General features: G+C 35.0%; 2 long non-coding RNA genes across 7 annotated transcripts; one reads left to right on the top strand and one right to left on the bottom strand.

Annotated features, from left to right (window-relative positions):
* The first annotated feature begins 23,678 nt into the window (after positions 1–23,678).
* LOC131072926 (uncharacterized) lies at positions 23,679–42,877 on the top strand. Of its 4 annotated transcripts, XR_009359515.1 has the most exons (6): positions 23,686–23,833; positions 24,121–24,197; positions 25,202–25,292; positions 39,483–39,538; positions 39,621–39,714; positions 42,478–42,877. It is a non-coding gene; the product is annotated as an uncharacterized LOC131072926 (long non-coding RNA). The 4 variants fall into 4 exon arrangements; XR_009359516.1 differs by having other exon boundaries at positions 23,679–24,197; positions 39,460–39,538; XR_009359514.1 differs by having other exon boundaries at positions 23,688–24,197; positions 39,640–39,714.
* Positions 42,878–49,168: 6,291 nt separating this feature from the next.
* Positions 49,169–65,222, bottom strand: LOC131057071 (uncharacterized). Of its 3 annotated transcripts, none has more exons than XR_009108897.2 (5): positions 64,714–65,222; positions 63,579–63,695; positions 51,965–52,020; positions 51,808–51,883; positions 49,169–49,474 (listed from the first exon to the last, which is right to left on the bottom strand). It is a non-coding gene; the product is annotated as an uncharacterized LOC131057071 (long non-coding RNA). The 3 variants fall into 3 exon arrangements; XR_009108893.2 differs by having other exon boundaries at positions 63,601–63,695; XR_009108895.2 differs by having other exon boundaries at positions 51,808–51,864; positions 63,601–63,695.
* Between the last annotated feature and the right edge of the window lie 6,867 nt (positions 65,223–72,089).

Below are 72,089 nucleotides of genomic sequence, written 5' to 3'. Positions count from 1 at the left end.
TAAAGAAGGTGAAGAAATAATATATGGTCTCCTTTACATGTTGATACCATGACAATTTGAACTAGCATTGTGGACATTTCATTCCTCAATAATAAAATATGTAGTCTCTAATATTTAAATAAGATAGAAGCATGCACAAACATTTACATATATTATTGTTAATGTAAAAATGCAACCTTATTATACATTCATTTTAATTATATACTCTATTAGGGTTCGAGTAAGTTTCAATTAGAGTTAAAGTTAGGATAACATTTATATTAGGGTTAGAGTTAAGACTCAATTCGATTCGGGATAGGATTTAATTAGGAGTAGGGTTCAATTAGGGATACGGTTAAGCTAGCTTTTGGTTAGGATTAGGGTTCAATTTGAGTTATAGGATAAATCTTTGAGTTGGGGCTAAACTACGTTTACAATTCAAATATAATTAGGGTAGGGTTAGGTTTCAATCAATATTAGGTTTCAAGTTTAATTAGGGTTATGGTTAAGGCTAGGTTATGGTTAGGCTTAAGTTATGGTTAGAGTTCAAATAAGGTTATATTTAATAATATATAGGGTTAAGGTTAGTATAAAAAATAAAATTACGAATATGGCTATAATTATGGTTAGAGTTAAAATTAAAATTAGGGTTAGGGTTAGAATTAGAATTGTAGATGGGGTTTAGGGTCAAATCATGGTTAATGTTAGAGTTATAGTTCAATTAAGGTTAAATCAAAGGTTAGTGTTCAATTTGGTTAGAGTTAGATCAAGTAGAGTTATAGGAGAAATATTTGATTTAGGGTTAAATTATAATTACAGTTCAAATATGGTTAGGGTTCAATTAGGGTTGGACTTTAGGTTTAATTAGGGTTATGATTAAGTTAGGGTTCAATTAGGGGAAAATTATTGAGCCAGTATTAGGGTTGGGTTTGAAGTTACTTTGCAATTTGGGTTAGGTTTTGGTAAAGGTTTAAATCTAGGGTTTACCTAAATTTAATATTAGGGTTAGGATTAGGGTTGTAAAATAAATATTCAATTTACTTGGTTAGAATTAAATTATGGTTAGAATTCAAGCTTAGGTTTGAAACTAGATTAGGGTTATAAAATAAATAGTCAATTTACTCGAATAGGGTTAAAGGTTTGAGATTAAGGTTAGGGTTGAATTAGGGTTAAGGTTATGGTTAGGGTTGGAGTTAAAGTAAGGTTAGCATTCAATTAGGATTAAGATTAAGGTTTACTTAGGGTTAGGCTTAAGGTTAAGATTCAATCAGGGTTAGGGTAGTGTAAAAAAAAGTAGAGTTATAATTATTTAATTATATATAATACGCCAAGAGGTATAATTATAATTAGGGTTAAATTTAGATTAAGGTTAAGCTTGGGGTTGGTATAATATAGCCCTATTCCTATTTATAGTTAGGGTTAGGGTTATATGTCTAACCCTACCCTATATAATTAGGGTTAGAGTTGGGGTAACCCTAACCCTAACCTTATATAATTAGGGACATCTCTTACCCTAACTCTAACCCTATATAATTAGGGTTAGTGTTAGGATTAGGGTTAGGTTTAAAGTTAGGGTTATGGTTGGGATAATATCACCCTATCCCAATTTATTGTTAGGATTAGGGTTAATGTTAGGGTTAGGGTTAAGGATGTATAATTATATATATTAGGATTGGGGAAATATAACCCTAACCCTATCCCTGTTCCTATAAAGATATAATTATGATTAGGGTTAAATTATGATTAAGGTTAGGTTAGGGTTGGGGTAATATAACCCTATTCCTATTTACAATTAGGGTTAGGGTTTAGGATTTAACCTTAACCCCAAATGCAATATAATTAGGGTTAGAGTTAGGGTTGGGGTTATACTCTTACCCTAACCCTAACCTTATGATTATTGTTAAAGTAAAGGTTAGGTTTAAGGGTAGGGTTAAGGTTAAGGTTTAGGGTTAGGGTTAGGTTTGAGGTGTAAGGTTAGGGTTAGGGTTAAGGTTAGAGTTCTCTTCCAGTCGGTTCCACCTTTATTGGTTTCTTTTTCAACCACAACCTCATGCTGATTGGAATGAGTTACCTCAAATGGTTGAAATGAAAATATAGTTGTGTCAAGCTTACTTCATTATGTTGTTCACAAACTTCAGATTTGGGAGATATTGAATTGTCATCAAGACTTGAACAAAACTCCTCTATTATGTTTCTGAAAAGATCTTCATCAAGTTTCTTGCTATCTTCCTCACACATAATATGTTCAAGATCAAGACCTTGAAATATAGATACATTCTTTTCACCTTGTTCAACTCGATTGGTACCTTCATGCATATCCATCTTTTCACATCACATGATATGATGGTCCTCATTTACCAGTACCTTCGAAAAGTCACTTTCAACCTCTTGTTGTTTATTCCCCATATTATCTTGCATAATCTCTTCTTCTTGTCTAAAAAATTCTTCATAATGCACTGATCAAATATGAGAGTTGCCAGCTATGTTTGATTCCTTCTCTTAGAAGAGATTACCAAGATCACTTTGTTTGAGTTCAAAGTTCCCCATTGTTGCATTTATTGATGGTGCCTCAAGTGAAAGCCTTTATGGTGGTGAGAGAAGCTTGTTTTGATTCCTTGTAGCATAAGTGGAAACATTATTCGAATAGGTCCTTCTCAGGTCATCTTTGAAAGGAGTGGTGAAAGATGAACTTTGTGATAACTGCTTCTTAAGGGATATTACTTCATTAGCCAACCTTTGAACCATAAGATCAATAGTATTTGTTGAAGATGATTCCAAAGAAAAATTTCATTTGGATCTATTAGGATCTTTCTTTATTTTCCTATTAAGAATTAAATCGTCTTCAACCTCAATTTCTAAGGCTTGTGCAACTGCAAGATCTGTCAAAAATGCCCTTCTCAACAAGAAACTTACATCAAGAAACTAAGCATTGATGAAGAAGCACTTTAGATTTTTAGGAGCAACCATTGGAACTCTATTAGATAGCTTGTTGAATTTAGCCACAAACTCCCTCATGGGTTCCTATGGATCTTTTTTAATTTGTGTCAGTTGTGCTAACAATGCATGAGCATCTTCAACGGGCTTAAACCTCTCTTTGAAATTTGTTCTGATTATCTGCCAATTAATGATGGTTTGAGGTTGTAGATGATAGAACAAATCCACATCAACACCTTGGAGTGTTTCAATACACAATCTTACCGAAACATATTTGTGTTCTACATCAAGAACACCCCAAACAATGTAAAAACCAACTATATGTTCGTTCAGATGTTGTTTGCCATCTCCATTAAACTTTAGAATATTTTTTCATGAGCCTCGAGGAAGTTCATGTAGAGGTGGTGTCAAATTCAAAGGGCCAAAAGCATGTCCCCATGGATCTTGAGAAACCATTCCACCAAGGAATGTAGATCAACAATAAAAGTCTCTTACCAACAATTAATCTACAAATAAAAAATCAATTAAAGCATGAAGTGCTTGGTTGCATGCTCATGTACCCAACAGAGTCACCAAAAACTGTTGGTTGAAAATTTTGTAATTAGAGGATGATTACAAAATGTGCCTTGCAACTATATTATGATGAGATTGGGTCTCTCCTTGCAAAGGGGAGACCGCCTTCTTATTGCAATCTAACAACTAGTATGTATTTAACTTCTATCTTCTAAACTATTTTCCTAGGTGTTACAATCACTATATTCTCTTTTTTCAGAATAAGTGTTTGTCTAATTTTTTAATTTAGAATGGATTTATTCCTTAACAACAAATTACAAATTATGAGATACTAATTCCAACAATAACAACTGATGTAAATTTTAGCCAAACAAAAGAATGACCAAAAGATGTACTAACAATTATACAATAACTAAGAAACTTCGTAAGCCCAAAGTCTTGTGTGGTTCCTCTAATTGATTCTTGAAACTAAATTGTGATATACAAATAGCTCAAAGTCTCTTCATATATATCATTGTAGATGACAGGATTTGTCACCCTCAAGGTGATGAACCTCAAGGGGCAAACCTACCTTTGCTCTACCTCACTTATATTGGCTCTAAAGGTGAGCCAAGAGATGAAAATGTTAAACTAAACTAACCAACTACAAAGGAGACTCCTAAATGACTCTATTGTGTCTTTGTCTTCAAGATGAGCATGTAGAACTAGGAGAGGTCGTATGAAAGTGACAAGTGAGATTAAACTACTACACAAATGATAAGATGGCTAGCTAAATGAATAGTAAATAATGCAAAATGCTCAAAATAGAGTGAAAGAGAATAAAGGAAACTCATAACCGACCCATGACTGAAGCCTCCCACAAGATAACTATTCCTCGCCACGATAATAAACCTGCACACAAGAAAATAGAGGAAAATGTTGGGAGTTGTGTTTAGAGGTTTGCCTCAGTTAGACCCCCATTTCTGTGTTTCCACCTCCATAAACAACCCAAATAGTAGCAACAATGGGAAATAAATTTATAAAGATAAGAGATGAACAATAAAGATAGAAAAATAGTTAAGCTAGAGTGAAGGATTATAGATACACTAATGAACCAAGAAAGAGAATGAATGTCTTCCCAACACTTGTGAAGATGACATCGTGATTTATCCAAGAAGTTGCAACAATGGTGGTCCTCAAGTGTTAAAAAATCTAGGTAAGATAGGAATAATGGATACCAAGAGCTAAAATTATCTTTGAATGATCGAGAAGTCCTTAGAAAGGCCAAAAGTGTGAGAGATGTAGCCTCCCAAACGAATCGCGATGTTGGTGGTTGTAGACAAAGGAGTTACAAACTCTTTTAGGTACAAGCATAATGCTCAAATGACCACCTACGAGCTGACAGATATATGTGATGTGAGTGCGGTGCGTGGATGTCTCCATGATGTGCTAGAGTCCCATGCTCAATTGGTCAACATGGTTGCTAGAAGCCAAGTTCTAAGCTAACAAAGTGATCCATGTGGACAAAAGGATAAATATGGTGATGCATGATTCCAGACAGCCTAAGACAAAGTGCTTATGTGACGTGAAATTGCATAGGATGCAATTTACAACATTAAATTTTACCCCCACTTTAGTGAGCATATCTTTATCAAGAAATGCGAAGCTAAAGTAAAGAGGTGATATCAAGATTCGTGAAGGGGAGGCAGAATTTTGCTGATCAGATGAAGTTGGCCCCAACTAGATAAGGTTGAGATAGAGTTAAATTTTGCTAAGATATTTCATGATAAACACATCGGTTGGAATCCCACGTGTTAGATGAAAAAGTAATCAGACATTGAATAGATAAGATAGCGTAATAGAAACAAACCCTGCTTAATGGAGGAAAACCCCTATTATGGAAGATAAGGAATATTCGTTGCCATGAAAGAAGAGATAGTGTCGATATGGGTAGAAAGTTGTGTTATGGTAGATAGCCATACAATAGGGCAACAATTTGCAAGATTTTTCCAGTATGGGTAGCAAGTTATGTTATGTTAGATAGCCATACAATAGGGCAAGACTTTGTCAACATGAATAGAAAAATGCTAGATAATCATGCGATTGGGCGAGATTGGCATGAACAGTGAAATACTAGATAGTCATGTGATTGGGAAATCATAGAAATTGATTTCATAAGCAATGAATTGGCCCCCACAAAAGGTGACAAGATAAATAAAATAGATCGAGTGGTTTGGCCCCCACCAAGGCAAACAAGATAGATAGGATGGATCAAGTGGTTTAGCCCCCACTATGGCAAACAAAAATACTAAGCTAAATAGATACAAAAGCTAAATGTAGACTATGCAGATATGATAGGCCCCCCTTAGAATGGTATGCATGAAAGGCATGTCATTCTAAGGAGAAGAAGTGTTGTGGCATGTCAACATAGCGAGATGTTTCCATGGAATGTCATCTTTGATACATAACACATAAGACCCACAACATTGACAAAGATGCAAGAGCACATGGGGATCTGATTATTTGGCATCAAAACCCATAACAAAGAAAAAAATATTTAATAGAACTACAAATGGGTGTTCATCATTAAGGCCAAAGTTCTTGGATTTGAAGAAGAGCACATGAAGACAAAGAAAAAACAAACATTCGAGTCAACATGGAAGAAGGCCTAAATGCACCCAACACTTTGCATCATCCTCGAATGTCGAAAAGCAAGATATGACAAATAGAAGAAATAGATAATAGATAGAAGAAGTTGCACATGCCAAAAAATCCCTTGTATCTAAGGACCTATGGAGTAGTTCGGGTCCTCCAGGAGAGCACAATAGATAAAGACAGTAACCTCCCGTTTCCAAGAACCTACAAAGTAACTTGGATCCTTCGAGAGGGAACAAGCATGTAAAGCAAGCACATGGGAACACAATCATGCACACACACTATGCTTCAAGATAAAGAAATATAGTACCCTAGAATCCCTCATCATCCTCCCAATATTGATCATATGAGAAAGGAGGGCGAGGCCAAAGTGGAACAATTGTATTGGCAGCACCAGGCACCTCACCAACAACAAGGGAAAGGGATGAGGCTATGGAAACATTCGTGTCCATAAGCTTAGAAGAGGTGAGGGTCAACGACCGTGTGAAGATCGTAGACAATGCTGGGATATCCATGAGAGAATAAAACAAGCATGCCTTTGTAGAGGAATTAGGTAACTCAATGCGAGGGGATGAAACAAGAGCTAGATTATCAGCCTTGGTGAGAGGGGTAGTGATGAACTTAGGAGAAGGTAGAGCCTTCTCAACAAGACAAAAAAAATAGACATAGAAATAGGCATTGAAGTAGGTAGAGAGATAGGAGAGGAGAATACTTTAGCCGATTTTTGCTGATGAAACTCTAGGACATGGCCTTGCTGAAACTTGTGGTTAGATTGCATAGGAGGCACAAGTCACTTGTCAACCATAGTGGGTTGAAGGACCCCGAGAAAGATTTGATGAAAAAATGGCTGCAAAATAGGAGTGTCAGACAAAGATGCACTAGACACCACCTGTATGTGCAACATATCCAAAGGCTGGGAGAATGAAGGGACATCTGAAGCAAGGTGAGAAGGGGTGGCTCCAAGGAAGGAGAAATGAAGACCTGCACCCATTTAGGGGGAGGTTCATCGATGGGCCATGAAACAACTGGAAGCAATACCAGAGATGATGCAAAAGCTATAATATATGATCATATAGGATATTATGTGGCAGGAATGGGTGTCAAAGGTGCACCACGAGATTCCAAGGCAACATCATGTTCCGAAGCCATGGCCTATCGATAGCGTTTAGGCACACACACAAGCTGATTGCGATGAAGATGAGGACCAGGAGTTGAAGCTCGGGAAGGGTTAGGAGCATCATGATCCATAGGAGATGCCTCCAAAAGTGTGTTAGGGATTGGAGAAGGCACACCAAATGGAATAAGAGGTGCACCCGAGATAGGCACTACATTCACAACTGCAGGAGCCCTGCCTTGCTTCACTCGAAGAGCAGCAGGAGGAATAGCGGGTGTCTGTAAAGGCTGTTAAGTAGGAGCATGTGGTAATGAATGAGGATGAGGGGAACACTTCCCCTTTTCATATTGAGAAAGTTGAGGGATATTGTCTAGGATCAGGAGCTCGAAGGGAGGGTGGGCCACAAACTTTAACAATGTGGGTACCTTTCCCTTGTCTGCACTAGGTGCAATTTTAGGAATTGAAGACACCACTGGAGGTTGCATGGTCCTAGGCAGACGAGGAGGTCTATTCAGAGGAACGAGCTTAACCTTAGCCTTCGATGATGAAGGAACATAAGGCACTACTTGCTCTAACACAAGAATAGAAGGGGCAAAGGTTGATATAGGAAGGCAATAAAGGGCTAGGATAGACCAATTTAGGGACCAACTCCCTTGTCTTATATTGATAGTATGCATGATATATTAAATCACCATGAGGAAGCATAGGTCTCACTAGAGCAGGCCAAAAATGGTCTAACAAAAAATCCCCATGGGCTACCACAGGTTGATATCCAATATTTTGGATGACAAGCATCAAACCCACATGGGGAAACTCAAGCACTTATGAACCACTAAAGGGACCACATCCATAGCAATCAACCAGGGAATACCTAGCTTAACCCAAAAAAGGTCTAATTCAAGAATGATGATGAATGTGGATGATATAGTCTTGGGTCCCACAAGGATCATCAAGGTGATATTGCCCAAAGGAGAAAGAGATAACCCATTATGTGTCCTCAAGGTTGCACAACACTCATCACATGTCATCCTATGCCATCCATTCATAAATAAAGTCTCCTCTGTGATAGCATCAACTCTGCATGAAGGGTCAACCATCACGCTTATGATAGTTTGACCATTTAACTTCACAGGGATGTACAAAGGAGTACGCTCTCCATAGTATGGGGCATCTAGAAGGGTGAATGATATGTCAAATATTTTTGTCTTATGGATAGGAGGTGAAATTGGAGTGATAGTGACCATGTTGACATATGGGCCATCATCTAGCACTGAATCAGATGTAGAGATAAAATTGGACGAATGTGGCGGGAATGGACCTGTGTAGATCATCAAATCACTATTGGTTTTGTCAAAATAATTATTAGATTTATTCTTTTTATCACCGACCTGTATAGCTCCATTGTTAATATGGTCTTGGACTATGTCTAAGACGATAGCATTGCTTAGTATCATGACCAGACACATAGTGATATTGGCAAAATTTGGATCCATCATACCAATAAGGGTATGGTCTTTTATTAGGTAGAGGTCTAATCTCAAGAAGGGTGATGAGATTGTCTTTCAACAATCTTTGCATTATGCTCAGATAAGAGTCATTCAACTTAGTGAAGATCCTATTGTGTTGTGACTCCTATGCAACAACTATCGAAGGTGTAGCTACAACATTGGCCACAAATTTTTTTCCTATACCCTTTTGAGGACATGCCTATGAAAGTACCAGTACGAGGGTTCAAAGAGGACTCTCCGAATTGAGTCAATGTATGCTAGTAGTCAGTGAGCACAAAACAAGGATTGGAAAAATTTTGATATCAATTAAGAGATAACTTCTCCCTCAATGCCAGCTACAGATTTCTAATGAACATATTTTGTAAATCACTATCTTGTAGGGAAAAGGGGATCTTGGTCAAGTCTGTAATCTTCTTATTTGATATTTGCTTACAATGAACAAGGTCGACAATTGTGACCCTTTTGCCAATGTTAGCCTGGAACCGTCTGAGGAAGAGATCCATAAGATGATCAAACATCTGGATAGAGTGATCAAGTAATGAACTATACCATTCTAACATGGTCCCCTTAAGAGATAATAATAATAGTTTAAGCAAGACAAAATCCACTATTATAATCATTGCACATGGTCATGAATGAATCAATGTGCACGTTGGGATTCCCATCACCATTAAATCAATCAAAATTCAATGACTCAACCTCATGGGGAAGGATGGTATTAAGGATGGTGATGTCAAGCAGAATCTTACGATAATAGGCAGGCATCAAAGACTACCCAAAGGCAAATACAAGGTTTGTGAGCTACAATTGAAATTGTCTCATGTTCTGCAGAATGGTGTTTAGGATAGGATAAGCAGGCAATGGAGGATGAGGAGTACCATGTGCACCACCACCTCCACCAACAATAACATAAGGATCAATACTACCACTAAGGATAGAACAAACACTAACATAGGCAGTGTTCCCTGTAGCGGAATTTGTAGTGGAACTACCAGCCATACCATTGTAGTGTCATAAATTGTACACCCTTGCTAGGGTGGTACAATTTCACACTTAGTTTAGCACCCGCCTTAGTGTGTTTGCATCTTGCATTATTATTTCCCTTTAAGCATTTAATTAAATCTAAAGTCATATTTCATCACTCCCCTCATTATAAATTTGATCTCTTTACCTTAAGTGTGCCCCTTTTTATTTTATTCTTTTAGTAAATCATTTAATCATAAACCCTAATTATGTGGTAACTTTGGGATTCGCTCTAATATCATCATATCTAATGACCCTACAAATTTGGTGAAAAGTTGGTTAGACCGTGGCGGAAGTGCATATGGTCCTCGACTTTTTTCTTGAAATTTCGGGAGCATAATTCTACAATATTATAATGTGTTGGTATTTGGCATAACTGATGTATATGAGGTGATGTAGTTGAAGTCTAATGACTGCACCGGTAAAGGATAGAAGTCTATTTGTGATGAAGAGATTGAGATTCTATGAATAGATGACATGATCAGTTATTTGTGTTGTCATTGATGGCAACTGATGTTCTTGATGTTTTGTTTTGTCATCTTAGTGATTTGGTTTACCGGAAGACAGGGTTTATCGATAGAGAACTAGAGTCTGTGAAATAGGACTTTAATTGATAAAGCAGAGATGTTTTGATTGAATCAAAAGATCGACGATGATTGGTAATTTGAGGTTTTGATGGTGAACTTGTATCATGGAAAGGTGTATCTGTTCGAAACTAGAACTTGTGAAGATTACCGAAAGGTGTGTTTCAAATTTCTGATGAATTTTTGCTAAGGTTTTAGTAGGCTTTAAGACCGGTGAATAAATCATCAAACCGGTAATGATTTATATTATGACAATGATCGACAACAAGTCTACATGAAGTTGGTAACACGACACAACCCACGTGAAAAGTGTTGCCATGTTTGGCATAACTGATGCAGATGAGATGATGGTGGATGACTGTACCGATAGAGGAAAGATGACATGATCAGTTATTTGTGTTGTCATTGATGGAAACTAGGGTCAACTAATGTTTAATGATGTTTACAATTGGTTTTTAGTTTGACGGTTTGATAGATTTTACAGGAGTAAGAGTTTGGCAGTTTGATAGAGTTTGCTGGCAAGACTGTGAATTAGGACCTTAACCGGTAAAGCAGATAAGTTTTGATGGAATCGGGCCATTGGCAATATTTGGTGAATTGTGGTTTGAAACATAATCTTTTATGATGGACTTGAGTATGTAACTGGAACCGCATCCTATGATGGTTACTAGAAGGTATGTTTTGAATTTCTAATGAAGTTTTGTCAGGGTTTAAAAAGGGTTTGAGGACCAATAAAGAATTCTCTTAACGATAATGATTTTTTGTTTGGCGATGATCTACATCAAGTTCATGCATTGATGATAATGTGACACAAACCACATGATATATTTGAAAGATGTTTTGGCACGTTTGGAGAGCGAATTACTTGGGACTGTGCAAAGTGTTTAGCAGAATGTGCTAAGGGTTTCACTTTGTACCAGATCGACTTGCTATGATGATTTATGATCATTCAAAGACTAATATTGATTTATAATTGATTGTAATGATCCTTATGATGATCTATAATGAGTTGTAAAGATCTGTGATGATCTATGTAGTAAGTCTTAGGGTTTTGATGCCAACCTAGTTGTAAAAGTTATTTATGTCGGCAAGGTTGATGTTTTGTAGTGTCGATGATTTTGAGAAGTGTGAGAAGCTAAACCAGTGTATGTGAGAAGATTTGCCAGTGAGATGCAGACTTAGAACTTAATTAGATCTGATCAAGCAATCAATTGAGTGCTATACACAAATCATTCATTGTTGTTCTCTAACAATTACATCAGCTAAAATCCCTTAACCGGGTAGGTCCTAACAAGTCTTATATTGTAAAATCCCCTAACAAGGTGACTCAATATCTGAGTTCTAAATCCTCTTGTGAGGTTGATCCTAATAGACCAAAGCTTTTAACAGGGTTGAGGTAAATCCCTTAACTAGGTGACTCCTAATAGGGTCTGCTCCTAATAGGGCATCATTGTAAGCTTCTAATCGGGCTTGGCTCCTAATAGGTCGCATTCCGAAAGAGTGCAAAATATTTGTGGGTACCATTCCCACCGTGGTTTTTCCCTATTTGGGTTTCCACATGAAAAACATGGTGCTCATGTGTGGTATGCTTTTCTTGTGATGTTCATGTTTTATTTCTAATAATCGGTAAAGACAGTTTATGTTTGTTTATCAGAGATCTTAAAGTGGTTACCGGTATTGATGATTATATGACTGATGAAGAATTATGATTAGTAAATATGTTGATAATAGTGTGTGTTGATCTGATATTGAATTGATGGCTGATCTGATTAATAAGCTTACATAAGAGGAAATGATTATATAGATCTGATAAGGAAATTTGTTATGAAGAATTGGTTTAAGTGTTGAATGTTTTCAGATCTGAGATAAGTCTAGTTTGGTGTTGAAAGTTTAAGTTTTTGTTATACTGATTCACCCCCCCCCCCCCCCCCCACCTCTCAGTAATAATCGAATCCTCTAGGATTATCAAAAATATTTAATTGTTGTTTTGGCACGATTCAAGGAAGAATTTCTTAGGAATCAACAAAATGCTTAGTAGAGTGTTTTGAGGGTTTGACTTTGATACAGATCAGATTTTTGTGATGGGTTATGATCAACCAACAGTTGATATTTCATTATAATTTATTGTAATGATCTTATATATTGATTTGTGATGATCTCTTATGATTTGAATTATAAATTCATGATGTAATTAGGGTTTAGTGGTTGACCTAGTTGAGATGGCTATTTAGGATGGCACAGTTGATGTTTTTGATGTCGGTGGTCTTAGAGAATGTGTTAAGTTGTCCAAGTGAAGTGTGAGATCTGCCTGGGAGTTGCAGAGTATGGATTATAACTGGATCTGATCAAGCAAGTAGAGAAGTGTAAGTAACAGATCATTTTCTTACTATTGTTCCATAACAGTTGCAATAGGTTAAATCCCTTAACCGGGTAGGTCCTAACATGCCTTAAACATTTATTTCCCCTAATAGGGTGGCTCTCAAAAGAGTGTTAAATCCTCTCACGAGGTTGATCCTAACAAATCATCAAGCTCCTAACTGGGCTGCTAGGCAAATCCCTTAATCGGGTGACTCCTAACCGGGTGTATTGTAAGCTCCTAACAGGGCGTACCTCAAAAGAGTACAAATATTTGTGGGTGCCAACTCCCACCGTGATTTATCCCTATTTGGGTTTCCACGTCAAAAACACATGGTGCTCATGTGTGGAATGTTTTTCATGTGATGTTCTTGTTTATGTTTCATTTCATACATTTTTTTTGAGACACTGGTTATGATGTTTTATCAGAAGTTTATCAGAGGTTTAGGTTACCAGTACTGATAAGGAGTTGTTTGAGAAAGTATTTGATCTGATTGATAAGATTAATGAGCTGTTAAATGATCAAGTTTATATGATTGCTTTGGTAGTGAAAGTATTGATAGTTTTGGTAAATGATTTGATTAATGTGTTAAGCAAATCTGATAAAGAGGTTGTTAGATCTGATTAAAGAAGTTGATATATTTGTTAAATGGTTTCAGATTTGATATAAGTTAGTTTTTTAGTAAAGTTTCAATTGGTATTAATACTGATTCACCCCCCCTCCCCCCCCCCCTCAAAGTATTAACTGGATCCTCAAAGGATTAACATAATGCTTAACCCAAAATATTGGCAGGCAATTCAACTCCTAGGTCGGCCTAAAGATGAAATTAAGTCGAAATTAAGATCTAGGGTTTCATACATAAGAGCTCTCTTTCTTCATTTGAAGGGAATCTAAGGAAATTCAGGATCTGAGAACACGCAATTACAAGGAGCCTTCTATGTAGTGAAAGAGAAGCCTATGTGGAGTCTTCAACAACATTCAACAACATTTCATCAAGCATTCATCATCAATTAGGAGCCTTGAAGACATTGAAGATTAATAGAAGATCTAGTGGCAATATCTCTTCCTTGGGGATTGGTATGCTTTTAGGTTATTTTCATGTCTTTGTATGAGCTTCTTTACATCAATTTGCATATTTACATTCATCCTTTAGATCATTTATCATATTTGGTTTGAAACATTGTCATTTACATTTAGGGTTTACTCTCATGCGTAGGGTAGCTCTAGTTTCTTATCATTTAGGATCTTGCATACACACAAGGTTCTAGCACACACATTTTCAGTATTTTATAGGCTATTTGTGGAGGTGGAAATCACCAACATAGGGGTTTGACTGAGGCAAAACCTTATATATCCATCTAAACCTTCCCTTTTCAGTTGTAGGTGTAGGAACAGGTACCCGAAGGGAGTTTCAGATCTAGAAAAGGCACTGGAACCACCCAAAAGTCCCAAATTTGCAAAAAATTGTCGAGGACAAGGGCATGGAACCCTGGTCCTACCTAGGATAGGGGTGTGGCACCTTGGTCCCTCCATTCTGTAGTGATTTTTAACAGGTTTTAGGTTCAGGACCTTTAGATTCCATCTTTCCAGTTACAACTCTCTATCAGATTCTCAGGGATAGTGACATGGCACCTTGGTCCTCATCATTTTGGCTCAGTTTGTAGCATAAGGTACACATCCAAAATCCTCCCCCTTTCATGCTTTAAGTATCCCTGTTTCAGATCTGCAACTTTGTGCAATTTCAAGTTCATTTATGCTTCATTCTTTATCTCCTAGCCTAGTTGATCATTCAAACCCTATTTTTTCTCATCATTTGCAACAAGAGGAGCAGAAACCCTAAGAGGTAGTCCTTAGCTGTCTCTTTCTCATAAGAAGTGTAAAGCGAAAAAATCAAACCCTAGTTGTTCTCCCCTCCCCAACTCCAAGGAGAGAGAAGGGAGAGTCACTAGGGTTGATGGTTTTCACTTAGGGGAGACTTTACATTCAAAAGAGGGGTTGAAACCCACAAGATCCAATCCCACACCATGCAGGATTGGATTCTAAATGAGTTTCAAGGATTAAGACATCAAGGATACCCTCTTTTGTAAAGAATGTAGATAGAATGATTGAACTAGGAATGCATGTAAAGTAGGAAAGATTCACTTATAAACAGAGATAGGGATACGGGATGAAGTTGCGGACCTGGAATTAGCAGTAAAATGTCGAGACAATGCTATCCTACAAATTTGAGCGAAAGTTGACGGGACGATGGCGCTCGGTGTGCACACGGTCCTCCGAAAAATCCGCGAAACGAAGGGGGATCTGTTCGTCTCTGCACAAGGATTCCAAATCTTCAATTACAGTCGCGTACCTGCAACCTACACATAGAAAAGAGAGGACGATTGGGGGGTTAGGGATTAGGGGTTTGCCTTTAGGTCAAACCCTAGTTTTGGAATTAACCAAGAAATGAGAACGTTGTAAATGTAAATGTTTGTAATGTAAACAAGTATTGATACCTTGTTGTAAGAATGTTTGTATTCTTACATGCGAAGGTGTAATGTATGTAGTATGTTGTATGTTGTATGTGATCTCCTCTTCAATGGTTGAATCCTTGTCTTGAATGCAACACCTAGCCTTGAATGGAGACTTAGAATGCTCAATTGTTTGAAGGAATGCTTGAATGCTTGAATGTTTGAATGTTTGAATATCGCTTCTGCCTTTTGCACACATATGTCTTCCTCCCTTTTTTGGAAGAGGAAATGTAGTTTATATACTTGTCAATTAGGGCTGATAGACTGATTTTCTCGACCTTAGGCCGACCAGGAAACATTATTTCCCGAATTGCAAACTTAAAGACCCGATGCCCAAAAGAGGTCGGACCCAAAATAGGGCCAGGGACCAGGGCGCTGGGTGCCATGGTCCCACCTCCCAGGACAACAGGGTGCAAGGAGGGATCAGGCCAAGGTGCAGAAAATGCAGTTTTTGGTGTCGTAAACAGGTTTCGGGGTCTCCATTCAGGTTCAACGTTGCGCCGCCATCGTGAAGACCCAAATGCAGTCGAAATTGCAAGTGTCACAATTTTAGGACGCTACAAGAAGTAGCCAAATTGATCTATCTCCTTAAGCTCTTTTGTATTCCTAATGTGTTGGCAAAAGTGGGATTAGGTCCTAGTCACTTGATCTCGCTTTTCTCACCTCCACAACTAGTATAACCCAAGGGAGTGGTAGAAGCATTGATGTTGGGGATGGTGGGTCCATGATCAACCACGTGTACTGTCAAACTAGGTATGTCAAAACCAAGTTGAGAACCACAAATGTTGGATTGACTATCTTGGGGAGAGGTACCAGCCAAAGGCATTTTCCCAGTTTAGGAAACCTTCAAAGTCTCTCAGATTTTTCTCAAACATGTTAATCTGTTCAAAATCAATGGTCATGACAGAATCACGATCAACAATAGGAGCGGAAGATGGAGGAGAATTCCTCAAAGTGTTATTCTAAGAATTGGATTGCAAATCAGGTGGAGATGGTCCCTTGTCAAGATGGTTTTGACGGGGTGAGAGGCCATAAAGCCATTAGGATTAGGAAGTGGGTCGCTAAATATTAGACCCAACCTAGGAGGACTGTAATGATTCATAGGAACACTCTTCCTAGTATTCCTTCTTATAACAACTCCTATGGAAGTCTGCATCACAAAGCTCATGGACAAGCTCCATAACACTTTGACCACACTACGAGGGTGTCACAAGTCCCTGATGCTTAGAGGTGAAGGAGGTTTCAAATCAAAATGTGTTTAAAGCTTAAATATATTTATATTTGTCTTCTTGTTTTCTGTTTTTTACTTTGCTTTAAATTTTAAATGAAACTATGAAATAAAGATGAAAAACAAAAAGATAAAGCAATGGGTTCATGTCAAGTTCACCAAAATGTAGAGGATGGGATTTGTCACCCTCAAGGTGATGAACCTCAAGGGAAAAACCTACCTTTTCTCTACCTAACTTATATTGGTGCTAAAGGTGAGCTACGGGATGAACATGTAAAACTAAACTAACCAACTACAAATGGGACTCCCGAATGACTCTGTTGAGTCTTTGTCTTTGGGACAAGTGCATAGAACCGAGACACCAACGTGATGCACTATTGTCTTGTATAAATAAAGTATAGAGGTCGTATGAAAGTGACAAGTATGATTAAACTACTGCACAAATGATAAGATGGTTAACTAAATGAATAGTATAGAATGTGAAACACTTAAAGCAGAGTGAAAGATAATAAAGGAAACTCACAGCCGACCCACAACTCAAAACCTCTTGCAAGATAAGTATTCCCCTTGTGATAATAAACCCACACACAAGCAAACATAGGAAAATGTTGGGGGTTGTGTTTAGAGGTCTGCCTTAGTCATACCCTTGTTTACCCTTGTTTTGGTGTTTCTATCTTCACAAACAACCCAATTAATATCAATGATGGGAAATGAAATGATAAAGATAAGAGATGAACAATAAAGATAGTGAAATAGTTAAGCTAAAGTGAAGGATTATGAATATACCAAATGAACCAAGAAAGAGAATGAATGCCTTCCCAAAACTCGTGAAGATGAAACCATGAGTTCTCCAAGAATTTGCAACAATGGTGATCCTCAAGTGTTGAAAAGTTTGTGTAAGATAAGAATAATGGATGTCAAAAGCTCAAATTATCTTCGAATGATCAAGAAGTCCCTAGAAAGGCCAGAAATGTGAGAGATATAGCCCCCAAGTGAATCCCCATATTAGTGGTCATGGACAAAGGCATTACAAACTCTTACCAATGTAGGCATAGTGCTCAAACAACCACTTGCAGGTTGACAAATTTGTAGGACATGAGTGCATCTTGTGGATGTCTATGCGGTGCGCTAGAGTCCCATGCTCAATTGGCCAACATGGTTGATAGAAGCCAATTTCTAAGTTTCCAAAGCGATCCATGTGGACAAAATGACAAATATGATGATGCATGATTCTAGTTAGCCTAAGACAAAGGTGCTTATGTGACGTGGAATTACACGAGATGCAATTTACAACATTAAAATCACAAATTTAACTAATCTAAGCAATAACTAGATGTAGCATAAAGTTTGCATCATGTTATTAATCACAGATAAACAGCTTCAAATATAATACTATAGCTCAAAGTCTACAATATTATATCCTTTAAACTCCTTAGTCTAACAATCCCATACACTACACAATTCAATCTTTAAAGATAGTATGGCAAGAATGACATAAGAACAATCTCACCATAAAATAAAGTCAATCTTAGACAAAGATTAGAAAACAACTCTACTTCTTTATTGATTGAATTTTCAGATTTCACTTGAAAGCACAAAGTCTTAGAAAGCTCTACAATATGACACAGTTTTGATGCATTAGCCAAAAGATGATTATTTACAATGTGGCTTCCTCTTTATATAGAGGAAAGCATTGAGAAAAAAGAGGGAAAGGTGCAACTAACTTTGACTTATTCAACAACAGAGTCCTATTTTACTTTGGACTTGTGTTGTTGTTAGATGTAATTACAATTTTATAAATTACATATAAAATGTCATAAGCAAATACATAATGCATAACAGACAACATGAAAATAAACAAAATGTTTGGAGACATGTCTTCATTATCATCATCCTTCTTCAGAAAATCTTCATATCATTGTGTAAAGGGTAAAATTTGATTTGGCAATTTGTAACATAGAAGGAGAAATCACCAAATCAATGTTCACTTGATGGGGAGATGACCTTTACATTCAAAAGAGGGGAGAAATCCACTCCATTCAATCACAAATTAGATAAGGACTAAATGCTAAGTGGATTGATTGATTATGATGTGTTTCTCCCTCTTTTGTAAGTTGAAATGTTGATTTAGGGTAAAGTGTTGAAATTGAAAACAAAACTGAGAAAATACTCAGCTACAAATGTGGGATTCAGTCGTGCACCTGGATCTGAGAAATATGAGCTGATTTGTACATGCCTTGCAAAAATGCCCCAAAAAAGAAGGGATTGAGGCGCTACCTCTTGGTCCACTGAATTTTCCACGCATCGAAAAGGGTTGTTCCATCTCTGTGTCTAAAGCTTATTTTCAGAAGTATAGTCGTGCACCTGTTTCCTGCACACAAAAAGAAAGGGAAATAGGTTGGGAATAGGGGATTGCCTTTGGTCAAACCTCAATTTTGGAATTAACCATGAAATTGAGATAAATGTAATTGAAATGATTGAAAGGAAAGTTTCTCCTTTTGAGGGAAATGTTGAATTATGATTGAAATTGAAATGAATATACCTCCTTGTGAAGTTTTGTTTGCCTCCACATGGAATTAGGGTTTCATGAAATAGGATGTAGATTTCCACTTCAATGCTTGATCCTTGACTTTATTGTTGCTTCAAGGCTTGAAGGAAGACTGAAAATACTCAATTTCTCTTGAATGCTTGATTGCTTGAGTGCTTTATGGATGCTTTATTTCTTGTGTATTCCTATGTGTGTCCAAATGAGAGAGGAAATCCTCTTTATATACCTTCTTGTTGGATTAATTGGCTAATTTTCCAACATAGGCCGACACAAAGAGGAAAATCTCGCGCAAAATTGAAATGGGGAAAAGGGTTTAAGTTGGGCCCAAAATGAGGGGGACCAAGGCGCTATGCCTTGGTCCCAATGAGGACTAGGGCACTACGCCCTGGTTCTGCCCTATTTTGGGGCTAGGATCAAGTGCAGAACAAGTGTAAAGTTAAAATTTTTGGCATTTCTGATGTGCACGAGCATAATCAGGTCTTCAATCAGGCCAAGGGGCACAAACACTAAGGTCAAGACCCAAATGCAGTCGAAAATTACAAGGGGTGTAATTTTAGGATGCTACACATTGCAAGGTAGCTTATGCTTCAAAGTCATCCGATCCAAGTGTGTATGAATGGGCATCTAGAATGGAATTCTAGTATTAAATTGAAGAATCCCTAAAGTTAGAAAAATTATGCTTTTTGGATAAAAAATTGTGATTCGGATTTTAAAACCCAATTTTCACCAAGGTAGGTCAAAACATGCAAATTGAATTTCAAAACCCAATTTGCACAAAGGATAGTGCAAAAGATGCAAATTGGATTTCAAAACTTGATTTAAAATTTTTACTAGATTATACATGCAAGTTAGGTTTTGAAACTTGATTTGCACATATGATGGACTTATGGTGCAAAACATGTCCATTGAATTTCAAAACCCGATCAACACATGGGATAAGAGAGAAATATGCACATTGAGATTTAAAACTCGAACTGCACATAAGATGGACTTAAAATATGTACTTAAGGTTTAAAAACCCAAAGTACATGTTCATTGGTGATGAATGTGTATTTCGAGTTTTAAAACCTGAAGTACATATGCAATGAGACATGTGCACTTTAGATTTTAAAACCCAAAATGCATATACAAATAGTGAAAAGTGCATTCCAAGTTTTAAAACTTGAAGTGCATGAAGGTTGAGTGGTAGGATGTATTTTGGATTTTAAAACCCAAAATGCATAATGATGAAAGGATGTGCATTCTAGATTTTAAAACCCGAAATGAATAAAGGTATGATATGAGAGTTGTATTTTGGGTTTTAAACCTCGAAATACATGATAAATGAAAATTTGAGAAAAAAACCCTAAAATTACACAAGAACGGAATGACTAACTTTGAAAAAACTAACTTTTGACATTTTTCAGAAGATAAGTTAAGTTATCTAAACAAGATGATTTCTCGAGGAACCTGACCACCCACAAGAGGGTTTGACAAGTGTCTTGACATGCATTCTTAAAGGATGGGGGCTACAAAATGAGCAAATTTCATATGGGTTATCCCACGATTTGAGTGAGCCAAAATCAAGGATAACAAATGGTCAAACTTTAGTCAACATTTTCATTAAATTTTCTCTATAGACTACAATGTTTGGATTTTTTGAAAAACTTTACATCTTTAGAAAGATTATAAAAAATTAGGTATGGTTGGTTCTTCAAAATCCATTTTTATATATAAAATATGTTCCTTAATTCAATGTTCAATGTTTGGTCCAAATTCAAACATCAAATTCTCTCATACAAATCCTTTCCTACCTTAATATTTAAAATAAAAATATAATTGAAGACATGTTATCTTTAGGATTAGAGGACCTTTATATATAAACAAAATCTAAGGACCATTTTATTTTCAACCACCTAAAATTGAGGAAATAATTCCACAAGGATATGAAACAATGATACATTTCATTATAGATAAAATGCTTGACCAATTTGTAAATTTTTACACAAAAATTATTTTCATAATCAAAGTCCTAAAGAAGCCACCAAGATGGGTACAACCATAATAAATCAAATCAAGGGACATGAGAACCTTCTTGAGGCCAAGAATCATACCCACCAAAAATAAATATTTATAAATTTAGTGTTAGAATGTAATTTTATCGATAAAACTCCTAGAAAGACAATTTAAATTTTCTAATATACCAAATAATTCCTTGGTTGACATAGCCCTACATATTTTGAATAAGGACCTTACCAACCGTATTGATGAAAGATGGATGATAGACAAGGACAAATGTTTAGTTGGAAAGAATTAGTAAAGAATTACCAACCTTCTATGAAAAAACCATGTATATTAAAACTAATTAATATATTTAGATGAATATAATGTTAAGCATTTGAGATTAACACTTTAATCTCTTAAAGTGACACCTTACCGAAGGCTACAATTGTACATCAATGGACTTAATGACCATTCAACATGATATTCATTTTTTGGAAACTTGTACAATTAGGAAAGCTATGCAAAAAGTATTACATATTGAGAAACAAAACACTAACAAAAGTGAAACAATGAGATTAATTGAAAAAAATGTAACATCCTACTAGTAAAAACATGAACAAATTCTTTGACCTAAGAGAAAGAGAAAATACAAAATAGAATAAGTTCAAGTTGTGATAGCAAAGGGTCAAAGAGTCATAACTATTCTAGTAGTGAGAAGATAAATGAGGTTGAAGAAGAGGGAAAAGTACTTGTAAAAGAACAAGATATAAAACTTAAGAATGAGGATTCCAAGGAAAAAGAAAACACTACTATCTACATACAAGCATTGAATTCAGGCAACTAGTAGGCAACCTCATCTACCTCACTACCACTAGACCTGACATCTGTTTTGCTGACAGCTACATCTCTTGCTTCATGACAACCCCAAAAGTTGATCATTAGCTTCCAACGGAGCGAGTGTTGCGATATGTGAAAGGCACTCCAGACTATGGTTTTCTGTATAGCAGGTGCAACGATCCAGAACTGATTAGTTATACTGACTCAGATTGGGCCGGATCAATGGATGGCATAAAATCCACCTCTGGGTGCGTATTCAATTTGGGTAGAGGTGTCGTCACTTGGAGCAGCAAGAAGCAAGAGGTACTGGTTCTTTCCTTGACCGAAGCCGAATATCAAGGAACAGTCAAGGCTGCATGTGAGACAATTTGGCTTCGAAGGATTCCTTCTGACATGTAGATGTCACATGCAGGTCCTTCTCCCTTGTATATTGATAATCAAGGGGTGATCAAATTGGCCAAAAATCCAGTCTTCCATGAATGTACGAAGTATGTTGAGCTTCATTGTCACTACATCTGCAAGCTGGTAGAAGACAGATCAGTTCAGTTGTACTATGTTCCAATAGTGGATCAAACTGCGGATATTTTCACCAAGTCTATGATCCCAAATAAGTTTTTAAAATTATAGGGGTTTAATTACATTTTTTAGAAGCAAGAGATGTGATAACTCACCTAAAAATTCAAGAAATCATTAAACACCCTCAACATCTATTTGGGGAATCTAATGTTGTAGGTCTCTATTTAGAGACCATAGTCATGATATTAAATTAATATCAAGAAGCATTTTTCACATTAGACTGGTTGTAAGCTATAACTAAAATATTTTCACATTAGAGAACTTTGTAAAGTGGCACAATTAGATTGTAATAATCCTCTTAAATGCAAGTTAAAAGAAGGGCCATACTTTTGAAATCATAGAGCTGATTGAAAATAAAATACATTGGACAAATCATTGAAGAAGCATAAATCTCCTTACTACGAGAGCTTATACTTTCTACAAATTCCTGGCTCAAAGTCATAAGGTTTTCAAAAGTTCAAAACAACAATGAAATGAGAAGGAGATGATAAAAAAAGAAAAGGAAAACACGTAAATAGTATGCATTTACTAAAGCGAACTTGATTGGAAGGGGACTGGAATGACAATTGTCATCGGGAGCAAGTCAAACTGCAATTATGGGAGGATCTAGCCATCAATGTCTCGATGAATCTCAATGGTTGGATAGCCACTGCCCTTCCTCTACACTCTCCACACCTCGTCCTTGCATGTAGAGGAAGTGGGTGCCTTGCAGACAATTAGTTTTTTAGCTATAACTTAAGGAAGAGAATGCACATGGATTTTAAAATCTTTTGAAAAGCATTGTTATAAATGCTATTCACATTTGAATCTTAAAAATATTTCTATTGTTAAAATTTTATTGTATTCTATTTGAATTGCTAGAGATCTTTGCCTTAGTTTTCTTATATTGCGTTCTTGAGAACATTTGTGTAGTTGTTGCATGTTTTCACTAATATTTAATCTGTCAGATCATAAAACATCAATGCTCCATTGAGTGTTGTTTCTAAGATTTAATGTTTTCTCCACTATTATTCTTATATGTGAAAAAACTATGAATCAATCGTATATATATATATATATATATATAAAATATAAATTATGATAACAAATCCACTATACATCTAAATATAAAAAACAAATTAATATTATAAAAATCATGATATAAAAACCAAATTAAATACTAATTAAATAAATTAATACCTAAAATAATTTTTTTAAATATGTATCACTTGTTCATTAAATTAACTAAAAAAACCATGGAGAGAATGTTTGAACCTGTAACAGAAAAGAAAATTCAAATATCATGGAGCGGGTACCACTTACTCACTAGCCGTTGGGAAAAAACATTTGAAGAAAATTCAAATGTAACGGAGCGGAAAACTAATTGGAGTAAACCATGGTATCGAGACAATGTAAACCACGGTATTCCTCGTACGGAGTTCACTTTAAAGGGAGGGATCGTAATTATTAATGTGTTATTATTTCTGCATAGATGGAGTGAAAGTTGGGGCAAAGGCAGCCACAATTGTCTGTATCGCATCTGCATGTTTACCCTAAGATTTGTCAGATCAATTTTGTTTTATTTTCTGTCAATACTTTGTTCCTCTTTGTTCTGTCTGTCTTTCTGTTATTTCTTTCATTATATATTTTTTTCCGAATAAAATGTTTGTTCAATGGTTTGCCCTGTCTTTTCGTTATGTTGTCTTTGTTTTTTTTAAAGAGTCTGTTTACAGTGTGCACACTGGTCTGTCTTTCATGATTTTTATCTGTTATTTGTTCTTTTTTCTTGTTTTTTTTTACATTTTGTGTGGTAGAAGATGAAGAAGAAATGCAAAAGAGGAGGCAGGGATCATGAAATAGCAACAAAATAAGGGAAAAATTCTTCGTCCAGGTAATTCTTCTAGATTATTTTTCTTATATGTAGCAGTGGCAGAGTAGAGGATTTGCTTACCATGCCAAAATGAATTGGAATCACAGATCTTCTTATGAAAACTAATGCATTGTTTGACCTCTTAGAATGAATAGGAGTCCAGATCTTCCTATTAATTATCTTTACTATAAAAAATTAATGCATTGTTGCCCTACCTGAATGAATAGATTCTGTATATTGACAGTTGATTATAATAAGAAATAGCCCTCTACCTTTGGAGCTGTCAGCCCTAGTTTATTTATCTTTAGTATTATTATCTTTATTGATTTTGGTATGGCTTGCCTACTCTTCAAGGTGTTATCGTGAGAGTGATGGGCATTACATTTTAGATATTTGATATAATTTAATGTTTTGATATAACTAGTGATTTTTCTTATAGGTAGCAGAGGTAGAGTAGAGGATTTGTTTATCCCGAAAAATGAATTGGAATCACAGGTTGTTTGCCCTCCTAGAATGAATAGGAGTCCCATATCTTCCTAATAGTTATCTTCATTATATAAACTAATGAATTGTTGCCCTACCTGAATGAATAGATTGTGTATATATGGACAGTTAGATAATAATAATAAGAAATATCCCTCTACCCTTGAAACTGTCAGCCCTGGTTTATTTATCATTAGCATTATTATCTTAATTGGTTTTGGTATGGATTGCCTACTCTCCATGGTGTTACCATGACAGTGGTGGGCATTACATTTTATATATTTGATATAATTTAATGTTTTGATGTAATTGGTATTCATTTAATATTCATTGATTTTATTTATTTATTTTTATCTTGGTATAATTTAATGTTTAAAATATAAATTTATAGATAAAATGTTTTAGATCTGACCACTTTAAACTATGTTTTCCTTTTAATCTTTAAATTTTCAGAATATATATTATTTTTGTTGGAAATAATATGCTTTGGTCTGTTTTAATTTGTAATAAATTGACTCATGTTTATTTTTATGTTCATCTAGTCATGGTACTGACAATGGATTCATTGGTGGGACCATTTCTCAGAGGAGGCCTTGCTAAGCTCTTCATGACTCCCTTTGAACCCACTCACAGGTGAGCAACATCATCAACTTAGGTTTTCCTTTTTCCTTTTCCTTTTTAAAAACTTAGGGTGTTTAGTTTTGTCTTTTTCATGTATTTTTTATCTTCCCACTGTCTTACTACCTACAACTTGTCTTCATGACTATGAGGCTTTTGTCTCTTGACTGTCTCTAACTTCTAATAAGGGTCATTGTGTTTTTCTAATAGTAATAGTGTCATAGTCTTTCTTGAGACTAGTTTTGATAGGGTTTTGACAACTTCCAAAGAGGGCAGTGAAACCTTTACAAATTCTAATAGAGACCTTTGACTATCATACACCTTCCTTAATATTACCAATCCACCGTGTTAGTCTACTCAATATGTTAATGTGACTTGGCACTATCCTCTAATTGGACTATCCACGTCAGAGAAAGTGTCATACTTATTTGCAAATGTAACAGCCCAAACTACCTTGCTTACCAACAACTAACAGTGGCCTGTGAGATATTTAAATTCATAATATCACTATCACTTCTTTTGTTGACATTCATCTTCCATATCAAGGCTCAAAACCTTTATCAATGAATTCGACTACTTTTTGTCACTGCATCTTGAAATTAGAGAACTCTACCTAGTTCCTTGACAATATCTAGTGATCTCTACTAGGGGGTGGATTTGGAAGATAACCATATGGGGTCCAACAAAACTATTGTCTTCATGACCGTGATTGCCTTTTGTGTGTGTCACTTGAGTCATTCTACTCTTTTGCATGCATTTATATGTTGTTCTGCATCCTTTGAATGATAGCAGTAAGGAACAAAATCTTTTCATCCCTAATAATGCTTCATTTCTAACCTTTTTTCATTCACAAACACCACTATTATATAGTGTAGAAGCCCTTTTGTATCATCACTAAGCTATCGTGTGTCCTCTATAGTGCACTTGTTCTTGCTAAAAAATTGGTACTTAACTGTCCTGTCATAAAGATCTGCCTTGTTTATCCCTATCTCGTGAGAATTCTTTGATGTCCCTTGAGTGTTCTAGATTGACCTGTGAGCATTGTCTATAACTGAAATTTGATAATATTTATCTTCATACTGTTGTCTTGGACACATGTCATATGACTGTCTTCCTTATAGTCAACATGCCTTGCCGACTTTATCACTTTGACCACTCCATATCCCTAAGCATTTAACCACCTTGCATTCCTTAAAAGGTTGTCATCTTTGCAAGACAGTTTTATAACTGTGTTAATAGATCTCTGTTCAGACCTTCAAAATTGAATGTTAATTACTTTCCTTATTATTTGTGTTTGGTGGATATCTATGTATACCTTTTCTTGATCTATTGTCATACATATTGGATCATTGTCATCTAAAACATGCTTTACTTTCATATGGAAATCCTTGAACTTGAACTTCAAAGGTCCTTATACCGTCTTCTATTAACTATGTGTACCAAAAAGTAGTCAATGTAGAAAAAATTAAGAAAACATGAGCAAATTATTGTGAAAACTTCAAAACATGCTCATGTTGTGGCTTGGGAATACCAAGCCATAACACAATCATGTTATGTAGCTTTTATAATACATTTCCATTGTTTTTTAAATACGCTCGCAATATGTTGAGCACAAAACACAAGTGTATTGTATGCTCAACATAATGGGAGCATGTTTTTGAAACATGAAAACATAAAAAAAACTAAGGCCTCGTTCTACAACTATGTTTTGTGCTCAAATAATGGGAGTGTGTTTTTGAAACATAAAAATGCATAAAAAACTAGGCCCTCATTTGGAATTGTAATGTTGTAAATTATATACCGTTTACAATTTAATTCTATGTTTAGCACCCATTTTGAAGGTAACTTGTTTGATTTGGTGCAAACATGCTCAAGCTGGGTCTAGATTGACAACACTTGTCTCACCCCTTAGTGGCTCACAACTTGTCACTTTAAATATTGGTTTTACTGTAGCTATATGGGTAATGCTATAATGCTCATCTGAATAGTTGTATGTTATCAACTATCAAGATTCAACTATGAATTGAGAAGAGTTTAGTAAAATCTATAAAGAAATCTTTAGGATATATTTGGGTTTCTTAGTTTTTAATTTTTGTTGAAGTGTGTGAACACATGCCGATGTATCACAGGACACCCGATTTTGAATATAATTTTGTGAGGAATTAGTTTAGAAAGTATCATGTAGTGTAATCTAAGAGATCTCGAATTCCTTCTTCTCAAGTATTGTATTTGCAGTTTGTTTATGTTTATAATGTGACAGGATGAAATTTCTATGAGAGTTGTCCAGTGTTAATTGGAAGAGAATAGGTAGTTTTTTCAATTCATTCCCAATATATCTTATTGAATATGTTATCATTTATATTGTTGTAATTGCTTTACATTCTTATTGAAACAGTGGGAAATTGTGATAGAAGAAGTACCAAATGTAAAAAGGAAAGAACTACATTAAATAAGAGTTTGCATCCATAGCATGGATCTCTTAAAGATAAGATGTATTGATTTGTGAGAAAAGTAGGAATACATTGAGGCATAAGCATTGTTGTTGTAGATTTGTATATGATATGTCGAACTATTAAAGGTACTGTATCTCATTTTTAAGACACTTATCACTGAGATTTCAGTATTTTACTAGCTAAGCATGAAAACCAGGTGAAAATATCTTGAAGAAACATGATTGTAGATAGAGGTGATAAGATATGTGGCTGCTTGTAATTACTTTCCAGTTGTATTGGTAGGATATTGTTTAAACTAATAGAAATGGAAGCAATGAACAATTTGATTATGAAGGAAGAATGGAATATATATAAATGAAAGTCAGTTAGATGAGTAATTGACCAGACCATGCATACTCGACCAACCAACAAACTACCTTATGCTAATAATAATGTATTATTATTAACATCATACAATGATTTAATAGATTATTAATAATTATATAAGTATTATAATATTCCAACAATTCAAGCCTCATTACATCATTTTCTCAAGAGTACAAATCAAGAAGGTATGAAAATCTTTGAACTTCACTATGGTAAGAGGTTTGGTAAAGATTTCAGCACCTTGCTCTTGAGTGGAACATTTTTAGAGTTGAATGTTTGATGCCAATTATTGGACATGCTCATAAATAGTAGCACTAAATCTCATTGTGTTTAGTGTGCTCAGAAAAAGATGGATTATGGACAAGCTTGTGTTTGAAAATTGTTGTAGGTTGTGTTTCAATTACACCCATTTTCGCCAAGATGCAATAACCATATTGCTCCACCTGTAATGTAATATTTTGCTTGTCGAAGAGCGAGGAACAATGGTTTTCTTTTTACTCCAAAGTTGATCCAAAAAGGAAACAAAGCTTGAAGTAGACTTCTTGTCATCCAAAGTTCTTGCATAGTTTGCATTTGCGTATCCTTGCAAAGAAAAATGTTCATCTATATGGGTGCACTAGAATCAACATACCAACCGGGTCTATTAGAAGTGGAGGTTTGAGTCTCCACAACATACAAAAGATATTCTTCATTAAGATAACCTATCGAAGTAACATTTCCATGTTTCTTTTGCTTTTTTTTGTCAATAGGGATTCTTCTTTTTGCTCCCTAGAGAATTTTGATGTGGCTTTTGTTGGCATGATTCACCACAGACAAAAGAATTGTATGGGCATTCTTGGAGATTGTGCCCCTTCTTTTCACAAATGAAGTATTTTTTAATTTTTTGTGTAGATGTATTTTCATGTTTGGATTTTGATGAACTTGATGTTTTTCCCTTTTGTTGAGATGTGAGAGTTTGATTGTCTAGACAATTTGAGTTTTCATCATGAATTGCCTCTTCTTGTTGAAAATGATTCCTTTTTGTTAGCCACTTTGAGATAAGTGACAAAAAAGTAAAAGGTAGGGGGCAATGCTCTCAGGGGGCAATGCTCTCAAGAGTCAAGGAAATTGGTGAAAAGAGAGTTGTCTAATACTGTTTCCCCTAATGCTTGTAGTGATATCTTTAATATTGCAATTTTTTGGAAAAATTCTCCAATTTTTCACCATTTTACATTTGCAACCATTTCAATTGATGCTACAAGTGGAGGATTTGATTTTGGTTCTTGGATTCATGTTCTTCAAACGATACGAAGCCTCAATGGTAGTTGTGGTTGTTTGGATGTGAGGTTAAACCTTATTTTAAACACCAAAGAATATTATTAGTTTTGCCTTATCATATTGTTTTTGCTCATCTTTGACTTGTGAGCTTTAGGTGACCCTTCCAAAAACTACATCCTACAAATTTTCTAACTCAAGCTTGGACTTCAGTTTTCCAGGCTGAATATTTATCACTTCAGAGCAATTGAGAATTTGAAATCATTAATTCGGAGCACTCGAAGCTATTTTTATTTGAATGAGGGGTCCTTAACTCTCCAAAAAGAAAATTTCAAGGTGAACCTGATAAACATTGTTCGATAAACTGTAACATAGTAATCATATTTTTTTCCCGGAACTAAAATAACATTTGGAACATGGCTGCAACTCCTTTGTATCGTTATAATTCATAAACAAGTGCTGGTACCCTGTGGAATTGCCCAGTGTGGTGCAGATCTGTCCTGGAATTGCCTGTTTACATACCCATATCCAACACGTTTCATACTTATTTCTGGGCAGTCTTTTGAATGATTTGATAACAGAGTTAGAAACAGAAAATAAATTAAATTCATAAATGTTTGACCATGGGTAAGGCACAATGAATTCCCAAACTAAATAAAATTGTTACGTTTCAAAAATAGTATTAATATTGAATTTCACTATGAGAGCCATTATATTAGTTTTGGAGTTGAACATGAAGAAATATTTCATAAAATAAGAAAGAATTCAAAACTTAAGCAAAAATGCTGTGGAATGGTTGATATTGTAAAAAACAGAATATAGTTGATGCGGAATGGTTCAAAGTGTAAAAAACAGAGTATAGTTGATTAGGAAAGTAGTCAGTTGATTATTCTCCCATTGTGAGATTAGGCAATTAGTGCCCTTTGGTTACCACCCAAGTGTTGGGTATGGCCTTTGGTTGCATGTATTTAGATCCTTGTAACTTGTGTCAAATAGAAATCCTCTTTTATCTCTATTTTGCATGGATTTGACCTCTTGGGTCGAATTTGTTTAGATATCATGCAAAAGAAGTCTCAAAACTGCTCATAACTGAAGGTGAACTGTCTGATAGCCACTTTGACTCATGTATGACCCATGTGGGGTCATTAACTGCTGTAGAACTGCTGCAAACACTTTAAAAAGCTCCTCTCTTTTGGCTTGAACTAATAAAATAATTTAATACTCCATTATTTGCTTCTTGGACTAACGATGCATGCTTGTGAGGTCATAAATTATGTCAAAAATCATGCATTCTCTTCATAAACTCAATCTTCGACTTTGACTGAACTTCGTTGTGAAGAATATTAAGGTATTAAAATTATTACATACTCATCTTTTTGCTAACTTTATCTCTTAAATCACCTTTGAATGCATGACTGTCTTGTAGCTGTTTGATAGTGATTCACTACTACTACACTGTGTTTGTCTTTGTACTTATTGGCAGAGACTATTTTTTGTGTGATGTCTGCGCTCCTTTATGTTATTGAAATGTTCATGGACTTGTTAACTTGTATTTCATCTTTTGTCATTTATTGACACGTGAGTATTACTCATATTTATATCTTCAGGACAACATTCTGCGACTCTTTTGGCAGAAATTTTTGCTTTGTCTATGACTACTAAACAACCTTTTCTTTGTCACTCAATCATATTAGCAAGTGATCAATCCTTGTCTGAAAACTGTGAAGCTCTAGGAATCACTGTTATTCCTCTTTTATGCCTACTTCTTACTGCATTCTTTCATCTTCCATAGGTTATGATAGTGGGCTAGGTCTTTGAGAAAGACCTCTTCCTTCCTATTATAACTAACCCTCAAGGATTTCAAACTTGCAAAAGTAAAAGAATAACCTAACTCTTTCCTTATGACTACAAATTGCCTGATTGGACAGTCACGGCTGCTATTTGATATGCTACTGTCACAAGACTGCCATGCCCTTTTTGTAGACATCTCTGACTTATGCTATGTACCACTGTGTATGCAACTTGCTCTTGGTCATGTACCAGGGCTTATGCTCCGTTTAAGTTATTCACTGGCTTTGACATTCTTGAATGTGTGCCTTTGATCATGGACTGCACTTTTACTGATTTTGATCTCTTTCAAGTCATGTGTTGACAGAGATTTTTTGTATTTCCATAATACTGAACATTGTCTTTGATTGGCACAGAAATTTGTTTTCCTTTTCATGTTAGCCCTACACTAGACTAATGCAAGATCACTGCCATCTTATCTCGAGGTCGACACCATCTAAGATCTTATGACCATTGGTTAGGTCAATCTACAATCGCAATGAATTATATCAATACTATGACTGCTCTTCAAGATTTAACTTCAATATCTATGCCCTTTATGATGTTACCTTTCCTATGCTTTGTATTGGCTCCACAAGAAGGGACTGCCCTTGTGATGTTAGACTGTGAATGCTCTCCGCTGTAGGTCTTCTTTACTAGACTGATATTTCATCATTCTGGGCGGCTTAATTACTCTTCTTTAATTAGATGTTTATGAAGACTGCTCTTACACTTGACTGTGACTCAAATGGCTAAGACAGTCCACTTCTCTATGACAGCTATAACCTAAGTCACCAGGTTCGAATTCGAATTCGAAGTTCGACAGCTTTGAAATTCGAATGAAGTTCGATGCGGAAAAAATTCAAAATGTATAAAATTCGAATTAAATTCGCCATATGTAATTTTTAAATTTTTTTTTAATAAATATATGTAATATATATATAAATTTGCGTAAATAGTTTAACATTGATAAATAGATTTGAAATCATTACAAAAAGATGACACATTTATAAAATATAAACCGTAGGAAACATATGCTTTCACTATTGCAAAGATGTTCTTTTGTCAAAAAGGTACAATAACAGTCAAAAACTTTAGAACTTTAAAATAACTCTAAGTCATCAAGAGCACTTGGCTGGGATGCCAAATCATCATCATCTGTATCACTACTCAATTCATCATCTGCAAAGTCAGGCTCATCTGCATCTGGCATTGCTATGCCTTCAAGAGGTTGTTGTAAAGAAGTGTTCTTTGCTGATTTGTTCATCAGCAATTTCAAATTGCTGCGAACATAGACAAGATCTCCCAACTTTCCAGTCAGCAATTTGTTCCTCTTTTTGGAATGGATGTGGTCAAAGCAACTCCAGTTCCTCTCACAAGCTGATGAACTTGCTCCCTGACTCAAAATTCGAATAGCAAACTCTTGCAGTTCAGGAGCTGATGATCCATAAGAGATCCACCATCTATATCCAGACATACGTGGCGAGTCATATTTGGCTTCTGCCCCTCCAAACATCCCTTCTCCTCTCTTGTATTGCCAACTTTGATCTCTTATTAGTGCTGCAATTTCTGGATTTGGTACATACCTGCTAATGGCTTGGTAAAGCCCTGCCATGATTTCATTATCACCCCTTCTATCAATAGAAAACAACTTAGGCTCCAAAAAGCAAGCTGCTGCATGTAAAGGTGTGTGCATCATTTTCCATCTGCAATCAACTGTCTCCCATATCTGCATATATTCTGCTTCTTCATTGTTTAGTGCTTTTTGAATAGATTCCTTACACCGGTCCATGCTTTCATAAAGCATGCCAAGGCAAGGAGTGTCACCATCAACCATACGAAGCACGTCAACAATTGGTTCACATACAAGCAAGACTTTTGCTGCACTTTCCTAGAAATTGCTGTTTAGGATGATTTGCTCTATGTTCTTCCCCTTGGGGCCTTTAGAAAGCACTGAACTTTCCCACTGATTGGAACATATAACAGACCTCAAAGCTGCTTTTTCTTCAACCACTCTTTTCAAAGTGATATAATATGAAGCAAATCTTGTTTCACAAGGCCTCAACAATTCCTTTGATGCATGCTGCATATAAATACTCAATGTGAGACGATGATTCTGTATGAAATTTGCAATTGCTCTCCCTCTATGAATAGCTTCATTTACCCATGGGAATTTAGCCAAGTCATGAAGCAACAAATCGAGACAATGGGCTGCACATGGGCTCCAATATATCTGTGGGTACTTCTCTACAATCAGCCTCCCAGCTCCCACACAATTTGCTGCACTATCAGTTACCACTTGAACCACATTTTCCATCCCTACTTCAAGAATGGCTTCCTCTAATATTTGAAAAATATACTCTGAAGTTTTTTTGTGGTTCATGGTGTCAATGACTTTCAAAAACACAACACCTTCAGGACAAGACACCAAAACATTAATCAATGGCCTTTGACACATATCTGACCATCCATCACTCAATATAGTGCAACCTGTTTCCTTCCAAGTGGCTTTGACATTTTCTAATTTTTCAGTCACTCTATCTTTTGACCTCTGCAAAAGAGTTGTCCTGATAGCCTCTGAACCTGGGGGTGTGTACCCTTTGCCAAACTCTGCAATTTTCTGAACTGCATTGCGGAAATGAGGATTTCTCGCAACATTGAATGGAATAGCACTTGTGTAAAACAAATCAGCAACTGCATCATCCACCTGTTGTTTCTCTACTGGTTTCCAAAAGTTGTTCAGTGTTCCACTCTGTTTTGGTACACTCGCCGCTTCGGATTGCACAGAAGAGGAAGACATGGCAGATGTGAATCTAGATATATCTCCTTCAATTCTCTGTTTCTTTTGTGCCTTCTTCATTTTGCCTACCGTTGAAGCAACCAACTCTTTCTCTAGAATAGCTTTAAGTTTTGGAGTCGCACCTATGCATGCTTGAACACCTCCACCTGGACCCCCTGTATTAGCAAGGAAGTGGTCCCTAAGCCTTGTTAAACTTCCAATAATATTTGCCTGACATATGTTACATTTGATGTGAGTTCCATTTCGGGTCACATGCTTCCATGCCTCAGAAGTTGATTTGGGAGGAGCCATTAAATGAAAATCTGCATGTTTGGAAAGAAAAATTAAAAAACACACTACTTTTATTTCAACCTTTTGAAAATATATAACATTAAACAATATAATAAAAAACCATTAATATAAAATTATAAATTATATAATAATAATATTAAACAACATTATAAATTTATAAATAAACATTATAAAGTATAAAGTTATAAACTATTAATTAACCTAATTTTTTTTTAAATAAACAACATTATTAAATAATAATAAACCTAAAAAAATATTAAATAAACAACATTATAAATTTATAAACATTTAATAAACAATATTATAAACATTTAATAAACAATATTATAAACATTATAAATTTATAAACATTTAATAAACAATATTATAAACATAAAAAAAATTGACACCATATTAATATTAAACATAAAAAATATTAAACCTAAAAAAAATTAAAAAAATATAAAAATATATAATATAATAATACAAAATATTAATATAAAATCATAAATTTTTAAACATTAACATTATAAACAAAAAAAAATAATAATAAAAGTAAAAAAAATGGCGGCCTACCTGTGCAGGTCGCGGACGTGTCGAGGCTGGCCGGTGGCGTCGCGGACTGTAGGTGGTGTCGCGGGCTGGTGGCGACGCGAGCTGGTGGCGTCGCAGACAGGAGGCGACGTGAGCTGGTGGCGTCGCGGACTGGTGGCGACGCGAGTTGGTGGCGTCGCGGACTGGTGGCGGCCGAGCAACTCCTGCGGCCGGGCAGACAAAGTCACAAAGGTTCTTTGGCAACTCGCGTGGCGGTCGGGCAGAGCAACTCGCGTGGGTGTGATTGCAACTCCTGCAGCCGCCCTTTAATAAAATCCGCGAGAAAACCCTAAAACGCAAACCCAAAAAAATAAAAAACACTTTAACAAACCCTAATTTTTTTTCCGAATTTAATCGATTTTTTGAATAGTTTTTCAAGTTCGCCGAATTTCGAACTTCAAGGTTCAAATTCAGTCGAACCTGGTGACTTAGGCTATAACTACCTTGACTGCCCATTTGCTTTGACTCACAACCTTATTCTTTACTGTACACTCACTATTCATGGTCCTTTGGCTATTGCAAGGTTACAAAAAAGAGGGTATGCCACCTTTGTTATTTGTGAACTTTGTGGCCTACCTTGATCTTCATATGCTGTTCATGCATGCTTCAACAGGTCTTCCACTGCTCTATTTGCATTTATTCATTGTATTGAATGCTCTTTATACATCTATGACTTAACCACTGCTGCTTTGTGTTTGAACCTTGAACAACCCACTATGCTTGTTGTGATGTCTCATGTTTTGAAGATGACTGCACTCTTTCGACCTCTTTTAGGTTCACAACTCTTGATCTCTGTACCCCTGACTGCATTGTGACTCTAGTCTCAGATTTTGCTGCTCTGGCCATGATCCTTGAAGCTTTATGCTTATGGGTTGTCTTAAGAGGACTCAATCTTCTGATTTTCATTGGAGTCTCTACTGTCTTGACAAACACTTAAGGTTGGATTTGTGAATGACTGAGACTGCTCTTTTGGGCATTCTATCCTTCACCAGTGCTCTAAGACTTCTATTCTTTTATTTTAGTGTTTGTTTTCTTTTATAGCTTGCTCTGATCACTGTTATGAATATTACGGTACCAATGGTGAGAGACTTTAAATACTTCATCTAGTGACCTGTGACTGAAGATCTTGTTCTCTGTCAGGTTCCATTATGGACATTATGATTTGGCATTACTCTTATAGCTGTCTTTTGTATTCTGTGCATGGTGTTGGAGATGGCTATTATTGTGACCTTCGTAGATGACAAGAGAAACAATCTGAGACTGTTCTTTTGTTGATGACAGTCTTCGTAGTCTCTGCAAACTGCCATAGGTGACTACTCTTGATATACTTTTGCACAAATTCACTGTGAATGGTGGTGAAAGATCATCTTTTAGCAGCATATCTTTCATGGCCTTATTAATCATTATGTTGTAACTGCTCTATACCAAAGCCTTGTAATCTATCATTGTGATTTGCTTCTGACCTTGATGACTACTATCATGAACCCTGTCTATGTCTTGTCATCATAGTATTTTCCTTCTTGAAGATGATTGTATTTTCATGATGAGCTTCACTCATGCCATGGTCATCATAGTGTAAATGACTAACATTGCATGCTTATTGCCATCACTGCTATTATGAGGTCTGAGAACTCCCATAATAGATCCCCACACAGTCTTTTTCACTGATTATTTGATGCGACTGTGATTGGGTCTATATTTTGTATTGCTTTTGCATATGATGCCCACACAGTCTTTTTCACTGATTATTTGATGCGATTGTGACTGGGTCTTGACAGTGGAATAAATCACTGTATTGCTGCTATTGGGTGTCTTCATGACTGTTAAAGAACTTATTTACAGTACTATGACTGTGCTTTGCTGCTAAGGCTGCCTTTTTCTTAAGAGCTTTGGATCTCTGAGTCCAACATAATGAATGCCTTCCTGGGAGTGTCGTGATGAAGGAAGTACAAAAACCCCTTTCACAATGTCATTCATCCTCCTTCGACTATCCTCCTGATACTCGAATGAGATGATCATGTATCTTGATATTGGTCTTGAAGACCTTGTCACCTGAGGTTTGGACTCCAATCTTCTTGACATGACTGTGTTCTTTGCTCCCCATGAAGGTTGTTATGAACTGTATATCACTCTTTATCATTATCAACACATGGCATCTATGTTATTTTTGTATAGGCTTTGGGAGAGACTTTTGCAGCCTTTCCTTCATTGTTTTCAACCTAAAATTACTGTACTTTTAGGCTTGCAAAATATCTTTATACTCAGATTTGCCATAAAAGAAACCCTACCATGCATGCATTCTCAGATATTTGACAAAATCTCTGTCCTGTGCCTATAAGGATTATATGACTGCAATTGACAATAAATGACTATAACTCTGTCATTTTCTCAGCTTTTGATGATTCTTTATCAAAACAAAGTTGCTCTCCATTGTAGCCCTGCATCTGCATTATAATCTCATAGAATTCATGGCTTTTAGATTATCAAATATGGCTGTCATGAACCCAAACCAAAAGCTTCTCCCTGTGATTGTACTGTGAATCTTTACAAGACTGTGGGATGATTTCTCTGATACTTCAACTTTTATGGATTTCCAGCTTCTGTATCTATCTGTACTTTGGTTCTCATATTTGTTCCTCTGGGTCTTTCCACTGTAGGTTGCTTTGTGACATTAATGGCTGATGTGAGACTATATATACCCTTCTAGCCCCTATGACCTAGTTGCTCTTAGGGTTTGAATGCATTTTACATATGGCTGCTCCATGCTTTTACCTGAGAATAATTTATTGATGAATATATGATTCTTCTGTTCTGAGGTGATTTTCTCAGGGGCTAACCTTTGCTCTTCAAATGTGCAACACTCTATAAAAACCCTAAGAATGACTGAAACCTTTACAAGATCTGCCATTGTTTATCAATAAGATTCAATCTTGCTAGGAATAAGATTCTCAATCTAAGATTGCACAAGGCTATGATCAAGACTTTTAAAAAAATATAAAAGAAAATACACCTCATGTGATTTATAGGGCAAAATGCATGTGCTTTATTGACAAATAGGAGTGCATGTATTTAGATCCTTGTAACTCGGTTATCTATACCACATCTGTTCATTTATGTGTATGCATTTCTGGTACATAGAACAATATTATTTACAAAATATACTTTGATGGGTGCTACTAGAACTTTATAGAGTAAACTCATCTCTTCTATTTGAGTTTAAATATCATGTTAGACTTTAGAGGAATGAAGCATAAGAACGAATGAATGAAGACTTAATTAGAGACCTGATCAAGGGTAGACCTCGATATACAGGATTTTTGATCTCTTGCTTTACATCCCTTTGATATAAATTTATGTTGTTGTCCGATTGCTAAATCCCTAGAAAAACATCGCACCTGCCTGTAATGTGAGGCCCTTAAAACAGAACGTGGAGACACATTGACCCTTTATTTAGGTTGAAATATTTAATCTGTTATTTGAGAATAAGGATTTGCACATACAGGCATTTGTTGGAGCTGTTAAGGATAATTTGCGTCAAATTATTGTTATTGCTATTTAATTAGGTTTTGCAACTCGGAAGGTGTGCTTGTGGTTCATTTTACTTATTATTGGTTTGTTGGCTTGATTAATTATAATTTTCAATTGAGGCTTTGCACAAGGAGGCATTTGTTGGTGTTATTCTGCATGGTCTGGATTGAATTATTGTTATGGTTATTTCATTTGGTATTAATATTTACAGCTTGGAAGATGTGCTTGTGGTTCATTTCAGTGTTTTTGCTTTGTTGGCTTTATTATTGCTATTTAGAACAAGGATTTGCATGGAGAGGCATATGTTGATGGTGTTCCGGATAATTTGGGTTGTGTATATTTATTCTGTTAGTTGGTAGGTTTTGCAGCTTGGAAGGCATGCTTGTGGTTTTGTAATTTTCTTACTGTTTTTGGTTTGTACTCAGTGATTAATTATAGGAATAATGGGCCTAGCCTCTGAGTCACTGCAGACTTACTGCACCATTGTGCAGCAGAAAACAAGGAAATCCACGAAGTTTGTTAGATTCATCTAGATGTAACTGCCAGTTGAGGGGAGTCATACAATCAACATGACTTCTATTTATAACTTGTGAGCTTCTACACCTCTTGAGATTTCAACCACCTTTTAACACCCCACTAGGTTCATGTACCCTTTTGTCTCATGACTATGATTGTCAGGAACAATATGGCCACATATTATCTTGGAAGATGTGACGCTTTTTGATCCTTACTGTGATATTTTTTGTTATCTTGAGTTTAGAAGGAAACCTCATAGAATGAAATCTTGTCTTCCATAACTAGACTCCTCCAAACCCTGCTCGTTGTACCATGATAAACTTTTGTTGACTTGAGATAATGTCTACATCCCAAAACAATAGAAAACAAATATCAATTTATAATGTGCAAATGTATAATCTCTACTAACTAATATTGATTAAATTTTAAATTACATAGCTGACAATGGAATAGCAAGACCAAATCAAGTATACAAACCCAAATCAAGTGTGTAAAAATACATGATGATATATTTAGGCTTGTGGCTTTCTTTTTCATTTTTAACTTCTCTTTTTAAGTTTTGAAAATTTATTAGGTGGATGTGATTATTTTGGTCAGGGGAAAAGCTTGTGGAGTGGGACATCTTACTTCTTGGCAAATCACAAATGTTTTAGGTTAGTGTTTAGATATATTCTATTTTTTTAAGCATTTTTTTGATTAAGTTTTGGAATGTTATGACTGACAATCAGCTATTAGGATTGTCTGTGGGTTATAGTAACACAAAGAAGCCGCAATCATTGAAGTTGACATGTTTGGTGAGGTTGACATGAAAGATTACAATCGGGACTTGGTATGTACATTTGTCTAATGTTTTAGATTGTTTTCATGATCAATTTGTGTGACTACCATAATTTGTTCTATGCATTTCTTTTATATACCTACCCTTTTTCTATGATAAAATTTTGAGTATAATTTTATAGATTTGGGGTCTTTGATGTTGGCATACATTTCATTATGTTTTTCTTTGACTATGAATGCCATGCTTTGTTCTATGTGTATACCCACCCTTTTTCTATGGTATGCATTTCATTGAAGGTTGTCTTTTTGTAGGCTAATTCTGGAAAAATCAGAAATGAATAAGCAGAGGAATTTTTCTAGCGTTTGACATTGGACTTGTGGCTAGATTTTTCAAATTACTTTACATTCCTGTCCACATGTTAAGAGTAATGAAATCACATTATGTTTTCCAGTTGGTTGCCTCATTTTTATAGGGTTTTCTATGTGATGTATAGGTGACTCTTTACAGCAGTTAGTTTGTTAGAGTCTATCATATCAATCATTAAGCATTGTTCCTTTATTGTGGTATTATCTTCTCCACCTAATTTTACCTTGATAATATAATACATTTGGAGATGACTTGTCTTCTTCCATGATGACAACTACAAATTCTACTGGCTTCTTTGGTTTATTTATATTCTTAATCCTGGATAACCTACTAAGCAAAAAAAAACTAGGAATTACAACAAAAACATCATTCCTATTCATTTTCCTCTCACTCTCCTCTTCAGATCCATAAGCATTTTCAAAAAATTACAGTGAAAAGATTTCAAACTTGTATCAACTGCTGGGCAATTTGGACTTGTGTAGTAGTTCCATGTATTTCAACTGTCATTTCACCAGGAACTCCTCTACTTTCTTGGGTAGCTATTGTTTTCTCCACTGGTTCTGTGCATGTAGCTAATATTGGAACCAACTCTGCCAATGATTGCATCTGCATATGAAAGTGGAATTTGCATTTGCTAGAGTCACCTGCAAAACAATCCCACAAACTTCCAATATAGTTTTATATCTTACTAAAATCATCAAAACACTTTCATCATAACTCAGTGAAACATTAGCTAGACTAATATAAAAAACAAGTGGACTAAAAAGAAAAGAAAAGTTAGTTCAGGTTCATAATAAATGTTCAGCATTCCTTCATAAATCATCTCATCAATACAACCCCTAGAAAAGAAAACAGAAACTAAACTGAGATGTGAAAGTTCATTTCATCTGAAGGAGATATCCACAAGACCTTCATAAAGAATCTCCATGGCATTGCCACTAAGATCAAAATGTTTTTCGTTGCATCTGTCACATTCATCAGTAAACACTTGATGTAGGGGACAAGTATCTGATCAGACTGGGAAATTTTGCAACAAAACAGTTCAATTTCCAAACAATAATAAACAAAACCCAAGCTTGGAAAACATTTTAGATTTTTAGTAGAGCTGCCAGTAAATTACATACAAGATAACAATTTACAATTCCTCTACTCGCTATACACTTTTCATTACAAATGTGTATTTTAATTTGTCCTTCCAATCTGCAATATTCCTCACGTTATCCACATTCCTGCTCCCCATAGTTGCAAATCATTTTCCCTTTACTTAGAAAATTCCTTTCTTCTTCTATCCATGCATTGTCAAAGCATCCTCAGCTAAGTATGTTGAAAGGCTCTATTTTTATTACAGCCGAGTGATAATACCTCTCCTTGCATAATTTTTCTCTCTTCCTTTTGCGCAAATAATATTCTCTTCCTTCTTGACCACACAGCACTTCTCTCAGATTTCTCTATGTTTCTCTCTGATATTGTTTAAGGGACTTATATTAATATTGATCAAGAAGCAGGGTAGAATCATAATGTAAGTTGTGTTATTATTTAGTGTTTGTCTATTTTGCCAAAGGGATCTTGATTGGAAGATAGACTGCAGACTGCATTCAAAATATTCATTACTCCTAATAACTTTTGAAAATTTGTCAAAGGGGCCATGGTTCAGCAACAGAGGTCAAATCAAAATATTAAAGGGGAAAGAGTGACTTTTAAAAAGTAACTTACGTATGGTCACTATTTCAACCTAAAGTACAACCTGAGTGGGCCTAATGGCGACGATTGTGTGCTCCATACAAGGTTCAAATTTGGAGCTGTGTGAAGGATGTATGCCTCATTGAACAGCATATAAGGTGTGTGATGTGGGGTTGAAGAACAAGGGTTTTGGACATTAAATTGGCGTCTCACGAAACTCATACCAAATTGAATATCTTTGTTAGTAGGGACTTAACAAACTACATTAACCTTTACTTTTATATCATAACTTGATTGCAATGAAACAAGCAGCTATTTAAATGTGTTAGGAAACTAAAAAAATCCTAGTATTATGGTCTAAAATAGGGTATGTGGCTACATTTTGGTTTGTTTTGAGGTGAATGCCATAGTGTCATCAAGTTCATCTCCAAGATTGCTGAACATGAAATGGTTGTTAGGGATGCAACACATTTTTTATAATTCAAGAATGGATATTGTGAAGAATGTTGGCCATAGCATCTTGATTGAGGTTGTCCCTCATTCCTCTAATAATATAGAAGAAATAAAACAATGATAAAGAAAGTGTATAAATGTTCTAGTTCAAACTCAAATTGAAACAATTTTCTATTTTTGTTTATTTGTGATAATTGTAACATTCGTGAATCTTTCAGCAATCAAAATTTCATTATTTGGATTGGAGATTATTTCCATTATCATTTTTACTTGCTGCATTACATTGACTGATTTATGGTTGAATTGGTATGATAGGATGGGAGCATGTTGCAGCAAAAAAACTGCAGTTTGATAAGAAAAATCCTAAAGTGGGCTGAGCAGCTATATGAATTTGTCTTTTTCAACATGATGTATTCAAAACAGCAAGAGGTGGAACTAGGCTTCAATCATTTATGTAGTTATATTTTGGTCAAGCATGTTGACTTGATGGCATTGTAATATGTACAAATATAGTGTTTAATAAAAAATATTGGAAGGGGTTAAAATCCCCTTCTCAGGACTGAAAGGAATAGTCATTGGCCATGATTATTCCTTCAGGTCATGTTTTTGATAGCTTAAAGAATGGTCGATAGGCCAAGGCCATTCTTTAAGATTTGTGTCTCATTTCTTTTGGCATTCTTTTTATTAGTTCAATTTTTATTTAAGAATTTATTAATTTTGATTCAACACTAAAGTTAAAAAGCACAAATTTGAAAATAAATTTATTGTTTACTCACAATGTTCACCTCTTTAAATGTTTTATGAATCATTTATAAAATATCTCACAAAAGATGATCATAAATAACCCTTATAAAAGCAAAATTTACTCACTTTATGAATGCAATTCACACAACATAACTATGCCACAAAAAATTTAAAAAATTGTTGTCATATTTAACACTATTGCAAATGACTTGAACCCAATCATGAATTACCCTTACAAAAATATCATTTGAACGTCATCATGAATTCACATTACTAATGCAATTTACATAACATAATAATTTCACTATTATTCTAATAAAATATTTTTTGACCCATAATATTTTAACACTCTTCATATTCCATAACTAACAACATTAAGTTGACAACTTAACACAATAAAATAATGTACTAGTTGGCATAAATAAAATGAAATTTGTATTGTGTTATGTTTGTCTTGTGTGGTGTTGTGTTGTTTTGTGTTTGTGTGTTGTTGTGTTGTTTTGTGTTTGTGTGTTGTGTTGTGGTTGTTGTTTTCTTAGGTCAATTAGGGGAGGCCAAAGAAGCTTCCACCTCCATGTGGTTGGCCTTGTTAGTAGAGAATGAATAAATATTCTTGAAGCTAAGAGAAGCTTATGTGTAAATATTTTCATTTAAAATAAAGAATATTTTATAAATTTAAGGTAGTTTATATAATATACATCATGATATTCTCACAATAAAAGAAAAATTATGATTGAAAGGTAAAATCACATTTTAATTATTCATTATAGTTTTCAATATAATAATATCCTTTATCTAAAACACTAAAAACAATTAAAATAATAACTCAAATGAAATCAAGGTTACGGTTATGGTTAGGGTTTATTGTAAGAGATAGGATTAGGGTTATATTACCCCAACCCTAATATATATAATACTATATCCCTAACCCCACCTTATCGTAACTCTAACCCTAATAGGGATAGGATTATATTATCCTAACCCTAACCTTAACACTAATCTATCTCTATTTCCTTATTTAGGGCTAGTGTTAAGGTTATGATTAATTAGGGTTAGGGTTATGATTAGGGATAGGTAGGATTAGGCTTAAGTTTATGATTAGGGTCAGAGATATAGGGTTATAGTACCCCAACCCTAATACATATAATTATATCACTAACCCTAAACCTATCCTATTATCTTAACCTAACCTTAATTCTAATTATATTGGGTTTAGGGTTAGGGTTAGAGTTTAGGGTTTAGAGTTCAATTAATTAATTAAGGGGATTATGATTAATTAGGGATATGATTAGGGATGGGGTTGGGGTTTATGGTAAGAGATAGTTTTAGGGTTGTACCCCAAGCCTAATACATTAACCCTTACCTTAAACATTAACCATAGGGTTAGGGTAATTAGGATTAATGTTATAACCCTACCTTAATTATATTCGGTTTAGGGTTTAGGGTCAGGCTTAAGGTTAAACCCTAAACCTTAATCATAATTATAACTCTCAACATGGATAGGGTAATGTCTAGGGTTAGGGCCCTAACCCTAAGTGTTGAGGTTAGGGTTAGGGTTAGGTTTAATGTAGGGTTAGTGATGTATAATTAGGGTTAAGATTAGTGTTGATTAATTAGGGCTATGATTAGGGATAATGTTATGGTTTATGATTAGAGATAGATTTAGGATTATATTAGCCTAAAACCTTAATTATATTGGGATTAGGGTTGCTTAACCCTAAACCCCAAACCCTAATCTTAACCTAATCCCTAAACCTTAACCTTAAGACATTAACCATAGGGTTAGGGTATGAGTATTAGGGTTACTGTTAGGGTTATAATTAATGTTAAACCCTAACCCAACCTTGACCCTAAACACTAACCCTTACCCTAACCCTAGGGTTAGAGCTAAGGTTAAACCCTAAACTCCAAAGCCTAATCATAACCCTCACCTGGGTAAGAGTATTTAGGTTAATGTTACAACCCTAACCCTAGCCCTAAACCCATTAGGGTAAGTATAATCCTAATTGTATATTTGGTTTAGGGTTTAGTTAGAGTTAAGGTTAAATCCTAAACACTCCCTAACAACATTAACCATAGGGTAGGTAAGAGTATTAGGGTTAATGTTATAACCCTAAAACCAAACCCTAACCCTAACCTTAACCATAAATTTACCCAACCCTTAACCCTAACCTTAATCATAATTATATCTCTTGGTAGGGTTACTATTATAATTATATCCTTATGGGTTATGGTTTAGTTAGCGTCAAAGTTAGGGTTAGGATTATAATCCTATGCCCTAAACTCTAAACCCTAAACCCTAAACCCTAACCCTAGCCCTAAACCCATTAGGGTAAGAGTATAACGAGTTAACCCTAATCGTATATTGGGTTTAAGGTTTAGTTATTGTTAAGGTTAAACCCTAACCACATTAACCATAAGGTAGGTAAGAGTATTAGGGTTAATGTTATAACCCTAAAACCAAACCCTAACCCTACCTTAACTATAAATTTACCCAACCCCTAACCCTAAACCCTAACTATAAACCTAACCTTAATCATTATTATCTCTTGGTAGGGTTACTGTTATAATTATATTCTTATTGATTTTAGGGTTACAACCATAAACCCTAAATCCTAACCCTAGCCCTAGCCCTAAACCTTAACCCTAAACTCTAAACCCTAACCCTAACCCTAAACCCATTAGGGTAAGAGTATAATAAGTATAACCTTAATCGTATATTGGGTTTAGGGTTTAGTTAGAGTTAAGGTTAAACCTTAGACATTAACCATAGGGTAGGTAAATTAGGGCTAATGTTATAACCCTAAAACCAAACCCTAAGCCTACCTTAACCATAAATTTACCCAACCCCTAACCCTACCCTAACTATAAACCTAACCTTAATCATTATTATCTCTTGGTAGGGTTACTATTATAATTATATCCCTATTGATTTTAGGGTTACAACCATAACCCCTAAATCCAAACCCTAGCCCTAGCCCTAAACCCTAACCCTAAACCCATTAAGGTAAGAGTATAATAAGTATAACCCTAATCGTATATTGGGTTTAGGGTTTAGTTAGAGTTAAGGTTAAACCTTAGACATTAACCATAGGGTAGGTGTATTAGGGTTAATGTTATAACCCTAAAACCAAACCCTAAGCCTACCTTAACCATAAATTTACCCAACCCCTAACCCCACCCTAATTATAAACCTAACCTTAATCATTATTATATTTCTTGGTAGGCTTACCGTTATAATTATATCCCTATTGATTTTAGGGTTTAGGTTTATTGTTAGGGTTAGGGTTATGGTCAAGGGTACTAACCCTAAGTTAACATTAAAGTTAGGGTTAGGATTATAATGCTATCCCTATTTAAGGTTAGGCCTTAAGCACTAAATCTTAACCCTAGCCCTAGCCCTAAACTCTAACCCTAAACTCTAAACCCTACCCCTAGGTTAACCCTAATCATATATTGGGTTTAGGGTTTAGTTTAAACCCTAACCACATTAACCATAAATTTACCCAACCCCTAACCCTAAACCCTAACTATAAACCTAACCTTAATCATTATTATATCTCAAGGTAGGGTTACTGTTATAATTATATCCCTATTGAATGGTTAAGGGTACACTAACCCTAAGTTAGCCTTAAGCCCTAAACCCTAACCCTATCCCTAGCCCTAAACCATTAGGGTAAGAGTATAACGAGTATAACCTTGATCACGTATTAGGGTTTAATTAGAGTTAAGATTATTAGGGTTAATGTTATAACCCTAAAACCAAACCCTAAGCCTACCTTAACCCCTAAATCTTAACCCTAGCCTTGGCCCTATACTCTAACCCAAACTCTAAACCCAAACCCTAAACCCTAGCCCTAAATCCCAACCCTAAACTCTAAACCCTAGCCCTAACCCATTAGGGTAAGACTATAACGAGTATAACCTAATTGTATATTAGGGTTAATGTTATAACCCCAAAACCAAACCCTAAGCCTACCTTAACCATAAATTTACCCAACCCCTAACCCTAAACCCTAACTATAAACCTAACCTTAATCATTATTATATCGCTTGGTAGGGTTACTATTATAATTATATCCCTATTGAATGGTCAAGGGTACACTAACCCTAAGTTAGCATTAAAGTTAGGGTTAGGATTATAATCCTATCCCTATTTAAGCTTAAGGTTAGGCCTTAAGCCCTAAATCCTAACCCTAGCCTTACCCCTAAACTCTAAACCCAAACCCTAAACCCTAACCCTAACCCTAAACCAAAACCCTTAACCCTAAACCTTTTTCATGATTATGGTAGGGTTAGGGTTATATTAATTATATATCCCTAACCTAATGATAACAACCCTAACCTTAACCTACCCTAACATTCACCCTATTTATATAGGGTTAATGTTAAGGATAATTTAATCTTAACTCTAACCTTAAACCCTAACCCTAACCCTAACCCTTAACATATTAACGTTAGGGGTCTATGCCCTCCACATAATAGAGCCATCTGTCCAAAGCCTATTTACAACCCACATAGCCCCAAAAATATCTAGTACATCCAATCGGGCTTACCACATGGTACAAAGCCTTTATCATGTTCCTCAACAAAGTTTAGGATAAGAAACCTCTAAGCATAAACCCTAACCCTATCCCTAATCATAGCCCTAATTATATATCCCTAACTCTACATTAACCCTAACCCTAACCTTAAATGTAACCCTAATCCTCAACACTTAGGATTAGGATAGGATTTAGGCTTAAGGTATAACCTTAAACTTATCTCTTACCTATAATACAGTTGGGGGATAACCTTAAACCTATCTCTTACCTATAAACCCTAACCTTATCCCTAATTAATCATAATCTCCCTAATTAATTAATTGAACTCTAAACCCTAAACTCTAACCCTAACGCATAAACCCAATATAATTAGGGTTAATGTTAAGGTTAGGATAATATAATCTTATCTGTATTTAGGGTTATGGTTAAGGTAAGATTAAGGATATAATTATATATAGTAGGGTTGGGTCTAACCCCATCTTTATCTCTTAACCCTAATCATAAACCCAACCCTAATCCTACTTGTCCCTAACCATAACCCCAACCCTAATTAATAAATTTAACCCTAATACATTGTAACCCCAACCCTAACACTAACCCTAACCCTTTATTATCAAGGTTAGGGTTAGGATAATATAATCATATCCTTATTTAGGGTTATAGTTACAATTAAGGTAGAGTTAGGGATATATAATTATATATATTAGGGTTGGGATAATATAACCCTAATCTTATCTCTTACAATAAACCCTAACCTTATCCCTAATCATAACCTTAACCCTGATTTTATTTGTTATTAATTTAATTATTTTTATTGTTTTAGACAAAGTTCCTACCCTACTAATGATAAAGGATATTATTATAATGAAAACTATAATGATTAATTAAAGTGTACTTTTATTTCACCTTTGCAATCACAATTTTTGTTTTATCGTGAGAATTTCATCATGTACATAATATAAACTACCTTAAATTTATTCATTATTCTTTATTTTAAATAAAAATATTTACACATAAGCTTCTCCTAGCTTCAAGAATATTTATTCAAACATTCTTTACTAACGAGGTCAACCACGTGGAGGTGGAAGCTTCTTTGGCCTCCCCTAATTGACCTAAGACAACAACAACAACAACAACACAACACACAAACACAAGACAACAACAAACACAAGACAACACAACACCACACAAGACAACATAACACAACACATTTTATTTTAATTATTTTATTGTGTTAAGTTCAACTTAATGTTGTGAAATTATTATAATACTAGTGAAATTATTGTGTTATGTAAATTGTATTAGTAATGCGAATTCATGATGATGTTCAAATGATATTTTTGTAAGGGTAATTCATGATTGGTTTCAAGACATTTACAATTATGTTAAATATGACAACAATTTTTAATTTTTTTGTGGCATAGTAATGTAGTGTGAATTGCATTCATAAAGTGAATAAATTTTGCTTTTATAAGGGTTATTTATGATTATCCTTTGTGCGCTATTTTATAAATGATTCATAAAACATTTAAAAAGGGGATTACATTGTGAGTAAGCAATAAGTTTATTTTCAAATTTGTGCTTTTTAACTTTAGTGTTGAATCAAAATTAATAAATTCTTAAATAAAAATTAAACTAATAAAAAGAATGCCAAAAAAAACAAGACACAAACCTTAAAGAATGGCCTTGGGCCTTGGCCTATCAACCATTCTTTAAGCTATCAGAAAACACGACCTCAAGGAATAATCATGGCCAATGACTATTCCTTTCAGTCGTGAGAAAGGGATTTTAACCCCTTCCAATATTTTTTTTATTAAACACTATATTTGTACATATTACAATGCCATCAAGGCAATATGCTTGACCAAAATATAACTACATAAATGATTTAAGCCTAATTCCATCTCTTGCTGTTTCGAATACATCATGTTGAAAAAGATGAGTTCATATAGTCGCTCAACCCAATATAGCTGCTTAGCCCAATTTATCAAACTGCAGTTTTTTTGCTACAACATGCTACCATCCTGATACAAATTCAACCATAAATTAGTCAATGTAATGCAGCAAGCAAAAATGATAATGAAATATAGAATGTTGAAAGATTCACGCATGTTACAATTATCACAAACAAACAAAAATAGAAAACTGTTTGAATTTGAGTTTGAACTGGAACATTTATAAGCTTTCTTTACCATGTTTTGTTTCTTCAATATTTTTAGAGGAATAAGGGACAACCTCAATCAAGGTGCTATGACCAGCATTCTTCACAATATCCATTCTTGAATTATAAAAATGTTTTGCATCCCTAACAACCATTTCATGTTCAACAATCTTGGAGATGAACTTGATGAAATTATGGCATTCACCTCAAAACAAACCAAAATGTACCTACATACCCTATTTTAGACCATAATACTAGAATTCTTTTAATTTTCTAACACATTTAAATAGCTACTTGTTTCATTGTAATCAAGTTATGATATAAAAGTAAAGGTTAACGTAGTTTGTTAAGTCTTTACTAACAAAGATATACAATTTGTTATGAGTTTCATGTGATGCCAATTTAATGTCCAAGACCCTTATTCTTCAACCCCACATCACACACCTTATACACTATTCAATGAGGCATACATCCTTCACACAACTCCAAATTTGAACCTTCTATTGAGCACACAACCTTCTCCATTAGGCCCACTTAGGTTGTAATTCAAGTTGAAGTAGTGACAATACCTAAGTTGTCCAATCAAGATCCCTTTGGCAAAATACACAAACACTGAATAATAACACAACTTACATTATGATTCTACCCTACTTCTTAATCAATATTAATATAAGTGTGTTAAACAATAGCAGAGAGAGATAGAGAGAAATTAGAGAGAAGTGTTGTGTGGTCAAGAAGGAAGAGAAGATTATTTGTGTGGAAGGAAGAAGGAAAAATTGTGCAAGGAGAGGTATTACCACTCTACTGTATTAGCCAATAAAAACAGATAAAAGTCACGATGAAAGTGTTTTGATGATTTTAGTTGTAAATGATGCTTATTATTAGAGGATGATGCAAAGCAGTCATAGATTGAAGATTACGTACCACATCAGTCATAGTAGTTTTTTGCCTAGTGGCGAGGGCACTGGACTTGGGAAGGTTTCTCAATATTTGCCTCTTCTCCATCATGAAAGTTATTATCCTCCCTCTGATCTTCCTCCTTTGGATTCTCAACCTCACCATGGATAATCTGTGTATAGTAGAGATCCATCCCTTGGGGGAAGCTGGTGTGTTTGTAGAACAGTTTTTAGGTTACTACAATATTTTATCAGGACAATTACAACTACTTTTTCTTTAGTAAGATAAAACTATATGGAAGGTTAAGTCTACAACTATTGGAAGTTTGTGGGATTGTTTTGTAGGTGACTTAGCAAATGCAAATTCACTTTCATATGCCAATGCAATCACTGGTAGAGCAGGTTCCCATATTATTTACATGCACAAAAATAATGGAGCAACAATAGCTATCCAAGAAAGTAGGGGAGTTCCTGGTGAAATGACTATTGAAATACATGCAACTACTACACAAGTCCAACTTTCCCAACAGTTGATACAAGTTTGAAATCTTTTCACTGTAATTTTTTGAAAATGCTCATGCCTCTGAAGAGGAGAGTGGGAGGAAAATGAATAGGAATGATGTTTTTATTGTAATTCCTAGTTTTATTTTGCTTAGTAGGTTATCCAAGATTAAGAATGTAAATTAACCAAAGTAGCTAGTAGAATTTGTAGTTGTAATCATGGAAGAAGACAAGTCATCTCCAAATGTATTATGTTATCAAAGTAAAATTGGGTGGAGAAGATAATACCACAATAAATGAATAATGCTTAATGATTGACATAATAGACTCTAACAAACTAACTGTCGTAAAGAGTCACCTATACATCACATAGAAAACCCAATAAAAATTAGGCAACCAACTAGAAAACATAATGTGATTTCATTACTCTTAACATGTGGACAGGAATGTAAAGTAATTTGAAAAATCTAGCCACAAGTCCAATGTCAAACGCTAGAAAAATTTCTCTGCTTATTCGTTTCTGATTTTTCTAGAATTAGCCTACAAAAAGACAACCTTCAATGAAATGCATACCATAGAAAAAGGGTGGGTATACACATAGAACTAAGCATAGCATTCATATTCAAAGAAAAACATAATTAAATGTATACCAACATTAAAGATCCCAAATCTATAAAATTATACTCAAAATTTTATCATAGAAAAGGGTAGATATATAAAAGAAATGCATAGAACAAATTATGGTAGTCACACAAATTGATCATGAAAACAATCTAAAACATTAGACAAATGTACATACCAAGTCCCGTTTGTAATCTTTCATGTCAACTTCAATGATTGCAGCTTCTTTGTGTTACTATAACCCACAAACAATCCTAATAGCTGATTGTCAATCATAACATTCCAAAACTTAATAAAAAAATGCTTATAAAAACAGAATATATCTTAACACTAACCTAAAACATTTGTGATTTACCAAGAAGTAAGACGTCCCACTCCACAAGATTTTCCCCTGACCAAAATAATCACATCCACCTAATAAATTTTCAAAACTTAAAAAGAGAAGTTAAAAATGAAAAAGAAAGCCACAAGCCTAAATGCATCATGTTGTATTTTTACACACTTGATTTGGGTTTGTATACTTGATTTGGTCTTGCTATTCCATTGTCAACTATGTAATTTAAAATTTAATCAATATTAGTTAGTAGAGCTTGTACATTTGCACATTATAAATTTTTATTTGTTTTCTATTGTTTTGGGATGTAGACTTTATCTGAAGTCAACAAAAGTTTATCATGGTACAGTGAGCAGGGTATGGAGGAGTCTAGTTATGGAAGACAAGGTTTCATTCTATGAGGTTTCCTTCTAAATTCAAGATAAACTCAAGATAACAAAAAATATCACAGTAAGGATCAAAAGGGTCACATCTTCCAAGATAATATGTGGCCTTATTGTTTATGACAGTCATAGTCATGAGACAGTACGGTACATGAACCTAGTGGGCCGTTAAAAGGTGGTTGAAATATCAAGAGGTGTAGAATCTCACAAGTTATAAATGGAAGTCATGTTGATTGTATGACTCCCTCAACTGGCAGTTACATCTAGATGAATCTAACACACTTCATGGATTTCCTTGTTTTCTATTGCAAAATGGTGCAGTAAGTCTACAGTGACTCAGATGCTAGGCCCATTGTTCCTATAATTAATCACTGAGTAAAAACCAAAAACAGTAAGAAAATTACAAAACCACAAGCATGCCTTCCAAGCTGCAAAACCTACCAACTAACAGTAAAAATATACACAGCCCAAATTATCCAGAACACCATCAACATATGCCTCTCCATGCAAATCCTTGTTCTAAATAGCAATAATAAAGCCAACAAAACAAAAACCACTAAAATGAACCAGAAACACATGTTCCAAGCTGTAAATATTAATACCAAAAAAAATAACCATAACAATAATTCAATCCAGACCATGCAGAATAGCACCAACAAGTGCCTCCTTGTCCAAAGCCTCAATTGAAAATTATAATTATTCAAGCCAACAAACCGATAATAAGTAAAATGAACCACAAGCACACCTTCCCAGCTGTAAAACCTAATTAAATAGCAATAACAATAATTTGACACAAATTATCCATAACAAATCCAACAAATGCCTCTCTGTGAAAATCCATATTCTCAAATAACAGATTAAATATTTCAACCTAAATAAAGGGTCAATGCGTCTCCACTTTCCGTTTTAAGGGCCTCACATTACAGGCAGGTGCGATGCTTTTCTAGGGATCATTTAGCAATTGGACAACAATATAAATTTATAACAAAGGGATGTAAAGAAAGATATTAGAAATCCTGTATATTGAGGTCTACCCGTGATCAGGTCTCTAATTAAGTCTTCATTCATTCGTTCTTATGCTTCATTCCTCTAAATTCTAACCTGATATTCAAACTCAAACAGAAGAGATGAGTTTACTCTATAAAGTTCTAGTAGCACCCATCAAAGTATATTTTGTAAATAATATTGTTCTATGTACCAGAAATGCATACACATAAATGAACAGATGTGGTGTAGATAACCGAGTTACAAGGATCTAAATACATGCACTCCTAGTTGTCAATAAAGCACATGCATGTTGCCCTATAAATCACATGAGGTGTATTTTCTTTTATATTTTGTTTAAAGTCTTGATCATAACCTTGTGCAATCTTAGATTGAGAATCTTATTCCTATCAAGATTGAATCCCAATGATAAACCATGGCAGATCTTGTAATGGTTTCAGTCATTCTCAGGGTTTTTATAGAGTGTTTCACATTTGAAGAGCAAGGGTTGGGCCCTGAGAAAAGAACCTCAGAGCAGAAGAATCATATATTCATCAGCAGATTATTCTCAGGAAAAAGCTTGGAGCAGCCATATGTAAAATGCATTCAAACCCTAAGGGCAACTAGGTCATAGCGGCTAGAAGGGTATATACAATCTCAAATCAGCCATTAATGTCACAGAGTAGCCTACAATGGAGAGACCCAGAGGAATAAATATGAGAACCAAAGCACAGATAGATACAGAAGCTGGAGGTCCATAAAAGTTGAAGGTCCAGAGAAATCATCCCATAGTCTTGCAAAGATGCACAGTGCAATCACAAGGAGAAGCTTTTGGTCTGGGTTCATGACAGTCATATTTGATAATCTAAAAGCCATCAATCCTATGAGATTGTAATGCAGATGCAGTGCTACAATGGAGAGCAACTTTTTTTTGATAAAAAATCATCAAAAGCTGAGAAAATGATAGAGTTACAGTCATTTATTGTCAATTGCAGTCATATAATCCTCATAGACATAGGACAGAAATTTTATCAAAATCTGAGAATGCATGCATGGTAGGGTTTCTTTTATGGCAAATCTGAGTATAAAGATATTTTTCAAGCCTAAAAAGACAGTGAGTTTAGGTTGAAAACGGTGAAGGAAAGGCTGCCAAAGTCTCTCCCAAAGCCTATACAGAAATAACATTGATGACATGTGTTGATAATGATAAAGACTGATATATAGTTCAGAACAACCTTCATGGGGAGCAAAGAACACAGTCATGCAAGAAGATTGGAGTCCAAACCTCAGGGGACAAGGTCTTCAAGACCAATATCAAGATACATGTTCATCTCATCCGAGTATCAGGAGGATAGTCGAAGGAGGATGAATGACATTGTGAAAGGGGTTTTTGTACTTCCTTCATCAAGACACTCCCAGGAAGGCATTCATTATGTTGGACTCAGAGATCCAAAGCTCTTAAGACAAAGGCAGCCTTAGCAGCAAAGCACAGTCATAGTACTGTAAATAAGTTCTATAACAGTCATGAAGACACCCAGTAGCAGCAATACGGTGATTCATTCCACTGTCAAGACCCAGTCACAATCGCATCAAATAATCAGTGAAAAAGACTGTGTGGGCATCATATGCAAAAGCAATACAAAATATAAACCCAATCACAGTCGCATCAAATAATCAGTGAAAAGGACTGTGTGGGCATCTATTATGGGAGTTCTCAGACCTCATAATAGCAGTGATGGCAATAAGCATGCAATGTTAGTCATTTACACTATGATGACCATGGCATGAGTGAAGCTCATCATGAAAATACGTTCATCTTCAAGAAGGAAAATACTATGATGACAAGACATAGACAGGGTTCATGATAGCAGTCATCAAGGTCAGAAGCAAATCACAAGGCTTTGGTATAGAGCAATTACAAAATAATGGTTAATAAGGCCACGAAAGATTTGCTGCTAAAAGATGATCATTCACCACCATTCACAGTGAATTTGTGCAAAAGTATATCAAAAGAGTAGTCACCTATGACAGTTTGCAGAGACTACGAAGGCTGTCATCAATAAAAGAACAGTCTCAGATTGTTTCTCTTGTCATCTATGAAGGTCACAATAATAGCCATCTCCAACACCATGCACATAATACAAAAGACAGTTATAAGAGTAATGCCAAATCATAATGTCCATAATGGAACCTGACAGAGAACAAGATCTTCAGTCACAGGTCACTAGATGAAGTATTTAAATCCACTCACCATTGGTACTGTGATGTTCATAACAGTGATCAGAGCAAGCTATAAAAGAAAACAAACACTAAAATAAAAGAACAGAAGTCTTTGAGCACTGGTGAAGGATAGAACGCCCAAAAGAGCAGTCTCAGTCATATATGTCAGAGCAGTCATTCACAAATCAAACCTTAAGGGTTTGTCAAGACAAAAGAGACTCCAATGAAAAGCAGAGGATTGAGTCCTCTTAAGACAGCCCATAGCATAAAGCTTCAAGGATCATGGCCAGAGCAGAAAAATCTGAGACTACAGTCACAATGCAGTAAGGGGTACAGAGATCAAGAGTTGTGAACCTAAAAGAGGTTGAAACAGTGAAGTCATCTTCAAAACATGAGACATCACAGGAAGCATAGTGGGTTGTTCAAGGTTCAAACACAAAGTAGCAGTGGTTAATTCATAGATGTATAAAGAGCATTCAATACAATGAATAAATGCAAATAGAGCAGTGGAAGCCCTGTTGAAGCATGCATGAACAACATATAAAGATCAAGGTAGGCCACAGAGTTCACAAATAACAAAGGTGGAATACCCTCTTTCTTTGTAACCTTGCAATAGACAAAGGACCATGAATAGTGAGTGTACAGTAAAGAATAAGGTTGTGAGTCAAAGCAAATTGGCAGTCAAGGTAGTTATAGCTGTCATAGAGCAGTGGACTGTCTTAGCCATTTGAGTCACAGTCAAGTGTAAGAGCAGTCTTCATAAAGATCTAAACAAAGAAGAGTAATTAAGCCACCCAGAATGATGAAAGATCAGTCTAATAAAGAAGACCTACAACAGAGAGCATTCACAGTCTAACATCACAAGGGCAGTCCCTTCTTGTGGAGCCAATACAAAGAATAGGAAAGGTAACATTATAAAGGGCAGAGATATTGAAGTTACAGCTTGAAGTGCAGTCATAGTATTGATATAATTCATTGCAATTGTAGATTGACCTAACCAATGGTCATAAGATCTTAGATGGTGTTGAACTCGAGATAAGACGACAGTGATCTTGCAATAGTCTAGTGCAGGGCTTACATGAAAAGGAAAACAAATTTTTGTGCCAATCAAAGACAATATTCAGTATTATGAAAATACAAAAAATCTCTGTCAACACATTGCTTGAAAGAGATCAAAATCAGTAAAAGTGCAGTCCATGATCAAAGGCACACATTCAAAGAGTGCAGTCATCTTCAAAACATGAGACATCACAGGAAGCATAGTGTATTGTTCAAGGTTCAAACACAAAGTTGCAGTGGGTTAATTCATAGATGTATAAAGAGTATTCAATACAATGAATAAATGCAAATAGAGCAGTGGAAGCCCTATTGAAGCATGCATGAACAACATATCAAGATCAAGGTAGGCCACAGAGTTCACAAATAACAAAGGTGGCATACGCTCTTTCTTTGTAACCTTGCAATAGTCAAAGGACAATGAATAGTAAGTGTACAGTAAAGAATAAGGTTGTGAGTCAAAGAAAATGGGCAGTCAAGGTAGTTATAGCTGTCATAGAGCAGTGGACTGTCTTAGCCATTTGATTCACAGTCAAGTGTAAGAGCAGTCTTCATAAAGATCTAAATAAAGAAGAGTAATTAAGCCGCCCAGAATGATGAAAGATCAGTCTAATAAAGAAGACCTACAACGGAGAGCATTCACAGTCTAACATCACAAGGGCAGTCCCTTCTTGTGGAGCCAATACAAAGCATAGGAAAGGTAACATTATAAAGAGCAGAGATATTGAAGCTACATCTTGAAGTGGTGCAGTCATAGTATTAATATAATTCATTGCAATTGTAGATTGACCTAACCAATGGTCATAAGATCTTAGATGGTGTTGAACTCGAGATAAGATGGCAGTGATCTTGCAATAGTCTAGTGCAGGGATAACATGAAAAGGAAAACAAATTTCTGTGCCAATCAAAGACAATATTCAGTATTATGGAAATACAAAAAATCTCTGTCAACACATTACTTCAAAGAGATCAAAATCAGTAAAAGTGCAGTCCATGATCAAAGGCACACATTCAAGAATGTCAAAGCCAGTGAATAACTTAAACAGAGAATAAGCCCTTGTTCATGACAAGAGCAAGTTGCATACACAGTGGTACATAGCATAAGTTAGAGATGTCTACAAAAAGGGCATGGCAGTCTTGTGACAATAACATATCAAATAGCAGCCATGACAGTCCAATCAGGCAATTTGCAGTCATTAGGAAAGAGTTAGGTTATTCTTTTGCTTTTGTAAGTTTGAAACCCTTGAGGGTTAGTTATAATAGGAAGGAAGAGGTCTTTCTCCAAGACCTATCCCACTGTCATAACCTATGGAAGATGAAAGAATGCAGTAAGCAGTAGGCATAAAAGAGGAATAACAGTGATTCCTAGAGCTTCACAGTTTTCAGACAAGGATTGATCATTTGCTAATACGATTAAGTGACAGAGAAAAGGTTGTTTAGTAGTCATAGACAAAGCAAAAATTTTAATACCTTAATATTCCTCTCAAGGAAGTTGAGTCAAACTCGAAGACTGAGTTTATGAAGAGAATGCATGAGTTTTGACATAATTTATGACCTCACAAGCATGCATCATTAGTCCAAGAAGCAAATAATGGAGTTTTAAATTCTTTTATTAGCTCAAGCCAAAAGAGAGGAGATTTTTGAAGTGTTTGCAGCAGTTCTACAACAGTTAATGACCCCACATGGGTCACACATGAGCCAAAGTGGCTATCAGAAAGTTCACCTTTAGTTATGAGCAGTTTTGAGACTTCTTTTGCAAGATATCTCAACAAAGTCGATCCAAGAGGTCAAATCCATGCAAAATAGAGATAAAAGAGGAATTTTATTTGACACAAGTTACAAGGATCTAAATACATGCAACCAAAGGCCATACCCAACACTTGGGTGGTAGCCAAAGGGCACTAATTGCCTAATCTTACAATGGGAGAATAATCAACTGACTACTTTCCTAATCAACTATACTCTGTTTTTTACACTTTGAACCATTCTGCATCAACTATATTCCTTTTTTTACAATATCAACCATTCCACAGCATTTTTGCTGAAGTTTTGAATTCTTTCTTATTTTATGAAATATCTCTTCATGTTCAACTCCAAAACTAATAAAATGGCTCTCATAGTGAAATTCAATATTAATACTATTTTTGAAACGTAACAATTTTATTTAGTTTGGGAATTCATTGTGGCTTATCCATGGACAAACATTTATGATTTTGATTTATTTTCTGTTTCTAACTCTGTTATCAAATCATTCAAAAGACTGCCCAAAAATGAGTATGAAACGTGTTGGATATGGGTATGTAAACAAGCAATTCCAGGAAAGATCTGCAGCACACTGTGCAATTCCATGGGGTACCTGCACTTGTTTATGAATTATCACGATACAAAGGAGTTGCAGCCATGTTCCAAATGTTATGGTAGTTCCTGGAAAAAAATATGATTACTATGTTATAGTTTATTGAACAATGTTTATCAGGTTCACCTTGAAATTTTCTTTTTGGAGAGTTAAGGACCCCCTCATTCAAATAAAAATAGCTTCTAGTGCTCCGAATTAATGATTTCAAATTCTCAATTGCTCTGAAGTGATAAATATTCAGACTGGAAAACTGAAGTCCAAGCTTGAGTTAGAAAATTTGTAGGATGTAGTTTTTGGAAGGGTCACCTAAAGCTCACAAGTCAAAGATGAGCAAAAACAATATCATAAGGCAAAACTAATAATATTCTTTGGTGTTTAAAATAACGTTTAACCTCACATCCAAACAACCACAACTACCATTGAGGCTTCGTATTATCTGAAGAACATGAATCCAAGAACCAAAATCAAATCCTCCACTTGTAGCATCAATTTCAATGGTTGCAAATGTAAAATGGTGAAAAATTGGAGAATTTTTCCGAAAAGTTGCAATACTAAAGACATCATTACAAGCATTAGGGGAAATAGTATTAGACAACTCTCTTGCGCCCATTGCCTTGACTCTTGAGAGCATTGCCCCTACCTTTTACTTTTTTGTCACTTATCTCAAAGTGGCTAACAAAAAGGAATCATTTTCAACAAGAAGAGGCAATTCATGATGAAAACTCAAATTGTCTAGACAATCAAACTCTCACATCTCAACAAAAGGGAAAAACATCAATTTCATCAAAATCCAAACATGAAAATACATCTACACAAAAAATTAAAAAATATTTCATTTGTGAAAAGAAGGGGCACAATCTCCAAGAATGCTCATACAATTCTTTTGCCTATGGTGAATCATGCCAACAAAAGCCACATCATAATTCTCCGGGGAGCAAAAAGAAGAATCCCTGTTGACAAAATAAAAGCAAAAGAAACATGGAAATGTTACTTCGATAGGTGATCTTAATGAAGAATATCTTTTGTATGTTGTGGAGACTCAAACCTCCACTTCTAAAAGACCTGGTTGGTATGTTGATTCTAGTGCACCCAAAGAGATGAACATTTTTCTTTGCAAGGATATGCAGATGCAAACTACGCAAGAACTTTGGATGACAAAAAGTCTACTTCAAGCTTTGTTTCCTTTTTGGATCAACTTTGGAGTAAAAAGAAAACCATTGTTCCTCACTCTTCCACAAGCAAAATATTACATTACAGGTGGAGCAATATGGTTATTGCATCTTGGAAAAAATGGGTGTAATTGAAACACGACCTACAACAATTTTGAAACACAAGCTTGTCCATAATCCATCTTTTTCTAAGCACACTAAACACAATGAGATTTAGTGCCACTGCCTATGAGCATGTCCAATAATCAAACATGTCCAATAATCAAACATTCAACTCTAATAATGTTCCACTCAAGAGCAAGGTGCTGAAATCTTTACCAAACCTCTTACCATAGTGAAGTTCAAAGATTTTCATACCTTCTTGATTTGTACTCTTGAGAAAATGATGTAATGAGGGTTGAGTTGTTGGAGTATTATAATACTTATATAATTATTAATAATCTATTAAATCATTATATGATGTTAATAATAATACATTATTATTAGCATAAGGTTGTTTGTTGGTTGGTCGAGTATGCATGGTCTGGTCAATTACTCATCTAACTGACTTTCATTTATATATATTGCATTCTTCCTTCATAATCAAAATGTTCATTGCATCCATTTCTATTAGTTTACACAATATCCGACCAATACAACTGGAAAGAAATTACAAGCAGCCACATATGTTATCACCTCCATCTACAATCATGTTTCTTCAAGCTATTTTCACATGGTTTTCATGCTCAGCTAGTAAAATACTAAAATCTCATTGACAAGTGTCTTAAAAATGAGATACAGTACCTTTAATAGTTTGACATATCATATGCAAATCTACAACAACAATGCTTATGCCTTAATGTATTCCTACTTTTGCTCACAAATCAATACATCTTATCTTTTAGAGATCCATGCTACGGATGCAAACTCTTATTTAATGTAGTTCTTTCCTTTTTACATTTGGTACTTCTTCTATCACAATTTCTCAATGTTTCAATAAGAATGTAAAGCAATTACAACAATATAAATGATAAAATATTCAATAAGATATATTGGGAATGAATTGAAAAAACTACCTATTCTCTTCCAATTAACACTGGACAGCTCTTATAGAAATTTCATTCTGTCATATTATAAACATAAACAAACTGCAAACACAATACTTGAGAAGAAGGAACTCGAGATCTCTTAGATTACACTACATGATACTTTCTACACTACTTATTACTCACAAAATTATATTCAAAATCAGTTGTCCTTTGATACATCGGCATGTGTGCACACTCTTCAACAAAAATTAAAAACTAAGAAACCCAAATATATCCTAAAGGGTTCTTTCTAGATTTTACCAAACTCTTCTCAATTCATAGTTGAATCTTGATAGTTGATAACATACAACTATTCAGATGAGCATTATAGCATTAGCCATATAGCTACAGTAAAACCTATATTTAAAGCGACAAGCTGTGAGGCACTAAGGGGTGAGACAAGTGTTGCCAATCTAGACCCAGCTTGAACATATTTGCACCAAATCAAACAAGTTATCTTCAAAATGGGTGCTAAACATAGAATTAAATTGTAAAGGGTATATAATTTACAACATTACAATTCCAAATGAGGGCCTAGTTTTTTATGCATTTTTATGATTCAAAAATACACTCCCATTATTTGAGCACAAAACATAATTGCAGAACGAGGCCTTAGTTTTTTTTGTGTTTTCATGTTTCAAAAACATGCTCCCATTATGTTGAGCATAAAATACACTTGTGTTTTGTGCTCAACATAATGCAAGCGTATTTAAAAAACAATGGAAATGGATTATAAAAGCTACATAACATAATTGTGTTATGGCTTGGTATTCCCAAGCCACAACATGAGCATGTTTTGAAGTGTTCACAATAATGGATTATAAAAGCTACATAACATAATTGTGTTATGGCTTGGTATTCCCAAGCCACAACATGAGCATGTTTTGAAGTGTTCACAATAATTTTCTCATGTTTTCTTAATTTTTTCTACATTGACTACTTTTTGGTACACGTAGTTAATAGAAGACGGTATAAGGACCTTTGAAGTTCAAGCTCAAGGATTTCCATATGAAAGTAAAGCATGTTTTAGATGACAATGATCCAATATGTATAACAATAGATCAAGAAAAGGTATACATATATATCCACCAAACACAAATAATAAGGATAGTAATTAACATTCAATTTTGAAGGTCTGAACAGAGATCTATTAACACAGTTATAAAACGGTCTTGCAAAGATGACAACCTTTTAAGTAATGCAAGGTGGTTAAATGCTTAGGGATATGGAGTGCTCAAAGTGATCAAGTTGGAAAGGCATGTTGACTATAAGGAATACAGTCATATGGCATGTGTCCAAGACAACAGTATGAAGATAAATATTATCAAATTTCAGTTATGGACAATGCTCACAGGTCAATCTAGAACACTCAAGAGACATCAAAGAATTCTCACGAGATAGGGATAAACAAGGCAGATCTTTATGACAGGACAGTTAAGTGCCAATATTGTAGCAAGAACAAGTGCACTATAGAAGACACATGATAGCTCAGTGATGATACAAAAGGGCTTCTACACTATATAATAGTGGTGTTTGTGAATGAAAAAGGGTTAGAAATGAAGCATTCTTAAGGATGAAAAGATTTTGTTCCTTACTGCTATCATTCAAAGGATGTTGAACAGCCTATGAATGCATGCAAAAGAGTAGAATGACTCAAGTGACACACACTAAAGGCAATCACAGTCATGAAGACAAAAGTTTTGTTGGAACCCAAATGGTTATCTTCCAAATCCACCCCCTAGTAGAGATCACTAGATATCGTCAAGGAACTAGGTAGAGTTCTCTAATTTCAAGATGCAGTGAGAAAAAGTAGTCAAAATCATTGATAAAGGTTTTGAGCCTTAATATGGAAGATGAATGTCAACAAAAGAAGTGATAGTGATATTATGAATTTAAATATCTCACAGGCCACTGTTAGTTGTTGGTAAGCAAGGTCATTTGTGCTATTACATTGCAAATAAGTATGACACTTTCTCTGACATGCATAGTCCAAGTAGAGGATAGTGCCAATTGCCAAGTCACATTAATATATTGAGTAGACTAACACAATGGATTGTTAATATTAAGGAAGGTGTATGATAGTCAAAGGTCTCTATTAGAATTTGTAAGGGTTTCACTGCCCTCTTTGGAAGTTGTCAAAACCCTATCAAAACTAGTCTCAATATTAAAGCCAAATGATGGTCAAGAAAGACTATGGCACTATTACTATTAGAAAAACACAATGACCCTTATTAGAAGTCAGAGACAGTCAAGAGACGAAAGCCTCATAGTCATGAAGACAAGTTCTAGGCAGTAAGAATGTGGGAAGATAAAAAAAATACATGCAAAAGACAAAACTATATACCCTAAGTTTTTAAAAAGGAAAAGGAAAAAGAAAAACCTAAGTTGATGATGTTGCTCACCTGTGAGTGGGTTCAGAGGGAGTCATGAAGAGCTTAGCAAGGCCTCCTCTGAGAAATGGTCCCACCAATGAATCCATTGTCAGTACCATGACAAGCTGAACATAAAAATAAACATGAGTCAATTTATTAGAAATTAAAACAGACCAAAGCATATTATTTCCAACAAAAATAATATATATTCTGAAAATTTAAAGATTAAAAGGAAAACATTCTTTAAAGTGGTCAGATCTAAAACATTTTATCTATAAATTTATATTTTAAACATTAAATTATACCAAGATAAAAAGAAATTAAAAAAATCAATGAATATTAGATGAATACTAGTTACATCAAAACATTAAATTATATCGAATATATAAAATTTAACGCCCACCACTGTCACGGTAACACCATGGAGAGTAGGCAATCCATACCAAAATCAATTAAGATAATAATGCTAAGGATAAATAAACCAGGGCTGACAGTTTCAAGGGTAGAGGGATACTTCTTATCATTATTATCTAATTGTCCATATATACACAATCTATTCATTTAGGTAGGGCAACAATTCATTAGTTTATATAATGAAGATTAACTAATAGGAAGATATGGGACTCCTATTCATTCTAGGAGGGCAAACAACCCGGGATTCCAACTCATTTTTCGGGATAAACAAATCCTCTACTCTACCTCTGCTACCTATAAGAAAAATCACTAATTATATCAAAACATTAAATTATATCATATATCTAAAATGTAATGCCCATCACTGTCATGGTAACACCATGAAGAGTAGGCAAGCCATACCAAAATCAATAAAGATAATAATACTAAAGATAAATAAACTAGGGCTGACAGCTCCAAAGAGAGAGGGCTATTTCTTATTATGATTATATTTCTTACTATAATCAACTGTCTATATACACAATCTATTCATTCAGGTAGGGCAACAATCCATTAATTTTTATAGTAAAGATAATTAATAGGAAGATCTGGACTCCTATTCATTCTAAGAGGTCAAACGATGCATTAGTTTTCATAAGAAAATCTGTGATTCCAATTCATTTTGAAATGGTAAACAAATCCTCTACTCTGTCACTACTACATATAAGAAAAATAATCTAGAAGAATTACCTGGAAGAAGATTTTTTCCCTTATTCTGCTCCTCCTCTTTTTCATTTCTTCTTCATCTTCTACCACACGAAAAGTAAAAAAAACAAATAATAGATAAAAATCATGAAAGACAGACCAGTGTGCACACTGTAAACAGACTCTTCAAAAAAAAAAGAAAAAACAGCATAACGAAAAGACAGGGCAAAGCATTGAACAAACATTGTATTGGGAAAAAAAAAATATAATGAAAGAAATAACAGAAAGACAGACAGAACAAAGAAGAACAAAGCATTGACAGAAAATAAAACAAAATTGACCTAACAAATGTTAGGGTAAACATGCAGATGCGATACAGACAATTGTGGCTGCCTTTGCCCCAACTTTCACTCCATCTGTGCAGAAATAATAACACATTAATAATTACGATCCCTCCTTTAAAGTGAACTCCGTACGATACCATGGTTTACTCCAATTAGTTTTCCGCTCCATTACATTTGAATTTTCTCCAAATGTTTTTTCCCAACGGCTAGTGAAAGTGGTACCCGCTCCATGATATTTGAATTTTCTTTTCTGTTAAGAGGTTCCAACATTCTCTCCATGGTTTTTAGTTTAATTTAATGAACAAGTGATACATATTTAAACAAATTATTTTAGGTATTAATTTGTTTAATTAGTATCTAATTTGGTTTTTATATCATGATTTTTATAATATTAATTAGCAATTTTTTATATTTAGATGTATAGTGGATTTGTTATAATATATATATATATGATTGATTAATAATTTTTTCACATATAAGAATAATAGTGGAGAAAACATTAAATCTTAGAAACAACGCACAATGAGGTATTGATGTTTTATGGTTTGATGGATTAAATATTAGTAAAGACATGCTACAACTACACAAATCCAAAGATTTTTTATTTAACTTAATCAATCAAAAAAATCTACTATTGGAAAGATTATCAATATTGTCCTGACCAAAATAAATAAAAATCAACAAACATTGTTCTCAAGAACACAATATAAGAAAACTAAGTCAAAGATTTCTAGCAATTCAAATAGAACACAATAAAATATTAGCAATACAAAGTTTTTTAAGATTCAAATGTGAATAGAAATGACAACAATGATTTTCAAAAGATTTTAAAATCCATGTACATTCTCTTACTTAAGTTATAGCTAACAATCTAATTGTCTCAAGGCACCCACTTCCTCTACATGAAAGGAAGAGGTATGGAGGTTGTAGAGGAAGGGCAACAACTATCCAACCATTGAGATGCATCAGGACATCGATGGTTGGATCCTCCCATAATTGCAATTTGAGTTGCTCCCGATGATAATTGTCACTCCACTCCGCTTCCATCCAATTCACTCCAGTTTGGAGACCGTTTACGTCTTTTTCTTTTCTTTTTTTATCATCTCCTTCTCATTTCATTGTTGTTTTGAACTTTTGAAAATGTTATGACTTTGAACCAAGAATTTGTGAAAAGTATAAGCTCTTATAGTAAGGAGATTTATGCTTCTTCAATTATTTGTCCAATGTATTTTATTTTCAATCAGTTGTGTGATTTCAGAAGTGTGGACCTTCTTTTAACTTGCATTTAAAAGGATTATTACAATCTAATTGTGCCACTTTACAAAGTTCTATAATGTGAAAATATTTTAGTTATAGCTTACAACCAGTCTAATGTGAAAAATGCTTCTTGATATTAATTTAATATCATTACTATGGTCTCTAAATAGAGACCTGCAACATTGGATTCCTAAAATCGATGTTGAGGTTGTTTAACTATTTCTTGAATTTTTAGGTGAGTTATCACATCTCTTGCTTCTAAAAATTGTAATCAAACCCCTATATTATAAGAAATATTCTTGATCAATTTCTCTATCCTTTGGGATCTAATTATTACACTTGGTGACGATTTTATACCATAAGATCATAATTTTACCCAGGTGTACTAAAATTCATGGATAAGTCTTAAAAATTGAAATATATTTTTATCAATTGTTTAAGCCATTTCCCACCCAAAACTAGATCTGCACCCCTAATTGGGATAGCAAACATTTTTTAATCTAATTGATAACTTCCAACTAGAAGTTTAATATGATGACATTTATCACCACAAGGGAGTTGTTTTCCATCATCTATCATGACTTGGAAGTTCGAGATTGGATAAATAAATAAATTGATCTCATGAGCTATCTTTCTATCAACTAACACTTTCACATTTTGATTTTTAATATTACTAGTTAATTTTAGTCCATGTAGTGTATTTATTTAATTCAATGCTTGTAGGGAGATAGTAGTGTTTTATTTTTCCTTAGAATCCTCATTCTTAAGTTTTATATCTTGTTCTTTTACAAGTACTATTCCCTCTTCTTCAACTTCATTTATCTTCTCACTACTAGAATAGTTATGACTCTTTGACACTTTGCTATCACACCTTGAACTTATTCTATTTTGTATTTTCTCTTTCTCTTAGGTCAAAGAATTTGTTCATGTTTTTACTAGTAGGATGTTACATTTTTTTCAATTACTCTTATTGTTTCACCTTTGTTAGTGTTTCGTTTCTCAATATGTAATGCTTATTGCATAGCTTTCCTAATTGTACAAGATTCCAAAAAATGAATATCTTATTGAATGGTCATTAAGTCCATTGATGTACAACACTAGCCTTCGATAAGGTGTCACTTCAAGGGATTGAAGTGTTAATCTCAAATGCTTAACATTATATTCAGCTAAATGTATTAATTATTTGTAATTTTTATTTGGGAAAAATAGCATCTAATACATGTTTTTTCACAAAAGGTTGTCAATTCTTTACTAATTCTTGCCAACTAAACATTTGTCCTTGTCTATCATCCATCTTTCATCAATATGGTTGGTAAGGTCCTAATTCAAAATATGTAAGGCTATGTCAACCAAGGAATTATTTGGTATATTAGAAAATTTAAATTGTCTTTCTAGGAGTCTTATCCATAAAATTACATTTCTAACACCAAATTTATAAATGTTTATTTTCGGCGGGTGTGATTCTTGACCTCAAGAAGGTTCTCCTATCCCTTGATTTGATTTATTATGGTTGTACCCATCTTGGTGGGTTCTTTGGAACTTTGATTATGACAATAATTCTTTTGTAAACTTCTTTAAACCCTCATTAAAAAAAATTACAAATTGGTCAAGCATTTTATCTTTAATGAAATGTATCATTGTTCATATCCTTGTGGAATTGTTTCCTCAATTTTAGGTGGTTGAAAATAAATGGTCCTTAGATTTTGTTTGTATATAAAGGTCCTCTAATCCTAAAGATAACATGGCTTCAATTATATTTTTATTTTAAGTATTAAGGTAGGAAAGGATTTGTATGAGAGAATTTGATGTTTGAATTTGGACTAAACATTGAATATTGAATTAAGGAATATATTTTATTTATAAAAATGGATTTTAAAGAACCAACCATACCTATTTTTTTATAATCTTTCTAAAGATGTAAAGTTTTTCAAAAAATCCAAACATTGTAGTCTATATAGAAAATTTAATGAAAATGTTGACTAAAGTTTGACCACTTGTTATCCTTGATTTTAGCTTGCTTAAATCGTGGGATAACCCTTATGAAATTTGCTCATTTTGTAGCCTGCATCCTCTAAGAACGCATGTCGAGAGGCTTGTCAAACCCTCTTGTGTGTGGTCAAGTTCCTCGATAAATCATCTCATTTAGATCCCTTAACTTATCTTTTGAAAAAATGTCAAAAGTTATTTTTTTCAAAGTTAATCATTCTGTTATTGTGTAATTTCGGGGTTTTTTCTTGAAATTGTCTTTATCGTAAAACCCAAAATACAACTCACCTATCATACCTTTATTCATTTCTGGGTTTAAAATCCAAAATACATCCTACCACTCAGCCTTCATGCACTTCAAGTTTTAAAACTCAAAATGCACTTTTCACTATTTGCATATGCATTTCAAGTTTTAAAACCTAAAGTGCACATGTCTCATTGCATGTGTACTTCAAGTTTTTAAACTCGAAATACACATTCATCACCAATGAATATGCATTTCAGGTTTTAAAACCTTAAGTACATATTTTAAGTCTATCCTATGTGCAGTTCAAGTTTTAAAACTTGATTCGCATATTTCTCTCTTGTCCCACGTGTTGATCGGGTTTTGAAACCCGATGAACATGTTTTGCACCATAAGTCCATCAAATGTGCAAATCAAGTATCAAAACCCAATTTGCATGTATAATTCAGTCAAAAATTTAAATCGGGTTTTGAATCCCAGTTTTCATGTTTTGCACTATCCTTTATGCAAATCAGGTTTTGAATGTTTTGACCTACCTTGGTGCAAATTGGGTTTTAAAACCTGAATCGCAATTTTTGATCCAAAAGGTGGAATTCTTCTAACTATAGGGATTCTTCAATTTAGTACTACAATTCCATTCCAGATGCCCATTTGTACACACTGGGACCAAATGACTCTAAAGAATAGGCTACCTTGCAATGATATGAATATTTTCTAAAGAAGGATGATGATAATGAAGACATACATCTCCAAACATTTATTTTATTTTCATGTTCTAAACTATGCATTATGTAGTGAATCTAAAGCTGCAATGTCATTTCGAGTCGTCCCATGGGATAGGGTTTCTTCGCAAGGGCGTTTTCATGTCAGTTTTCCCCCTGGTCGAGAGGCCCGAAGTTGGGCATCTGTGGTGAAGGGTGGTAGTTTTAGATCTCGACTGGGTGTGGAATCAGCAGGTGGATCTGCGGTGGCTCGAAACCAAGATTTTGAAGTTCGTGATGATGGGGTTCGCCAGGGTCTAGGTTTTCACTCCCACTCTCGACCCATTTCAGAGAATGTTAGGTGAGTGGAGGGAAGCAATAGGAGTGGGTTGGTTCAAAGAGATTATTGTTTACCGCTGGGAGGTGTATCTCATGGCACGGGTAACCTGACCCTTGCTACTACGACTTTACTTCCCATGACCAAGTCTGTTTCTATATTTTTGTCAAAGGAGGTTGAGAAGGAAGTCAATCAAAATGAAGTGGTTTTTTTTTTAAATTAGGGCTTATTGGGCACTTTAGAGGTAGATGGCCAAGTCTTGGTGATTTGCACAAATGGATTTCAGTTAATTGGGAACCCTTGATGGAGGATTATGTGCAGATTTACCCACATGCTCGTGGCTTTTTCGTTGTGGTTTTCCAAAGTGTGGCAGACAAACAAAATTCTTGGCGGTGGTAATTGGAGTTGGGAGGACAATCACATGTTGATGCTAAAACCGTGGCATCTAGCTTTCAACCCTGAGTCAGAGTCTTTCGATTAGACTCCTCTTTGGATCATACTTCAAAACTTTCCAATGCAGTTGTAAAGTGGAAAACTCGCGATCGAACCCTAGTTGCTCTCCCCTCTTCCAACTCCAAGGAGAGAGAAGGGAGGTTCGCTAGGATTCGATGGTTTTCACTTAGGGGGGAGACTTTACATTCAAAAGAGGGGTTGAAACCCACAAGATCCAATCCCACGCAATGCAAGATTGGATACTAAATGAGTTTCAAGGGTTAAGACAGCAAGGCTACCCTCTTTTGTAAAGAATGTGCATAGGAGAATTAAGCTAGGAATGCATAGAAAAGTGACAAAGATTCGCTTATAAACTGAGATAGGAATACAGTATGAAGCTGCGGACCTGGAATTAGCAGTAAAATGTCGATACGGCGCTGTCCTGCAAATTTGAGCAAAAGTTGTTGGGACGATGGCGCCTGGCGCCACGGTCCTCCGAAAAATCCGCGAAACGAAGGGGGATCTGTTCGTCTTTGCACAAGGATTCCAGATCTTCAATCTCATCCGCGTACCTGCAACCTACACACAGAAAAGTGAAGACGATTGGGGGGTTAGGGATTAGGGGTTTGCCTTTAGGTCAAACCCCGGTTTTGGAATTAACCAAGAAATGAGCAAGAGCTGTAAATGTAAATGACTGTAAAACAAGTACTAATACCTTGTTCTAAGGATGTTTGTATCCTTATGTGCGAAGGTTTAGATGTTGTATGTTGTATGTTGTAGTAGTATGTGATCTCCTCTTCAATGGTTGAATCCTTGTCTTGAATGCAACACTTAGCCTTGAATGGAGACTTAGAAGGAATGCTTGAATGCTTGAATGCTTGAGTATAGTTTTCACGCCTTTTTCATCATGTATGTGTTATATCCCAATGAGATAGAAAAATGTAGTTTATATACTTGTCAATTAGGGCTGATAGACTGATTTTCCCGACCTTAGGCCGACCAGGAAAGTTAATTTCCAAATTGCAAACAAAAAGACCCGAGACACCTTAGGAGACCGGGCCCAAAATAGGACCCAGGGACCAGGGCGCTGGGTGCTCTGGTCCCACCTCCCGGGACATCAGGGTGCAAGGAGGTTCAGGCCAGGGTACTTGAAAAATGCAGTTTTTGGTGTCGTGAGCAAGTTTCGGGGTCTCCATTCAGGTTGCGTGTTGCGTCGCCATCGTGAAGACCGAAATGCAGTCGAAATTGCAAGTGTCGCAATTTTAGGACGCTACAGCAGTATTGGTTTGACTCTTGTTTTGAAGTTGTCGGGAACTCCTTAGGTATGTTTTTAATGGTTGATGATAACTCTTTAAATCTGCCGCATACTACTTTCATTCATTTGTTGGTTGTGGTGGATGTTTCCATGGGCCTCCCTTCAAAAATTTCTATTACATCCTCCAAAGGGAGATGGCTTCAGTCTGTGTATTATGAAGGGATTCCTTTCAGATGTAGGGGATGTTTTAAGAGTGGACATAATGTTGAATCTTGAACTAGGCTTAGAGTGAAGCGTGCAACATCTTAGTGGAAAGAGGTTTCTCTACAATTTTATACAGTGGATAAGGAGGCAGGAGATCCATGCCCCCCAAGTAGTGCGGGATCTTACCAATGAAAAGGGTTTGGTCTCAACTAATAATATGCAAAGGGCAGTCGGAGGATTGGGTTGTGCAAAAAAAAGAGGTTCTCATTTGGTTGACAGCTCTACACAGGTTGGTTGTGCGTCTGAACAAAAGATGGTGGATGAAGCAGTGTCTGAATAGAGGATGGAGGGTGGGTTTGGTTCTCAAGGAGATTGTGTTGTAGATCTTAGGGATGGGCACCAAGCTGTTTAGAAATTAGATTTTGTTGGGGTCCAAAATCTGAAGTTACTGGAGAATACTCAAGCGGATGGATGGATTGAGGTGAAACAGAAGAAATGTAAGATGGGTTTGGTTGGGATCAAATGCGACATATATATTCGTCAATCAGGGTTAATAGGCTAATTTTATCATTATAGGCTGACACAGGGGAAGTTTTCCCATTTTAAGTGCAAAGTTCAATACATAGTTTGAAAGAAGGGGCCCCAAGATAGGGCAGCCCAC

The sequence above is a fragment of the Cryptomeria japonica genome, chromosome 11, assembly GCF_030272615.1.
Source record: "Cryptomeria japonica chromosome 11, Sugi_1.0, whole genome shotgun sequence".
NCBI classification, from domain to species: Eukaryota; Viridiplantae; Streptophyta; class Pinopsida; order Cupressales; family Cupressaceae; genus Cryptomeria; species Cryptomeria japonica.
This window is presented reverse-complemented; position numbering and strand designations above follow the sequence as displayed.